This window comes from Panthera pardus, unplaced genomic scaffold, assembly GCF_024362965.1.
Source record: "Panthera pardus isolate Hobbes unplaced genomic scaffold, ASM2436296v1 HiC_scaffold_17, whole genome shotgun sequence".
Classification (NCBI taxonomy): Eukaryota; Metazoa; Chordata; class Mammalia; order Carnivora; family Felidae; genus Panthera; species Panthera pardus.
The window spans coordinates 38,804,121-38,876,209 of NW_026526732.1; the positions used below are offsets into that span (position 1 = coordinate 38,804,121).

At 39.8% G+C, this 72,089-nt stretch overlaps 2 long non-coding RNA genes across 2 annotated transcripts; both read left to right on the forward strand.

The window, feature by feature from the left end:
• The first annotated feature begins 7,714 nt into the window (after window positions 1–7,714).
• Window positions 7,715–46,987, forward strand: LOC109248506 (uncharacterized). The gene is made up of 3 exons (XR_002072095.2): window positions 7,715–8,253; window positions 45,240–45,383; window positions 46,747–46,987. It is a non-coding gene; the product is annotated as an uncharacterized LOC109248506 (long non-coding RNA).
• Window positions 46,988–47,851: 864 nt separating this feature from the next.
• Window positions 47,852–48,654, forward strand: LOC109248505 (uncharacterized). The gene is made up of 2 exons (XR_008422899.1): window positions 47,852–48,160; window positions 48,314–48,654. It is a non-coding gene; the product is annotated as an uncharacterized LOC109248505 (long non-coding RNA).
• Window positions 48,655–72,089: the final 23,435 nt, after the last annotated feature.

The window sequence follows — 72,089 nt, forward strand, 5'->3', positions numbered from 1 at the left end:
TTTTTTAAAAGATAAACAAGACTGAAATTTGTGTCTGAAGAAGACAAGCTCTTTTTTTAAAAAAAAAATTTATTTTGAGAGAGAGAGAAAGAGAGAGCGCTTGGGGGAGGGGAAGATAGAGAGGGAGAGAGAGAATCCTAAGCAGACTCCACGAACCATGAGATCAAAATCAAGAGTTGGATGCCTAACTGATTGAGCCACCTCAGAGCCCCAGAAGACGACAAGTTCTTGAAGATTCAAGGGTGAGTGTCACTGATACTGCAACAGAAAGAAACCCTGCATGAAGCCAAGAGCCCCTACCTTTCTCCTCCTCTGCACTTAGAAGCTGTGGGAATTGTGTATGTTTACAATCTCTGCCTTCCTCCCTCTAGATAGAGCAGAGTTGAGGCAAGGCTGGTGTGTGATTGACGCAATCAACTTCATCAAGCCCAGCTTTCTTATTTGCAAATGACACCAAATTTGCTAGGAGTTTGTTGATCTAGAAAACAAGTGGCATAGCATTTTGCATTTATTTCCATACTAAAATCCACACCAGCTACATTTGGGGACTGGGCTACAACAAACGTCATTACTAGATCACTGTGTTATCCTGGGGAAATATTTATTCTATAGGTTATGATTCTGGGATCATGCTTAAAGTGAAAGTCTGGACTAAGGGAACAGAGCAAATACGAAGTATTCAGATGCCTTCGAACTGAGCGTCAGGCAAAAACAAAACCTACCTCGGTTTGAGATTAAGGGGGCAAGGCAAAATGGTCTGATTCAAAAAGAAAACCAGACTGTGCACTTGCAAATTTTAACCAATGTGTTCAAAAACAAAAATCTGGGAATTATTTTTTGTGGTAAAGAGGAAACATGTTAGAGTATGGTGCTTTGTTGAGCACAACATGGAGAATTCAGAATACAAGAAGATGATGTAGAATCCTTAGCCTCCATGTCTTACTCAGTGATGGTTTAGTTGTGCCCATTTCTGGCTTCACAAACTTGAGAGAAACAGAGAACTTGGAGGGTCTTCAAAGGTGATTAAAAGGATGGAAAATAAGCCTTTGGAAGAAAGGATTAAAGAAATGGGCATGAATTTAAAGGAAAGTAAAAGAAAAAGCCCTTTGAACATGCACATATTTGAATAATTTTAAAGAATTCATTTTCGTTTCTAGCTCCAGATTATTTTATGGAGAATTTCCTTTCAATAGAAGATCACTAATATGTTATAACATTTCCATAACCAAAGTAAGAGTAACCAAACACAGCAAAGAAATTAAACTAAGTTCCAGCAGTACCTACCATGGTTTTATAATTTTTATTTGTGTAGAACATGGAATTTGCCAACTTCTATTTGATGAGAAAGTATGTTTATACCATGTTGTGAATTTGCTGTTGGATCTGCTTTTCTAAAATTATGTTGTGTTCAGAGACCATATCAGGTTAACTTCCCTATGTGTCAGTATCAATCTACAACAGATCACTGGAAGGAGAATGCAAAAATTTATTTTTAAAAATCTGTATAACAGTTTAGAAATAACCCAGCTTTAAGGACTGGCTAGATGAGGCAAGTATCCAACAGAATCAAAGCTACTTTTCTATGGATTTATGCAATATAGCTAAATGGGTTGCTATATACGGATATGGGTCTTCCACATATGGATATGTGAATCTTGGTTTTTGGTCCTTGGCCTTGAGTGAGGTGCTTAAAACTTTCTGAACCTTAGAATTATCATCTGTATAGTAAGGATCACAATATAAATCTATGAAGTTATTCTTGGTAAGTGAAAGAAAATGTCTCATAGGATAATTATAAGAAATTTCATCAAGTATTTCAACAATGCCTAGTGTGCAGTAAGCACATAAGTGTTAGGTACGATGATGATGATGATGAAGGTTATGGTGATGATGGTGATGATAAAGAATCTAACTCAGTTCCCAGAATATAGTGGGAACTCAAAAACATTAGTTAAAGCTGCATCTAATAGGACATATTAAAAAGAAGTGGTGGGATTCTGCAACATAGGTATAGATATTTAAGTATTAAGTGAAATACATTAGAAACGTATAAAATCTTGAAGAGAACATTTGGAATAACTTACCGTCAAATTGCCAAATTGAGATGTATATTGAAAAATGGAAAGAGACAATGATAAAATTAATAAAAGAAAACTTACACATAGTATATATTAAAACTGAATGCTCATTACTCCAAGATACAGTAGAGGATAAGCTTATAAATAGTTTCAGGGAGGGCTCAGCAAGTCACAGACTCATGACAGGCTAACACAGAAGCCACCGTCTCCTGATGGAGGCTGCTCTCAAGGAGAATAACCATGTCATTGTAGTCTGACCCTGGTACACTGGATGGCCAAGGATGGCACATAGACTGGCAATTCCTGGTCATGGCTGTGACAGATCACCTTAGGCCATTGGTCCTTGAGGATGGCAGACTGAAACTTTCAGGGCAAGTTTCACAAGAACTCTTTGCATGTTGATTACTTAGTGGACACTTCCCAAATACAAAAGGGTAGGCAGCCTGCTTCTCCGTCCAGTTTGATATAAGTTCACCTTCTGAATCTAGATGTATTAAGTAGAAAGCAGAATAATGGAAGTATAAAAAGCCTTTCTCAAAAATGAGGAATTCAAGCTTAAAGACACAGAAACACGACAACCAGTAAACATAAGAAATGACTCTTAACAGTCTCCCGAGGCCTGTTTTGTTATTTGAGCAGATACCTTCATCACAGATCCACACTATGCATCAGATCACACATTTATCTTAGTATAGAAGAACTATAAAGATACTAAAAGAAGAAAGGATGGGATTGTGAATTCGTGATCTTTCTGCAGAAATGCTCATCACTTTGGTAACATTTGAGAGAAGGCAAGCAGAGATATAACCAAAGCAGCCAGGGGTGCAAAAAGTCAGCAAGAGAATTCCCTCCTCTAACTCCATACCCAGAACTGGAGACAATTCACACTTGAGAATTGTCTCCAAAGTGCCATTGCTATCCTTCCAGCCAGCTGGGGGAAAGACAGCAAAAATTGTAGCTGGTGCCTGCAGGCTTCCAGTCTGTAGCGGAGTTTCTTTTTGCCACACCTGAGCATTAAGCCTTACCAGTGTGCAGAGCATACTATGCTATATTGTTAAGCCTCACACTCCCACACCAGAATGAAAAGAGCCACACCAGTGTGCCAGTACAAGCATTAGTAGATAACTGAAAGCACTCCCGTCAATCATCTGCATTCCGGTTGGCTTCCAAGTCTTGTCTAGGTCATATTATGACTCCTTTATTAGTGTTTAAGGTCACCAGGAGACAGGCAAGTGCATCCTATATCAGGAAGTGTAGTGAGCCTCAGGAGTGAGATATTTGGCTTTCATAGGCACTGTGGCCAAGACTCGGAAATCCAGGGAAATGAGTTAAGCTCAGTCAGACTCCAGGCGCCGTGCTGCCTCACAGCAGATAGAATGAAGTAGAATAATAGAAGCTTTCCTGCCATTCTCAACATTAGATTGAATTCCGGTCAGCCCTTCCAGTTGAGTTTCTGAAGACTGTTTTCTATTCAGCCCCCACACTGCAGGCTGTAACTCACGGGAAGGGGCTCTAGAGAAAGGTTGGCCCCAAATTCAGGCTGGATGGTGCCAGGGAAGCCCTCCTGCAGGAAGAAAGATTAAGGGGCATGTGTACCCATTTGGTGGGTGAGTGCAAAATTTAGTGCCTACATTGGGCTCCCACAGAATTTACTGCCTTGCTGACTTAGATCTGGTGACCACACATAAACATGAATATTTACACATTTCCACACGCTTCCTTGCACGGTGACTAACCACATCTGTTTAACTCTAGTGGAGAAGGAAACAAAAGGCAGCAATGGTCATCTCCTCCACCCACTGGAGAGCCTATGTCCTCGTAAGATAAGCTCTCAGCTTGTCTGGTTTGAGCTAGGCTCGTTCTTTTCACAATATGATTCCTATTCAAAGTCCTAAAAATTCAGATGACCTCACTGCAATATGAATCGGTAGCCCAAAAACTTTTCCTTTGTGGTATGATAGTAAAACACAGGGCGGTGGAAAAGCTAGCAAAAGGCAGTTCAAAAAGAAGAAACTTTCTATTTCGATTAACTGATAAAAGTAAATATCACATTGGCAAAGTTGCTGGTAATGGATTACTACCTTCTCACCTCTAAGAATTCCACATTCACATGAAGAGGTAAAAGCACCAGCAAAATCTTCAACATATAGAAGGTTGAGACATAATGATGCACTGTGATATCTGTACTACTAGAGTTTATGTAAATGTTCATGCATTTGGTCTTTGATGTTGCAAAAGAAGAATGATTTTAAACTTAGGAGGCCATTTTTTTCTGTTGATTTTATTTCATTTTTTTTCTTTAATTTTATTTTTTATTTTTTAAAATTTACATCCAAATTAGTTAGCATATAGTGTAACAATGATTTCAGGAGTAGATTCCTTAGTGCCCCTTACCCATTTAGCCCATTCCCCTCCCACAAGCCCTCCAGTAACCCTCAGTTTGTTCTCCGAGGCCATCTTTAAGAAAAAGCAAGAGGCATTTGTCACTGAGCCAGCCCTTTACCTCCTATCTGCTTTGTCCCAGTGTGCATACACATAAAGCTGGTTCTCAAAGACACAGTGGAGAAGGACTCTGAGCTGTTAGCTTTCAGTAGGCAGAGAATGCATGTGTAGCTTTTGCAAGGGTAGGGTCGTTTGCTTGAAGAGAAAACCTCAGCGTCTAGCAGATTGCCCAGCGCAATGTAGGTGGTCAATAAGTGTTTTCAAGTGACTGGTGAATGGAGGAGCCAACTAAGGCCATGACCACATGTCACTACATATTTAAAAGAAAGAACAAATGCAGAAACAAAATGGACAAGTTACTGTACAGAGATTTATGGATAGTTGACATTTTAAAGATTACGTGATTTTAAAGACCACTTCCAGGGCTAAAATTCTGCAACATTTTGTGAAACAATAGATTGAGTTTTCTTATCATGAGAGCTATTTAAGCTCTACTATTGAAGATATTCTATGGGGAAGAAAAAAAGATATTCTGTTACCCTCCTTGAAAGACTTCAAGAAGTGCCAAGCCTTGAGAAGACTGTAGAAAATTTTCTATTGGTAGAATTTGGAAGAGCAAGAACAATAGAGAATGTTGTTTTCCTGATACAGCAGGGCTTTACTGAGTTAATGGCTTGTTTCGAAGTAATCATAAAGACTGCGTGCATGATGAAAAAGCTTTGTCTTGGGACCCTGCGTGCGCTACAGGCATGGGAGTGTTGTGGCATCATGTGTGTGAGCACTAGATGAAAGAGGTTTCAGAACGCTGCTCCTGGTGCCTAGGGACATCCGCTGCACACACAGACTCCAAGTCAGGGGACAGCACAGAGTGTGTGGCCTTGCCTGCTGAGCAGCAAGGCCCTGCTAAGCACATACAGCCCCCAGTAACCTGCCACCCAGGGCCTTACACTTTATCACACTCCAAAATCGTGACTACAGAGGGCTGAGGGCTTTGACATTTGGTCAAGTACTCATTTCTGATGATTTGAAACTATGTCAGGTAAATAAAATACAGCCTCTTGATTATGACCAGTGCTGTGGAGGGGTAGATAGGCAGGTGGGGGAGGGGTGGGGAGAATCTTCATAACGACCTAAAAACCCACAAGGCATTCTGGACATCAAACATCAATTACCAAGTACCACTTTGATGAGTTAAGAGTAAATGAATCAGAACCAGATGGATTAAATTCCTCTTGATATATACACAGGATTAAAAATTAAGGGAAGCAGTGCTAGACACAAGCGTTTAAAATGAGAATCGGAGCATTTGCAATGAATAAACAAAATTCACTAAAGACATCTGACAATTAAGTGATTGTCTACCTCTAGACTCTGAATTCTAATCTGGGAACATAAATAGTTGGAGAGAGTTTTATGTGTATGAATATAAAAATGTTTACTAGAATACCAAAAGCGGGCAAAAGAGAAAAAAAATCTTTCAGCATTTATTTTATTTACTGGCTTAGGTAAATAAGGTAACATGAAGTTCCATAGAAAATATTTATTAAGTTACAAGTGTGTAGAAATGAACAGTTGCATATATGTGCATACAGACTGGCCCAGGCACTTAATTAAAGACACTTGATCATGTTTGACAGATCTTAATAGGTCCTTAAAACACGCGCACACACACACACACAAAGGCATCCACATGTCCATGTGATGCATCCTGACCCTGATGTGTTGATCAGTCCTTCAGAGAGTTGCTTTTCTTAGTGATTACTCACTGCCACATGACCCTCTACATGGGCTCCTTGTCCCACTTGCTTGTGACAGCAAACAGGGCTGAACGGCAGGCACTTCTCAAGCACAATCCCAGAATCTCAGTGCCCTCTGGATTCCATGCACGGGCTGCCAAATAAACAAACAAAGGGTTCCAATTTTATGCCTAGTAGCCTTGGTGGTGTTCCTGCAGCAGGGTTTGCTCTGTTTATTTACTCACAGTTCCGCAGAGCTCCCTTGGGAATGTCTGAGGCAAAGGTTTTGGATTCCCAGACAGTCTGTGAAAGAAGTAGTGATTCTTGCCTTATTAGCCCTATGCGTAAAATTTCAGTTTATGCATGGATATGACACCAAAAAAGCAGGCAACAAAAAAAGTAGATAAATTGGGCTACATCAAAATGAAAGACTCTGTGGAACAAAGGGCATAATCAACAGAGAGAAAAGGCAACCCATATATTGGGGGAAAATAATTGCAAATCCTATACCTGATACGATGTTATTTTATAAAGAACTCCTACAAGTAAACAGCAAAAACAACAAACAACAACAACAACAACAACAACAACAACAAAACCCCCAATCTGATTAAAAATGAATAAAGGACTTGAATAGATATTTCTCCAAAGAAGATATGCGGAAGACCACGAAGCACATGAAAAGATGCTCACCATCACTAATCATTAGGGAAATGCAAATCAAAACCACACCGAAATACCATCTCATACCATTAGGATGGCTACAATCAAAAACCAGAAAATAGTAAATGTTGATGATTATTGAGCCCTTACTGTGTCCTAGGGGCTATGCTAGGAATTTTTTAAATAACATGTCATGTAATATAGTAACATAGTAAGAGAGACTTGATTGCTCCCATTTACCCTTGAGGAAACTGAAGGTGCCAGAGCTTAAGTGACACAGCTAGTAAGTTTTAGAGTCATTGGACCAATTCTCTAACTCCAAAAATAGACCCTCAACCTATATGCTCCAGTGTTCCTAAATTATATTCTACGATCACCGACAGGATTCAAAATAGGTTCAGAAAGCAGATAATCAGTTATCTAAGTCTCTATAACCCAAACTGCAATTATCCTAAGTTAGTAAAAAGTTTTCGAAGGAAATAAAATGATACATATTTGAAGTAGAAGAATCACAGAATTGGAAAGGACCTTAGAAGTCACTTAATTTGGGGGTCCTGGGTGACTTAGTCAGTTAAGCATCTGACTCTTGATTTCAGCTCAGGTCATGATCTCATGGTTTGTGGGTTCAAGTCCAGCATTGCCCCCATGCTGACAATGCAAAACCTGCTTGGGATTTTCTCTCTCTCTCCCTCTCTTTCTTCCACTTTCCCCCACTTGTTCTCTCTCTCTCTCTCTCTCTTTCTCTCTCTCTCTCAAAGTAAATAAATAAACTTAAAAAAAAAAGAAGTTACTGAATTCACTTTTCATTGCAAGAAATTCAGATGAATGTTTGCCAAGCCTCTGCATGAATACCCTCAATGCTGTGGAACTTACTACCATGTGTGGTAAACTGACACTATTATCAGACAGCTGGGGCTGGTGGAAAACTTCTGTTCCTTCTCAAAATAAATCTACTTTTTAGTGCCTTCCTTCCACTTTTTCTGGCTCTTTTAGAACCACACAAAATAATATAATCTCTGCTTCACAAGATGATCCCCACTTATCATGTACACTTTGGTCTCCCCATATGACTGTAAGGCAAATTATCCCTGGCATAGCTGGAGGCAGCACAGTACAAAGGAAATAATATAGATTTTACAGTCAGAATGTCTGTTCACATTCTGGCTCAATCACTCATTACTTACGAGATCACAGGCAAGTTACTTAACTTCTCTGAGGGTCAGTTTCCACATCTTCATAAAGACTTATAGGACAGCTCTGACAGTTATGTGAGATGATAATATCAAATACTAGCAGGTAGTAAGTATACAACAATGATCAGCAATTATTCCAAGGTAATATTTTCTCTGGTAAAGGGGCTAAGTGTTTTGCTAACCTGAGTTATTCTCAGAGTGTTGGTTAAACTAGAGCCTTCTCTGGTCCATAGCACATGGGCAAGTGACCTGTCCTGTGGTTAAGTGGTACAAAAATAGCAACTTTTCAAGACAGATGTTAAATTTGCTATTGTGGGTGTGGTGTGGTGTGGTGGTGGTATGTGTGTGTGTGTGTGTGTGTGTGTGTGTGTGTGTGTGTGTGTGTTTAGTTTCTCCAGCTATATCTAACTAATTTATTTTGGCTACCCAGGCTATACACATTGATAGTCAAGTGTCCAAATAAATTGGGATCCTGGGATACTAGTGTCTGAGGTGGGGCTCAAGGTCTTTAACTTAACTCCCTGATAATCTGAAAGGTCTCCTTAGAGAACTTCAGGGAATGTCTGCTCTTTGTATAGTTCTTCTTAGGTTAGGAGAGTGGTTTTACAGAGCACAGCTTTCTTCAGACAAATGTCTTACCTTCCCTGTAGCTCAGGGCATATTTCCCAGTCCACCTCAAAGTAAAGAATGCTGTTGAGGTGGAAACAGCTAATTGCCTTCCAAACTGTGTTCTTGTCTTCTTCCATAATAACAGAACTGTAGCTGGCATGTGCCTACCCAGTCAGGACTGCATTCCTCAGCATCCTCTGTAGCAAAAGTTGGGTATGATCTTGGCTCTTGCCAATGAAATGTGAAGAGAAAGGAAGTGCACAATTTCTGCTTCACTTGTTTTAGAGGAATTCCCTGACCTTGAACTTCTAATTTTCCCCCCTTTCTCCAGGAATTGTGACTTTGAATACCTTATTTGCAAGATGGCAGAGCTACCATCAGCCTGGGTTTCTGAATGGCTACAAGGATCAGAGTTGCCTGCAGGCATGAAATTCTGACCTTGGAGTTGTTACATAAGAAAGGAGTAAATTTATTTGCTCTTTGAGTCACATGATTGTTAGGTCTCTTCTTTTTTAAAATTTTAATTATTTTATTTGATATAGTTGACACACGATGTTACACTAGTTTTCAGTGTACAACACAGTGATTCAACACAATAATGATTGGCAATTATTCATAGCATAACTTATGCTATGCTCATGTAGTTCTCATAAAGCCACTTACTTATCCACCTGCTTTATTTAATGCAGCTTTGAAATTCCATTTAATTTCTGGAGACAAAGCAGTCAGTAGTTTCTTCTATATTCAACAAGAATTAATTATCTATTTTATTGGAGCCACTGTTCCAAAGAGAAGAACAGAGGAAAACATTCCTTTGTCCTAGGAGTAACTAGGACAGAATTTTCAGAGTTCAGTTTTCAGAATCTTCCGTGAGTTCACCCCTTGGGCAATACCAACTCAGACCTAATTTCCAGAATTGGCTAAGATTAAACTCAAGGGCTGAAGGGGCAGAGCAGCTAGATATTTTCTTTGTTCCACGCTTCTTGTAGTCCCACAAAAACTACCTACCCCATAGAGTTGCTTCCTTGAGCTTCCAGACATTTCCTGTGTGTTTTACCATGAGAGACTGTGTTTCATCCAACCATGAAGCCTTTTTGCTCCTACTACTTCAAGCGTAAGCATGGACTATTTTGGAATGGAAACTATCAGTTTGGGGGGAAAGCCCTATTTCTCTGATCTATGCTCTAATTCTGGCAGGTCCTCTAGGCTTTCCCAAAGAGCCACAACTGTGAGCCTTGACGTGTTGTCTTATCTCTACTATGCTCTGTGCACAGGAAATCCTGTGTGAGGCTGGCAGGAGGACAGAGGGGATAAAGAAATCACATTCATCAGAACAAGCTGGTCAATTTCCCTAAGTAAGGAGCTTGTCTAACATCCAGTGGTTTCCTCCGAAAAAGATAGTGTACTTTCTTAACTTACTGATAAGATTAGTGCATAGAATCACTGTCTGCAGATCCCTAGGCTACTTTTCAGCTTTATTCTTCCCAACTAGACAGGTACAAAGTGCAAATCTCAACGTTTACAATCTGTAAAATCATAGGATAACATATAATATTATTGTAATTGTATTGTAATCATTATTAAATGATAGAAATCTATTAAACTCAATGTATATTAAAATAAACTTCTGATCTTTCTAATCTGACTTCTGCTACCCTCTGCCTTCACCCATCTCAGGTGGTGGTAACTCCATCTTTACAGCTTCAGGTTAACAACACTTGCCATCTTTGACTCCTTTTATTCTCATCTCACAACCAATCCATCTGAGCTCTTGCCAGCTCTACTTTCAGAATCTTTCCAGAATCTTATTCCTTTGTACCATGTCCACTGCTACCAGTCTGGTGGAGCTGCCAATATCTCTTACTTGGATTAAGTGCCCTCCTAACTCCTCTCACTGCCTCCTCCACTCACCCTCCAACACACACACACACACACACACACACACACACACACACACACAGTCTATTCTCAACAGAGCAGCCAGAGAGATCTTTTGAAAATGGAAGTTAAGTCATTGAATTCATCTATTCAAAAACTTTTAGATGATTCTCCACTTTGCTCTGAATAAAATTCCAAGTCCATGAAAGAGTCAAAAAAGCCTTTGTTACCTTTCTGGCTACATTGCCTACTACTCTCCTCCTCTTAGATCTCACCCTGGTGACTTCCTTGTTGTTTCTGGATCACAATAGTTATGCTCTTGTCATAGGGCATTTGCTCTAGGTCATTCTTTTTTTTATTAAAATTAAAAAAAAATTAATTTAATTTTTGAAAGAGAGAGAGATAGAGTATGAATGGGGGAGGGGCAGAGAGAGAGGGAAACACAGAGTCCAAAGCAGGCTCCAGGCTCTGAGCTGTCAGCACAGAGCCTGACGTGGGGCTCAAACTCGTGAACTGTGAGATCATGACCTGAGCAGAAGTTGGACACTTAGCTGACTGAGCCACCCAGGCACCCTTGCTCTAGCTCTTTCTTAATGCTCTGTCCTGAATGTCTGCTTGGAAACTCTCTCACCTTCCTTAAGACTTGGCTCAAGCATCTCCTCCTTCATAAGATCCACTCTGATGACCCATTTGTACTGCCACTTCCTTCTCCACCAACTCAACCTTTTTAATTGTTTGATATCACTTCTTGCCTTCTAACACAATGAAGTAATTTACTTACTGTGCTTATTGTCCCTCCCACTCACTGCTAGAACATAAACTCCCTGAAGGCAAGATTCACTGATATACTTCCCTGCACCTATAACGCTGTGGCACTTAGTAAGGACTTTCTATTTGTTTGGTGAAAGAATTAATGAATGAAACATACACATGATGAAGTTGATTCCTGGATGACTGTGAAGTCAACTGAGGTCATCAACTTCCCTAGAGACTGAGGCTACAGAGATTACTTTCATTCCTAACAGCAAGGATGTGGTGGCAGGAAAGCACTGGACCCTGAGGACAAGACTTTCCTGAACATGAACCAAAAAGTATAGAAAGGAATCTTGAGATGGCAGCCCTGGTAAACTCTCCTAGGTAAGATTTTGGGATGACTGACCCGGGAGGTTGAGAACACTGTTTTTGGAGTTAGGACTTGGCCTGCTGTTAATAAGAATCTTAGTGATGGAGAAAAGCGGTGTGGATCGAGTTCCCCGCCTCCTGCACAAATATTTCCTGGTCTGGTTTCAGGGTATCTCTTTCCTTGGGTGGCTTTACCATTGAGGGATTAAAGTGCTTGCGATTCAGAGCTTGGACTGCCACAGCAGTGCTGACGCACGTGCAGTATCTTGGATCTCTATTCTGTTCCTCAATCACATTCACCTTTGGGCTGAAACAGCAAACTTGGTTCTTGGAACCAAATACCCGAACCTGAGTAGCCCAGGGTGTTTGCTGTCTGTCCACTTCTCTGGTCCCAGGACTGCCCTGCCTCTGGTAGCATTAAAGCGAGGGGGGAAGGGCAAGGAACATAGAAAAGCAATGGCTGGAAGAAGGTGAATAAATGGGAAGAACAGATGGGTTGAAGACAAAAGAGAAGAAAATAGGCTGACCACCGTGTTGTTACGTTGCTGTGTGTGCCCCTTACTCTCTGGCTTTTTCGTGCATTATGCTCTCTGGTGACACGAGGAACACACTATTTACTTTGCTCCATGAAATATGGAAAAAGCTACTTCATCATTCAAATTTGAAATCACTGCCAATAGGGGAAGAATATACTTTGCCAAAGTTTGCAAGCACGAGTTGCTCTAAAATGTGAAGATTAAAAGGCTCTCAAATGACCCTCTGACCACTAACACGCTTTCCAAGGCATTCCATATTAGACTTCTAACCTAAAGGAGATGTATTCTTTTACATGTTCAACCCCAGGCACTCTGCACCACCTTTCTTAAGCTGGTTTCAGTCATCAGGAAATTTATGAACCGCAAATTAGCTTTGCTCAGTTGTCTTCTGAAAATGTACACTACAGGAATAGCAGTAATTGTGAGGCAGCAATGCAGGGACAGAAGGTTAAAAAACAAAACAAAATCCGTTTTCTCCAAAAAAGGAAGAATCTGCATGAAAGAGACTTTTCAGATCTAGGGAGTGTCCGGTTGAGTTCCCAGCAGCCTGTTGAAAGGCCCCGTGTTGTCTAAACAGCCTCCTGTAGAGTAATTGCCAGAGCAGCCCATATAAAAGGAACAGTGGAAAGGTGCAAAAGTCATTAACAGGGAGAAATAGGAAGCAATCAGCAACACTTTAAACAAATTATTGCCATGAAATTACAGTCTCAGCTTGAGATAAGTGTCCTGGGTCTGTTAAAGCTATATACACCTCACTGGCTTAAATGAGATGAGGAAAGTTTTCCTCTCTGGTTATTTATGAAGTGTGAGACCAGGATGGATTGCGATGCCTGAGTCAAGGGGGCTGCCTACTTCTTCCCAGGCTTCTTGAAAACACATGCATTACCTGCACTGGAGCTGGGGCAGAGAGGCTTTTCAGATAGGCACCTGGACAAGATGCTACCTTTTTGGGTGAAATGGAAACGTATTGGGCCTCCCGTGTTTTATTCAGAAGTCGTTTTGAGGAGAAAAGTCCAAGACTTTCCGGGGTTATTAGCGGGAATGTGGGCGTTCGCTGCTGCTGCCAGATCTCGCTTGGCACCTGGGCCCTCCCTCCCACGCGTCCCAGCATCCGCCTGCAGTAGAGGGCTGCTTTCCCCTTTCCAAGAGTCTTGTCCCTCCCCAGATCCATTCCTCTGCGTGGAATGTTCCTGCGTCTTGGCCTTATTTTAAGTCCCATAATCCTCTCTGGCTCCGCTTTGGAGTCTGCTTTTCAAAATGCCCTCAGTTGGCAGTGACTCAGACTCGGGATGCTGTTTGCTTCTCCACCCACCACCCTGTAAATTTCCGGATGAGGAACTGCTGGCTGATCAGGGACCTCCGGCCCCTGCCACCCCATCAACACCAGCCTGGACCATTGCACTTGGCCTGAGGTTAGAGCACCTCACCCCTTTAGGAAGCATCACTCTGCATTACTGTTGTCTGTTTTTGAACCTCTTATCTGTTTGTCTGTGCTTGGACCCAATGGGCTATATATCTGGTGTGCTCCACAAGGGACCAAGATGTGCTCTTGGCGCCCTAGATGCTTGGATATGCAAAGGTGTTTTTGGGGTTTTGTTTTTTTGTTTTTTTGTTTTTTTGTTTTTTTTTTTTTTTCTGGCAGGCACCTTGTTTTTTTTTCCCCTAGATGCCCTAGGCATGTGCCCAACACTCTCCCGTTATATTTGTTTCCTGGATGCATCATTGCGGCTCTCAGCAGCCAGCCCAGAGGTAGTGCTAATTCTCAGTTACAGTTTCTTTTTTTGCATTCTCATTTTAATCACAAGGAAATCTGTGAGAAAATAAAGTTCTGATTTTTTAAAAAAGATTTTAAGTTGAATCTTGGATGCTCGCTTTTGCTGAAAGGTGAGAACGGGGTTGTGGTACACTCAGTGCACAACGAATTGAGACTATAGAAAGAAGAAGACTTTAAAGGTATCATGAATAAAACTAATGAATGTTGATGTTATTGTAATAGGGACTCTTCTTATCTATACTCACAATTATCTATACTTAGAATCATGTTAGCATTGAAATGGAATGTAGAAAATAGTGTGTCTAATCTAAAAATGAATACAACAGTAACTATCTATACACACTTGAACTGTTGTCATCCAGACTCTTAAACCTTCTAGAAACTTTCAAACTTACAAAGAAGTCCATTCCAGTTAAAACAGCCCAACATTGTTAGATTCATTCATTCTCATATTTAAATGCCTCCCTGTAATATCATTCTACTGCATTGTTTTGCCTTCTAGATATTAGTAAAAATCAATTCAATCTTAGAGTTGAAAGAGACATAGAGAAAACCCTATTGCATATTACAATTCTTCAAATGTTCCCCCCTCTCCCCAAGTGAAGCCTCTCTACTTCTTTCAACTCTTCATTATGTGACATGGTTTCTGATTGTTCTACATTTTGGTCTGTACCTTTGGGTTCAATTCCCATTAAAATTTGGTGCCCAGGGGTGATTATGGTGACAGTCACAGACTTTGACTGCTAAGGAAGATTCACAGGACCCCAAATAGCAATACAATATAGCAAGAACATTAAAATAAAGATACCCATCATACCCAAAAGTTACCCCACAGTAAAGAGTCTGGAAAGTCTGGCCCAGGCTCTAATTATCCTCCTTCTGTAAAGACCATTTTAGACATGCTTTCTTTTTAAAGCTGGAACCAACAATGTGGGCACAGAACACCTTGGAACCAGGGAGCTCAGAATGGACTCCTGACTGGACTTCTTATACATTGCTGGTCACATAGGCATGTTTCTTGCTGTGTAACCAGATGCAAGGACAAAGCCTACTAGGCTCTCGTCAAGACCAGGTACACATCATCAATCTCAGTGTTATCAGTAAACAATGTTGACAAACTGGAAGAACCACTCTGAAATTTGCCTTGAACTCATAGTTACCAAGCAACACTATTATTCAGCACATTTCACATCTTGGCCAGGGGTCAGATCTGTGTGGATACATCACTTACTTCAAGCAAAACATCCCAGGCCAACTCCAGTCCTGCTGGAATAACTCCTAACAATAAACCAGGACTGAACACTCCAAAAAGTGAACTGACTGACTCAGTATATGGTAGGATAATGTCTGCCATATTCTGGACACTATCATCCACATATTATTTTAAAATAGTCTCCGTGAGTTTCTCTCTGGGTATAAATCCCTGATGCCTCCCTCTGTAGGTTCAGACTAAGGCTGAGCCAATCTTATTGAGGAAGAAAGTTCAACTAAAGCTTTATTTCCCTAGCCAGTAAGATCTGAAATAGGTCTTGTCTAGCAATTCAGAGCTATTGGGGTGATTTCCAAAGGGCGTCCTGTCTGTTTGCTTTTCCCTTATTTCTAGCATAATCTTAACCTTGTTTTGTATTCCCTTTCTAGCTATCTGATTCTTTGTTTGTACTGTAGTCATTCCTTAAGGCCCTAGTTGAAATGGTTGGGTACTAGTGTCCCACAACATTCTTGCCAGCTCCATCCATAATTTGGGATCCTGCTGAGAATAAACTTTTGTACTAAATTGTGACTCTAACACCCACTTGACAGGAGACTGCCCTCTTTTTAGCCCCCAGGGGCAGAACTCTTTGGATGGCCCACACTAGCCTGAATCAATCCCTGTGGACCTGAAGTCTTAGAACATTCAGCTGCCCTCATGGGGCTACCCTTCTGCTCTTAATCAACAGAATTCTAGGTCCCTCCCTCTTACCACTTACTTTTATTGATAAAACCCCAGCATCCCTCATGTTTGAGCAAGGCTGGATTAAAATAGTTCAAACAAGAATAATCCTTGAGAAGGAAAGCTAAATTAAGTTTATAAACTAGCTGCAAAACAATCTTAGAATTTTAGAACTGGAAGACTCCTTAGAGATGATCTAGGCTGGTGGTTTTTAAAGTTTCTTTTCTTCTGGGGCATCTGGGTGGCTCAGTCGGCTAGGCATCTGACTTTAGCTCAGGTCATGATCTCGTGGTTCGTGAGTTGGAGCCTGGCGTCAGGCTCTGTGCTGACAGCTCAGCTCTGTCTCTCTCTGACCCTCTATCTCTCTCTTTCTCTCAAATTAATAAGCATTAAAAATGTAAAGTTTCTTTTCTTTTTTTTAAGTGGAATATTACATGTAAATTCACATGCAATTAATCAAAATATATCTGCTTGGAGGAGGGATTAGGGGTAGGAATTACAATCAGACATATAGGCTATTTGGGATCTCCTCATGCTTCCTCCTTTGAGGAAGCATTAGGGAACCCCGGTAGTGTAGTCTGAGAATTATTAATCTATTCCAATGCATTTATTTTATAGAGAAGTATTTGAGGATCACAGATATTAGAGAGTTCCATAACATTAGTCTGAATGCTGATTTTATTTTACTGTGTTTGTACCTCTTATGGTACAGGAAAGCAGAAATATCAGGTTATCAATTGACCAAATATAAATGACTTATTTATTTCCATTCTAGTAAATTTAAACAAACTTGCATTTTTGAGTACCTGCTGCATGCAGGATACTACCCTAGTGCTGCAGGAGAGGCAAAGGGGACCAAAACACAGGTGCTGCATTCTGGAAGCTCAAACATTAATAGTACATCTATAATTATAAATCCAGGTGTCAAAATTAGTTTAATAAAAAAATACAAAAAATGTTGAGCTTTTAAGATGAGTGTATCCATCAGGGTTTTCCAGAACCAATTTGTATGTCTGTTGCATACATATAATATATATGACATATATGTGATATATCTATATATTTATGATATGTGTGTGTGTGTGTGTGTGTGTGTGTATACACACACACACCCAGAGAGAGAGAGACAGAAAGAGAGAGAGAGAGAGAGAGAGAGAGAGAGAGAGAGAGAGACTGACTTTAAGGAATTGGTCCATGCACCTGTACAGGCTATAGGGTAGGCTGGGGACTTAGGAAAGGATTGATGATGAAGCTTGAGTTTGAAGACTGTCTGAAGACAGAATTCTCTGTCTCTTGGAGGAAATCAGTCTTTTTCTTCTTTAGGCCTTCAACTGATTGGATGAGGTCCACTCACAGTTTGGAGGGTAATCTGCTTTACTCAAGTCTATTGACTTAATGTTATTCCATCTGAAACATACCTTCATAGGGACATTTAGAGTGGTGTTTGATGAATCATGAGGGTACCATGGCCTAGCCAAGTGACACATAAAATTAAGCATCATAGTGGGAAAACTATGTTTTGAAGGAAAAACAAGGAAGTCCTCAGACATAATATAGTGTTTGAGGGTTGGGAGTTAGGAAGTGAAGGCATTATTAGTGTGGGGAGTAGCAGGAACTAATACACACATCTGGGAAAACAAGAGGCCCTCATGACACTAAGTGGTCTACTTAAAAACCCAACTTAGGCAGTAGATTGTCATTATTCCTGATGCATGGACTGAAGGCAGTTCCATACAGACAAGTTTCAAAAACCATTGCATTCAAGTAGTAATTAGAATCTGATTAATTTTACTGAATTCTACTATTCTCCTCTTTCCTTGCCTTTAACTGGTTAATGTGTGACATTGTTTCCTACTCTTATCCATAGAAATGAGACTGACCAGCCACAAACTTTTCATTTGTACAGGAAGTAATTGCAAAATCTTTGTGAAAAAGAGGACTGAATTAGAAAGTGGAAGCCTTAGGTCTCCTTCCCAGTTTGCTGTGTAATTGTGCCTTATAAGAAACTGTAAATATCTTACTTATTTTCCTGATCTTCCATAGCAATTCTCTTTCAAAGGCAGGCAACTACTAACTTTATCATATGTGAATTTCTGGGGTGAAAATTTTACTTACTTTTTATAGGCAGATTAGCAACTCATTCGTATTCCTTTTCCCCCCCAAAGTTGTCCTTGTTTTTATTTTCAGTGTTATCAAATAGTTGTTTTTACTATTTGTGTGTGTGTGTGTGTATGTGTGTATATATATAATTTCTAATTAAGAAAGCATTAAAATTTTAGTAAAAGCAACAATGCTTTGATATTTATGGCAAAAATGTTCTGTGGTACTTTCTTGGGTAGTGACTTAAAGAGGTAAGGTAGATGCTTTTTATCACATTTCAACCATATTTTTAGGCTCTCCCATGTTCTAGCCTTTAGGGGAGTTCCTGGGAAAGAGATGGAAATTAAAAGTGGACTTATTTTTAAGGAGTTTGGCATGGGAAAAGTACTACAAGAGAAATAGGATCCCAGAACCTGGGGGCATGGGGCAGAGGTGACATGCTGTATTGGTCTCAGGTCGGCTGGCCACCACAGGAGAGGTCAGGGGCAACTTTACAGAGCATGTGATGTTGGCTGGGTGTTAGAGGATGAATGTGATTTCACTAGGAAAAGGATGGGATGGTCTTCCAGGCAGAGGAGCCAATGTGAGTACTGTCAGGCAGGTGTGAGGGTCCTGGTGTAATCAAGAAAGGCCAGCAAGTTCCTTACAGGGAAGGTGAGTGAGACCTGAATAGCTGGGAGGGTATGTGGAGGTAGAAGAGAAGGAAATGAGACTGAAAAGGTAGATGAGCCAATAGAGTCTGATTGCTGATCATTTCAATACTATTTTAATCTATTTTACACATTTATTTATTTAATCATTGATTTTTACAAAAGTGATGTTTGCTATCTGTAAAAATCACTATTTCCTTTAAGCTTACTTGTTCTGTAAGGTAAAGGTGGTCAAAGACCCAAAGGTTGCAGTTCTCATAGTTCTATCTGCTTAGGTCAGTGCAGCCCTGATTAGCTGCTTTAACCCAGAAATATGCACATTTCCACCTCTCAGAGAAATCCTTATACCTTATCTAACTGAAATGGTAGAGACAACAGATGAATGCTAAGCAGCATTTGGTTGGTAGAAAGGAATTGCCAAATGTTTGCAAGTTAAGTTCTTATCAGAGAGCCATTGCACTGCCTTAAATAGCTAATAAAAACAGTTAAATAGCAGTTTATAAGTGATTAAGTGCAACATAAATATTCTCTAGTACTGCAATAACAATTCCTATGCAATGGGAAACAACCGTATTTGTTTGAAATTATTTGAATATGAATATAGTCTTGAGTTATTTTTAACATTAAAAAAATATTTTATTATTGTTGGGAGAGTGCAAGTGGGAAAGGGGCAGAGAGAGGGGAACAAAGCATCCAAAGCAGGCTCTGCACTTATAGGCTGACATCAGTGAGCCTGATGCGGGGCTTGAGCTCACGAGCTGTGAGATCATGACCTGAGCTGAAGTTGGGTGCTCAACCGACTGAGCCACCCAGGTGCCCCTTGAATTATTTTTAACATTTTAAACCATTTTACTGAAGTAAAGGAAAGTAATAAAGAAATAAAGTTGGAAGTATCCCTAGGAATTCCTCCTACTATTATTTGGTTACATCCTCATTAATGGAATAAGCATCCAGTTACAACTACAGGGAAATAGATTCTATGTCTTTCACAAGTCTCTTAAATAATCTCCACAGATATAAGCATTTATTTCACTTCACCCAACTGTGCTATGCTATAGCTGAGATCTCTTACATCTTTTAATCAAATCTTAATAGGGACTGAGTATATTGGTTTGGATCCTCTGTAACAAGATCACTGTATCTGTTTGTTACTACTACCCGTCTTCCCTCATGCAAAAGAACACCAGTGCTCACTGGACAATGCTTAATTGTAACGTCCACTTCTAACCATCTCACTTTGAGAATGACACACACACGAGTATCCTTTCCACAGGTGAAGAAACTAAGCCACCACAGTAGGTCCATTTACACCAGCCAATCTTGCAAATCTCTTCAAAGAACAAAAAATTGTGTCTTTAGTATCTAAGCAGATCGACCCCTACATTAGCAGCCCCTGAGAATCTCAGACTATGGAATAATAAACAAGTCTCCCTGCTGACTGCTTTCTCTATGAGGTAAGTTGTAGAAGGAATGTGTAGAAGTTACAGAAGGAGCAATGGTAGAGGTAGACTCTGGAATTCTGTTAGTGCTGGTGTATTTTAAAACTATTGCAAGGCCAAACTGCTACAGAATTTGTTCCCAGACTATCATCCGTGGAAAAGCTTCTATTTGTGTAGTCGTGTTTCAGGGCAATCAAGAGACACTCTTGAACCATTATGCAGTATATTCTTTTCTTAACATGGAAGGATCTTAACTATGAAGATTTCAAAATCAATTTGTTAAAAGTTCCATCATGTTATTTTCTTAGACTCTAGGCAACAGAAACAGAAAATATATTGATTGAACTAAAAAAAAAAAAAATGAGAAAACGAGAAACGAGAAAAACGAGAAAATGAGAAAAACCCCCAAAAATACAAAAAATTCAGAGGAATAGCCCATATCCTATCACGTATTTAAATAATTCAAGAAAAAGTCTTGATGCTGCCTTTCCTTCCCCTTTATACCAATGCCCTGTGGTACTCGTTCTCATTTGTTTCTCAAGATTATGATATATTGCTATGTTTTGAAAAGTATAATTACCCTATATTTGTACCCAGAACTCCTAATAGAGATTTTGAAAGCACCAGCATGGTAATGGAGAGTGAGGTAAGAGAACAAGAGGATGGGTCCTGTGTGAAAAATGGAGGCAGGAGGTCCTGAGCATTGTTCTTCCCCCTCAAACTAGCAGGTATGTCTCAAATGTGCTCTAACCTTGTTGGGTATCATATGTGGTGTGGTTTGCAGAGGAAAAGCCAATGAAGCCCCACCAGAGAATCCATCTCTATCCATTAAAGCCTTTTTCCAGAGAAGGTATTTCTCCTTAGTTAAAATAGGATCTGGATCAAAGGAGCAGAATCTGAAGACTTGTTGGTGTAATTCTTGCTGTTCTAATAAGCCATGTGATTGCCCAGCTCATTCCATCAAGCTGTGTGTCTGCTTCTTCTTCTTACATATGTCTCTGAGACGTGACCATGAGATCTTCTTCTGAAGCACTTACATGGTTGTAGCAGTGAAGGTCAGAGTGCTTAGAGACTGAGGGATTTCATGTGCCTAGAAATATAGAACAATCTCCATGCTCTTGTTTCCGTGATAACGAGACAAACAAGATGGCAGATGCAGGATTCCTGTCCATTGTGTGTGTGTGTTGGGGGGAGGGTTTGGTGTGGGAATGAGGTGGAGAGTGGAGTGAAGGCAAGGAATGGGTAGAGGAAGGAGACTTAAGGAGGAGGAGGAGGCACTGGGAAGTAAGCCTAGGGCTGGTATCTGGGGAAAGGAGAACCAATACCTCTTTTGTTGTCAGGAAAGCCCTGGGCACAAAGGGTGAGTTTGAGTTTCACTTCAGGTCAGTTCAGGGCATTGTGAAAAGGCAGCTCTCAGACAGTGAGCTTAACTGACTGACTCTGAGGTAATTAAATCACTACATTAGGCTGCTGACCATGAAAGCAGAAAAATACAAGCACACAAAAAATAAAGAAGAAAAAAAGCCCTTACATTTGTTTCTAATTATATAATTAAAATGTTTACTGTTCCATGTAATAATTATGTGGCTCATATTTGATCATGATGGAGTTTCTCTAATTAGTTAAAAGTTTTACCCATTCTTCTTGTGGGACAAAATTTGGTTTTATTTAGTCATTTTTCATTCAGGCATGTAAGGCTTCCATGCCATCTGACTTTGTTTTATTCTGGCTGGGGTCTTGGCAAATTCTGTGGTAATTTTCAGTTTTATTTCCTCTCTTCAGTGATGTCTGTAATTTTGGACAGCCAGTTACCTGAGGAAAGGATTGTTTCTTAGTCCTCCATTTACTTTCCTAATGTAAATTTTATTTCTCAGACTCCATGATGCATGGTAGGTGTCAAACCAGAACGGTCATTCTGCAGTGCTGAGAAGGTCCCCTACAGAGGACTTGGTGGCCTCCACAGTTCCATTGTGACTGGCTCATTTTTCCTCTTTGAACCGCTATTACCTTGAGCTTCCTGTAGCTTTAGATCTTGATTATTCAGGGGCTGATTCATTACATCGCAAATTATCTAGACACTTTATTTCTCTTCCTCCTCATCTCCTATCTCCTTTTTATTTTTTATTTATCTTTGTGTTTTGGCATTTTACAGATGACCGCCAACAGTCATCAGAATAATGCATGTGGAAAGAAAAATGACAAAAGGAAAACCAGTTACATATTGTTCTTGTTCATTGTTCTGGCTAATGGTGGTAGCAGAGAGAACGCTGAAGTTTAGGACTAAAATTAGAGTTTACTTTTAGTTATGTAATTCAATGATGTATTTATTGTCTGTTACTTCAAATAAGTAGTTTGGTGGGATAAGTGGGTTTATAGTGGTATTGAGAATCATTATTAATCTAATACAGGACAAAGATGGATTTCTTTCTATAAGACAAGCACCACACTGATAATCTGTAATGAGGTGTCCAGAGAGGAAAACGAAAACAGCTCGAGCTGGGAATACAATTGGCTAGTCAGTCATAAAACGTACCAGTTCTCTTGGGAGAAGGGCGTTGTGTCACTTCCGGGATCCCGAAAAGTCTGTCCAATCAGAGAGAGCTCAGACCATAGAGGTGGGCCAGCTGGCCACACCACTGCATTCTGGGAGTCGGGTGGGGCCACGTGGAGGGGCGGCAAGATGGCGGACAGGTTCAGGTAGCTGTTGGATGAGTTGGAGAAACAGTTGGGGTTTTCGTTCTAGTGTACAGCTTCCATTTATCCTGGCTCTATAGTAGGCTACCCACTTCACAGAAGACACTTGGTACCTGTCAAGGTGACAGTAAACTGATAAACTATTTTTCCCCCTCCTCCAATGTGCTAATAAGAAAATATTACAGCATTAGCTCTAAACCCCAGGGCAATTGTGCCCCCCATGGGGAAGTAATATCCAGGGACAGTTTTATTTGCTACAGCTAAGGTCACTACTGGCATTGAGTGGTTAGAGAGCAGGAATGATGCTAAACATACCTGTACAGCACAGAACACTGTTGAGGTTAGGAGTTTCTGGATAGAGGCATCTGTTTAGAATTCCCCAATTCTCCTTCTAGGTAATAGAGACACTTGTTTAAAAAAATGCTGTTCTGGAGGCACCCATCCATCCCTCTCTCAGTGTGGTCAAGAAAACAAAAATATTCCAGAGAAATAGAGGCTCTTGAGGAAAACTCCTGGGTGTCACAATGGCATGTCTTCATGTGAAGTTAGTTTATGTAGTGATTACAGTCACCACTATGCACCCAGGAGAGCCCAACAGAGAAAATAAAGCATTTGGTGTGGTTTGCTGTAACTCAGTTGGCTTGTAGTGGGCAAAGCAGTGTGATAGGTGCAGCCAAGTTTACAAAATCCTGGACATACAGTGAGTAAGAAGCCACTGACGCCAAGGACTGTGGTCAATGGGAGAAAAAAAGATAGCTAGGTAAGAAAACAGGGAGGTGAGGGTGCGTGGGCACACATCGAAGAGGCATATGTTCTGCACTTTAGGGGCTAGAGAAGGCATCATGAAGAAAAGATGGATAAATTGATAAATTGTAGTTAGCTGCTCTTGGTGGGTTGTGGCAGATAGTCACTCAGATCAGTAATAATCTTGTTTGGCACAGTCTATGGAGAGTGAAAACACAAACCTCCTTTACTGTCTCTCTGGGGATGTTGATAGTTGTTTTTCCTCCTTGTCACATTATTTGGAAATGTGCCCTGTAGTGATTTCAAATGATTTATAATTAGCTAGGATGCTAATTCTAGCATCTCTTAGATTATTGTTGCTATCATACTTCATGCATTTGCTTTCTGCCTTCTCATTTTTAGCTTCTATAGAATTTCAAGAACAAGAAACTGTAATGTTTTCAGCATAATGTTTTGTTGGCTAAAATGTCCTGGCCCTCCTAAGTCTGTTGAAAAAAAAAATACATAAAGAAATTTATTTATATACAAAAGGAAGTAAAACTAGGGGGTGCTTTTATCTTGAAATGAAAGTAAGTTCACTAAGAGAAGTTCATATGTGGTTATTAATATAGAGAGATTGGTTTTCTTTTAATGTGGAAATAAGATTTTTTTTAAGTTCATTTATTTTTGAGAGAGAGAGAGCACAAGGGAGGGGAAGAGAGAGAGACAGAATCCCAAGCTGACTCCACACTGTCAGCACAGAGCCCTATGTGGGGGTCAAACTCACAAAACTATGAGATTGTGACCTGAGCTGAAATCGAGTCAGATGCTTAACTGACTAAGCCACTGAGGCACCCTGGAAATAAGATATTTATTATTATTATTATTATTGAAATCTGGTTATTGACACACACCTCTGAATGCTAAAATAAGAAAATCTTTTTGACATAATTTAGTTGAAACTCTTGATTTTATAGGTGATAAAAATAGGGACTGGAGAAGCAAAGTGACTTGCACAGATCACCAGTTATGTCACAGTTAATTCCCTTTTTAAACACATCACATTATTAGAAGGCTAGAACCCTCTAGTAATAGACACAAACTTTTTTTTTTTTTAATTTGGGAAACTATCTTGGGAGACTTAATTCATGAGTGAAATTTTGAAAAAATGGAAAAAAATATCTTATATCTTACACTGGGCAAAAGAAAAAAGAGACCTAAGGATGTTTTGTTGTTCTGAGGGGGCATATATGTATCTGAGGGAAGTCTGTGCTTTTTCCTTGAAGGAAAATTTGTATGTCATCAGTTTATGAAAAAAGTCAGTCTGCCAAACTCATTGGTGATTCCTAAGAATCCAATCCATCTTAAAACTCTTCCTTAGACTAATTGACTGCATAATTTTATCTGTTCTACCTTCTAGTCACCCAGTGTCTTCAGCAAAAAATCTTGTAGCCTCAGGGGAGATGCGCAAGCACCAGACTCTCATAGTTTCCTTGGTTGCCATAACGAATACTACAAAACTGGGTGGCTAAAAACAACAGCAATTTATTCTGCCACAGCTCTGGAGACCAGAAGTCCAAAACTCAACATGTTGGCAGGGCTATGTTCCCTCCAAAGGCTCTCAGTGGATTCTGTTTCTTTCTTCTTTCACTTTCTGGTGAGTGTTAGCATCACTCCAATCTCCGCCTCCGTTTTCACATCACCTTCTCCTATGTGTCTCTGTGTGCTCTCTGTCTCTCATAAAGACAGCTGTCATTGGACAGAGGGCCCACCCTAAATCCGGGATGAGCTCAGGTCTTTAATTACATTTGCAAAGGCCTTTTTTCCCCAAGTAAGGTCACATTCACAGGTTCTGGGGATTAGGGTGTGGGAATTTTTTGGCGGGGGGGGGGCGGTGTTGGGGGGACACCATTCAATCCACTATACTTATCTTTCTACAAATAGCACAGTCAACTGTTCAATCTTGCTGTCCCACAGCTGAGGTGACCAATTGTCCTGGTTTTCCCTGCATGACGGATTTTTCTGGAAGTGAGACTTCCGTGCTGAAGCAGAGGAAGGTGCATCCCAGGGAGACTAGGATGGTTGGTTACCCTATAACAGAACAAAGAGCCTGAATGACCAATATCCCCATCCTGGAGGCTTGGAAGTCATTGTTAAACAATGTCGATGTCAAAGCACCAGAAAGCAAATGTCTCTGAGAAAAGGTGGGTTGTCCCCAGGTGCCCCTTCTTCTCCTTTTGACCTCTGCTTTGACAGCTGTGATGAGTGAGTCACAGGCTTCTGCTGGAAGGAGAGGCCTTAGGAGAGCAGTTCTGTCTGTCAGAGCCACTCTCCAGACTTCATTTCTGCTCATCTCATGACCAGTGACCAGTGATCCCTCAGCAAAGTTTCTTGTGGAGCTAGTAATGATTTACATTGTGCTAAAATGCCCTTCCTTTTTTCTCCCCCACCCCCTCCCTCATTAACCACCCCTTCAGCCTCCACAGCAGGAGAGTCAAGAGAAGCAGTGAGTAAAGCTAGGGCTTTGATCTTCTAAGAGGCAGTGTCCCTTTTTCTGTCTGTTTGGACCAGGGGTCACTGGGCGAGCAGCAGCACAGCTGACCTCTCTTTGAAGAGTTTACCACAGTCAAGGACACTGAATGAGGTCTGGCATCCACTTGCTGTGGAGATGTCTATGTGCAGTGGCCATCCACCTTGTTCTAATGACTTTGGTCTTGAGAGAATAAGATAAACCTGCCTTTAAACCAACTTTATGAGCTTCTGGCACTGCACATACCCTCTTCCGACCTGTAGCTTCATGGAGATGGGCTATATCTGGTTGCATCTTTAACCCCATTTTATTCTCCAGGCTGAAAAAGATAAGACTCGTAGGGGAACAGCTGCTTTGGATCAAGTTAGAAGCAGTAAATTAAAAACAAAGTAACATGAATGAAATGATAGGATCAGGACATGATCTTAATGATGAAATGACTACACTTTTTGCTTTTGTCACATTAATTTCATCTTTCATTTACACTGATTTTACACATTTTCATGATTAAAAATTTTAATACCTAATTCAGTGATTTACAAAAAACTCTTTTGATCATTATCACTTGTAACTGTGATGGTTTAAACATGCAACATGCAGTATTATGCAATAATTTTTTGTTGAAAGCAATTTTTTTCTTTTTTTTGGAAATGAGATATTTCTGAGAACCAATTTTCATTTATTTATTAATTTATTAATTCATTCCATCTTGATTTATTTATAGTGTTTTGGAGTGTTTAGCTTTGTATACTTTTTTAGTGGTTGTTCTCTGATTACACGTGCATATGTCATTTACAACAGTCTGTTGGTATCAACTTATGTTTTACTACCTCCTTTTAAGATACAATTCCCTTTATATACATTGACCACCACAAAGATGGCTTTATTATTTTTGTTTTAAACATCAAATATGATATAGGAAACTCATGAAAAGAAGGATAGTCTATTATACTTGCCCATTTTGCCTATTACCTATTTTTACCCATTCTCATGTTCTATTTTTCCTTTCTGAAATTCCAAGCCTTCTTCTGCTATCATTTCCTTTATGTATAGAGAACATTCTTTAGCCATGCTTTATGGCTAGATTTTCTTGTTTTTCTTCGTCTGAAAATGTCTTTATTTTTCCTTTGTTGCTGAACCATATTTTCACCAGATATAGAAAAGAAGGTTGACAGTTCTTTTCTTCCAGGGCTTGAAAAATATTGTTGTGTCCTTTGTGGTTTTAGATGAGGAATCCCTTGTAATGTGTCATTTTTTTTTTTCTGGATACTTTCAAGACTTTTTTTCGTTTTTAGTTTTCAGAAGTTTAATTATGGTATGTCTTAGTGTAGATTTCTTTGGGTTTATTCTATTTGGGGTTCACCCTCCTGAATGTGAAAGTTTATGTCTGTCTCCAAATTTGGCAAGTTTTCAGTCATTATGTATTTGAAAACTTTCCAGCCTCACTCTCTCCTTTCCTTCTGGGACTTAAATGATCCAACTATTAGCTTTAAAAAATATATATTTTACAGATTCCTGAGACTCTGTTAATTTTTTACCCTATTCCATTTTTCTTCATATTGTTCAGAATAGGTAAATCATTTTGACCTGTCCTCAAGTTCAATGATTTTATCCTGTCATCTCCACTCTACAATAGAACATATCCAGGGAATTTTTAATTTCTGCTATTGAAGTTATTTCTATTCTTTGTAATTTCTATTATGTTGCTGATATTTTCTGTATTTTTCATTTGTTTCAAGAGAATTCATAATTGCTAGTTGAAACATTTTTATGATGGCTTCTTTAAAATTCTTGTCAGATAATTCCTTCTGATTCATCTTAGTGTTGGCATCTGTTGACTGTGTTTTGTCATTCAAGTTGTGATTTTTCTTGGTGTGATCCAAGATTGATTTCTTTCTTTCTTATTTATTTATTCATTGGAGTCATGGAACTTGAAGTATTATATTATGAAGCTCCTATTTAATCTTTCTTATTTAGCAGGTAGTCTCTTGTTGAGGTGTAGCTTGAGGGCTGGGTAAGTGCCTGTGTTGAGCTTCATGCTGGGTCCCACTGACACCACCCACCAAAGTGGAACACTTGTTCACACTGCCTTCTTGCAGACAAATGGGATGGTACTTCAGTTACCCCTCATCCCACTAACACCTTCCAAGAGAAAGTGGGGCATGACATTTTTGTTTTTGAGTCAAGGTGTAAGCTTAGCTCCCTGGGCCCTGTTAACAACAAAGAAGAGAATGGAGGGTTGAGTGGGAAAGGACTCCTTCGGATACCTGTTACCACCTCATTGGTGCTGATTGGGGCGTAGAGGCTTAGCTTCTCAGGGAACCAACTGATAGAGGGAGAAATGGGGAGCTAGACAGTGGACCAGCCTTGCTTTGCGCTATCTTCTTCTGTGTCAATTATGCCAGCTGGTTTAGTTTATTGCTCAGCCCCACCAACACTACCTGGGAGGGGAATCAGAATGTCTCATTCATTCACTTATTCAAGTAGAGTTTATTAAACACATATTATGTCTTCCAGACATTAAAGAAGATTCATAAGGTCAGTGAGGAACCAAGAGAAGGTTGGTTCTCTTCCTTTGTGGACCTTGCAGTCTAGTGAGGGAGATAGACATTAAAGAAATAAATTTCTAAATAAATATTTAAATCAGGAAAAGTGCCAAAAAGGACTTACAAAGGAAAAAGTAGAGATGTCTTAATACAGAAAGTGAATTTTATTTTTATTTATTTATTTTATTTAACTTCAAGTTAGTTAACATACAGTGTAGTCTTGGTTCCATGTCTTACATATAACACCCAGTACTCTTCCCTAAAAGTGCCCTCCTTTATGCCTATCACACATTTAACCCATCCCTCCCACCTCCCCTCCAGCAACCCTCCCGATGTTTATAACAACATTATCAAAAATGGCCAAATTATGGAAAGAAACCAAATGTCCATCGGCTGATGAATGGATAAAGAAGATGTGGTATATATATACAATGGAATACTACCCAGTGATCACAAAGAATGAAATCTTGCCATTTGCAACAATGTGGATGAAACTAGAGTGTATTATGCTAAGCAATATAAGTCAGTCAGAGAAAGACAAATATCAGAAAGTGAATTTTAATTAAACCTTGAATGAATGGGAGTTCACTTGCTGAAGGAAGTTCCAGGGAGAAGGAAAGAATAGCTGGTGCAAAGGTCACAAATTGAGAAGGACCTGGCACCAAGGTAGCACTGTCAAAGAAAACTTTAATACAAGGAGCATGCACAATTTTAAATTGTCTAGTAGCCACAATAAGAAAAAAGGGAGGGAGGGAACAAATGAAGTTAATTGAAGTTAATTTTAAAAGATACATTTTATTTAACCTCAGCTGTCCCCCAATGTTATCATTTCAACATGTGATGAGCCTAAAAGATTAATGAAATATTTTATATTCTTGTTTTCATACCAAGTCTTTGAAATCTGGCATGTCTTATGCACTGTAGCACATCGAAATTTGGACTAGCCATGTTTCAAGTGCTCAAGAGTCACATGTCTCTAGTGGCTATTGGATTGGACAGCAGAGTTCTAGGGTATAATAGATCTCAGCTGAGTGATGGATGTGGAAAGTTTAAGCTCAAATCAGGGGTACAGTCATAATTTCTTTCTTTCTTTCTTTCTTTCTTTCTTTCTTTCTTTCTTTCTTTCTTTCTTTTGAGAGAAGAGCAGGTGCAAGTGAGCAAGGGGCAGAGAGAGAGAGAGAGAGAATCCCAGGAGGGGCAGAGAGGGAGACAGAGAGAGAGAGAAAAGTGGGGCTTACCTGAAGTGGGTCTTATCCTCACCCGAAGCGGGGCTTGAGCTCACCCAATGTGGGACTCGAACTCATGAACCATGAGATCATGACCTGAGCCAAAGTCAGATGCTTAATGACTGAGCTACTCAAGTGCCCTAGAATCATAATTTCTATGTCACTGAGGTGGTTGGACTTGGAGAGACTGGACATGGGGAGATTTAGGCTAGGCAGTTGCAATAGGCCAGGTGAGAGGAGACCAAGCAGTGAAGATGGCAACAAGAGAATAGTTTGGAGGAATATTTCAAAGGGAGAATTACCTGAATCCACAAGATTCGGAAATTGATTTTCTGTGGTGATGGCTACAGTTCTGGTATGAGCATATTTTCAATCAGTGCTGTGAGCACTAGAGCAAGAGCAGGTGAGGGTAAGAGAGATGTTTGTTTTAGACAAATTGAGACTGAGGTGCCCATAAGATATCTTGTGAACTAAGACCCTGGACAGAAAGAGATAATTAGTGCTTCTCCCACAAGTCTGCACAGACATGGCTGAGAGGTGACTCTGTCACTGGGCCACTTCTCTACATGTCCTTGGTTTAGTACCAATTACCCAGGAGGCATGGAATAAAAGAATTGACTCCTGAAATGCCACTTTCGTGAAACAACAGCAACAACAATAAATCGACCACATGATGACATGGACCGAGATGGGAATCTATTTCCTTTTTTAAAGTCTTTAAGTGCAAGATAGATGCTCAGGTAACTGACAATAGTTGTTTCGAGCAACAGAGAGGACTAGTTCATTTCTCAAAGCTTTTCCCAACCCATGAGTCACAGAGCTGCTGAGAAAGAAGAGGTTGTGTGCCTATCCCTGTGTGGGGCACTTCTCCTGATGTCCAGCTGTGCCAGTGTTTCCAGCACTGCCTGCTGCTTTGCTCTTGACTCTGCCTCCTCTTAGTTACAGTTCACCAGCTGGGCTGGTTGGCCATAGATATAGGAAAAAAACAAACAAAAAACATGCAGCCTTGGCTTTTTAGGAGTAAAGGTAGCATTAGAAAAATAAATGTAGGATTTATTTTCTCAATGTTTACTTATTTATTTTGAGATGTGGGGAAGGGGCAGAGAGAAAGGGAGAAAGAATCTCAAAGAGGCTCCACACTCAGTGCAGAGCCCAACGCAGGGCTTGATCTCAGGAACTGTGAGATCATGACCTGAGCCGAATCAAGAGCCAGATGCTTAACTGATTGAGCTGCCCAGGTGCCCCTAGATGTGAGATTCTAAGTGCAGAACTTCCATTGCAATCTGGGAGCTCACTGAACATGGTATACACCCTCTGTTAGTGCTTCACATGGGAGAAGAGCCAGGAAATAGTAATAGAGTACATTTAAGAAGCATTTACTAGTATCACACCCTACCCTAGGGGCTTACAAACACTGTCCCATTTAATTCTCACAATACTGTAACATAATTACCATTTTCTGCTTTTTAATGATAAAGAAATTGAAGTTTAAAAAGCTGGGTACCTTGTCATAGGTTGTGGATCCAGAAAGTGTCAGAAACTCAGAGCTGAACCTAGTCTTAACTGATTGCAAAGCTCTCACTCTATGCTGCACTCTTCATGTTTGGGGAAGGCTTGCCATCTAAGGGCAAACATCACAGCTTGCGGATCTCTTGTGTAACCACTGCCCGAGGGGACACGGTACCGTATCGATGTGAGGATCTGATATGGTGATGTGAGCAAAGGCAGTTAGAAAATCTGTAGGTTCTAAGGTCTGACTCCCAGAATGAAGAGTTTTGGGGGGAAAAAGTGAAGGTGTGGAAGGGGGTTCGATGTTGGATAAAGGCTTGTGCCCTGCGTAGGCAGGTAGCTCTGCTGGTGAAATATAAGACATTCCCGGAGACTGAAGTATATTGGCTGAAGGATGCTTTTTGGAAGAACACTATATGGTATCCACTGAAATATCCTTCCACTGATCTTCAGGGGGAAAAATATCCCCCTCAATTCCTTTAGGAGAGGGAAATAGAGCAGAACTGGATGCTGTAAGAAAACTGAAAGAGTGGGACACCTGATTTGGAAGCCTAGTTAAAAAATTGCAACCAGTTCCAAGGGGAGAACTCTAAAGGATTATCTATAGCTATGTGACCTCAGTAACCTGCTTAACCAACCTAAAGCCTAATTTCTCTACTTGTGAAATGGGGAGAGTAATCATGACATTGTGTAGTGATTGTTGGGATTAAATGAGAATATACATGAACCACTTGGTACAATAAACCTAATTCTCCTTTCTCTTGCTTTTCTTGCCTTTCTCTGTCTTTCCCCTCCTTTGGTAAACAGCACTTTTGTATACTAGTGCCAGAACTCCTACAGTCACCACTATTTGAAATTTTTAGCTTTGAATACACAAGCTTTATTCGGTTGGAAACTTGTTGATTTAGTATGAGGCATCCCTGGTTTATAATCAGAATAATTCATGATAACCCATCTTAGTTACAGTGTTTCAGGCCAGAAGTCTTGGGGTTATCATGACACACCTCTTCTTGAACCCCACATCCAAAATGAACCAATCTTGTAGGTTTTATCTATTCAGAATCTGGTTACAGAATCACCTCTACAGCTAACACGCTGGTGATAGGCACCATCACCTTTTACTTGGCATTGAATAGAAGATTCCAAATTGCTCTCTTCTTTTCTGCCTTGTTCTCCTTTAGTCCATCCATTCTCAACACAGCAGCCAGAGGTGCCTTTTTACCCTTCACATAGAATTCATATCATGGTTTCTGCTCCACACACTCCCAATAACTTGCCATTTCACTCAGAGTAAATGTCAGAGTCCTTACAATGGTCCACAAGGCCTTATATAGGCTGGCTTCTTTGTTACTTCTCATCTTTCACCCTTTTCTACTGCTGTCCTCACTCCCATTCAGTTCCAGCTACATTGGTCTTATATTTCCAGGACCGTGACCAGGCACCCTCCTATCTTTGGGCATTTGTACTTTCCTCTACCTGGGAAGCCCTGCATGATGGGTTGGTTCCTTTTTTATGCCTGGGCTGGAAAGATGCCTTCTCAGTGAGGTTGCCCCTGACCACACTGTTACAATTCCTCTCCTCTCCATTCTTCTTTTTGAAAGTGTTTGTAACTTTCTACCACTCTACTATATTTTGTTGAATTCTGAATGTTATCACTTAAGGCTTATATCACTGTTTCATGGCCTGCCACAAAGAAAAAAGATCACCAATTAAAATATTATTTACCATCAATTTAAAAATGCATCCCAATTTACATACATCAAAATATGGGAAAGGTATATGTTAAAAACTAATGAAACATAATACCCAATTTTCTCATTTAACTTTGTTTAATGCCTATTTTGTTACTATTTTGTAAACTCCATGAGAGCAAGGATTTCACTCTGTTTATTCACTGTCTAAAACAGGGCTTGGCACCTAGCAGGTCCTCAATGTATAGCTATTGAATGAATATAAGACATGACTCCCACCAAAACGTAAGTACAGTGATAAGACATGGACATTTAGAAATAGGCATTGCAGGGCGCCTGGGTGACTCAGTCGGTTAAGTGCCTGGCTTCATCTCAGGTCATGATCTCACAGTTCGTGAGTTCCAGTCCTGATGAGGGCTGTCTGCTGTCAGCACGGAACTTGCTTTGGATCCTCTGCCCCACCCCCCTTTCTGTCCCTCCCCTGCTTGAGCTCTCTCTCTCCCTCAGAAAGAAATAAACATAAAAAAAAAATAGGCATTCCATGATGAAGGTCAGTTCAGTAGCTTGCTTTTGCTTTGTGAACACCTCTAAGCAAGAGAGCAGAATATTCTTGCTAAAGCTTTTATTTTAATTACAAACATATTGTGTAGCTTAACCTGATACGTGTTAATAAATAGCATCAAGACCCACCTCCGTTCTTCCCATCACAGGACCAAAGGATATTTAAAAAAGAAAAGGAGAGAGGATTTAGGAGTAGATTAAGGATTCATTTTCCTTCCACTATACCACACAAACTTTTTTTTTTTTTTTTTTTTTTTTTTAACTCATGTGCCCACACTTGACCTCTTGTTTCCCTCTTTCACCCCGGACTTCTGTAGCAGCTCCATGACAAGGGCATCTAATCATTTCTAGCATGCGACAACATTTGGTTCAGATTCCCTTATCAGCATTACCTTTTCTTCTCTCCTATTTGCCCCACCTCCACCTTAAAGGGGACCTGGAATGGACCTCAGGGATCATTGACATGTCCACCACTCTTCTTCAGACACTTCATGCAGAAAATCTTTCAGAGATGTGATTGTGGGAAAGTAGACCTGGAAAATAACTGTCATCAAGACCTTTACATCTCTTAAAGGAATTTACTCCAGTGACATTGCCCGGCCCTAAATTTATTGTTCAAAAATTAAGAATCTACATATACAACTGTGGGTTTTATTACACATTTACAGGAAACTCATCTAAACTCCACTTATTTCCATTATAAATCAGTTCAGTTAAACAACTTGAGAACTCCAATTTGTATTGGAGTAAAAGGCAGTTTCAGTTAGATTTTTGAAAAGTTGTTTTTTTGCCTTTGAAAAATGTGTGGATAGCATTATGGTAGTTTTTAAATATGTTGCATATATTTGACGTATTTTCATTATATAAATGCATATTCAGTGATATGAGTGTTAACGTTCACAGCTCCAACTAAATGAAACATTAACTATGGCTTTTAATTAACACTTAGGAACTTCAAGCTTCAGAAAATGTTACCTTTTAAAATCAGAATTACTTCCAGATTTCTATAGTAGTCTGACTACAAAAATACTTTTAAATATACCAAATTATTGTGGTGGGAGCAAAATCTGAAATTTCTCTTTTTGTTGACCTTTGAAGACTTTAGGATTCACTTGAGAAAGTATCACTCCTTTGAAAGTCGAGCTATTTTCTAAAGCTCTGTGTAAATCAATGTTTGCTGATTCACTGTGATCCAGGGTACTTAATCAGAAGCAAGTGTTAGGAAAATTCTTCACATGAAAATGTAAATTTTTCCTGCCCCAACCCAACTTTGTAAATAAGGTGGCAAAAGAAAACACAATGAATATATAAGCAATGTGTTCAGTTCACACAATTCTCAGAGAAATTTAGAAAATCAAATCCTCTATTTTTTATGAAGTTATACAATGAGATACATGTACTTCTTAATATTAATTGTGTAATTTGCTTGAATGTTATATTTCCTCTAATTTGTTTTCTGGAATATAACAAAGTGACAACAGACAGGTGGAAGAAATATGAAGGAATTTGAAACACAAAAAAATTGAGGTCATTCAAACAAGTATTGTATTTTGGCAAAATTTTTAAATTTGAAGTTTTCTTCATTTATTATAATGGTGTCTGCTCTGAAAACTGTTTTAATTTAAAAAAAAAATGTTTATTTATTTATTTCTGAGAGAGAGAGAGAGAGAGAGAGAGAGAGACACACACAGAACCCAAAGCAGGTTCCAGGCTCTGAGCTGTCAGCACAGAGGCCGATCCAGGGCTTGAACTCACAAACCATGAGATCATGACCTGAGCTGACGTCAGACACTTAACTGACTGAACCACCCAGGCACCCTTGTTTTAATTTTATTTTTTAAACCACTCTATTGTAGTATGATTAACATAACATTAATTTAATTAAAATAATTTTTTTACATTTATTTATTTTTGAGAGACAGAAAGAGACAGCAGGAGCAGGGGAGGGGCAGAGAGAAAGGGAGACAGAGAATCAGAAGCAGGCTCCAGGCTCCAGGCTCTGAGCTGTCAGCACAGAGCCTGACACGGGACTTGAACCCACAAACTGTGACATCATGACCTGAGCCAAACTTGGACGCTAAACCAACTGAGCCACCCAGGTGCCCCTAACATTAATTTAATTTTAAATCTACCTCCAACCTTAAATGTTTTTACATATTGTTTCAACTGCTGCTAAATATTTTCTAATCATATTAAATTTTTTTATAAAGATAAAACAAAAACCAAATTCTAAAATTAAGGTGCATGTAACATCCTCTAAAATAATATCAAATATAAATTTAAAAGAGAAAGGCCCTGTGAGTGAAATAAATGTGTATCTTGTTGACATTTTAATCTCAAAATGTTTCTCTTGAGCAAAGACTTACAGATACAGTTTTTTGAAAGTTTTAAGTTACCACAATCATCTTCTTTTGATGTTAGAATTAAGTAGCATTATTTACTACACAACATCTATTTCTTTTGTAAGTGTATTTTCTAAATTTTGGCATGTTAGAAATCATGAGAATGTTTTATTTATGTATTAGACACATTTACTGAGTGAAGTTTATTTTGGGCAATAATATAATAATTTAATTTTAGAAGACATGGGATTATATGGTTTTCGAAGGAAGATATTTTCAAATTTAAATGTTAAATATTGATGCTGTAAAGTCTGAATATAATTACCAATACATAAGTTAATGAAAGTGTGTATAAGAATCCCCCTCCAAAAGAGTACTCTGTAAAGTTACTATTATTTTCACCAAAATAGTAAAAAGACACTTTGACTATTTGATTATAATTATTAGACTGTATCATGTATCAGATTATAATTGGTGCACACTTTATCTTTTCAGTTTCTTAACTACATATTTCGGTAGCCCTTTGCTCTCCATAATTTTTATAACATTTCTATTGATTGATTAGAAAAAGCCTAAAAGTTCTAACAATACCATACTTCAAGATTTTGATGATATTAATAGTTGGAACAAAATGGAACACATGGAAATAAAGTGCAATTTAAAATTAATTACCTTTCTTTTATTTTTTTAAAAAAATTTTTATTAAAAATTTTTTTTTTTAATGTTTACATTTATTTTTGAGACAGAGTGTGAGCAGGGGAGGGGCAGAGAGAGAGGGAGACACAGAATCTGAAGCAGGTTCCAGGCTCTGAGCTGTCAGCACAGAGCCGGGTGCAGGGCTCGAACCCACAAGCTGTGCGATCATGACCTGAGCTGAAGTCAGCCGCTTAACCCACTGAGCCACTCAGGCCCCTTAATTGCCTTCTTTTAAAGTGGTTTTATGGTCTATTATAAACCTAATAGCTATGTAGCTTACTAAAACATATCACTGATAAGAACTCCAATGTTTCTAAGTTAAGTGTATTGTAGTACATTTAAAAATGCAATTGTCCAAAAAAAATTTAGCTGTGAACTACAGTTACATTTTCGTGATGTATTTATATCATTAAAAACTCTTCAAGTAATCTTTACTATTTTGTTAGTGATATTTTTGTTGGTTTGATGTCTTTGTCTTTCTGTAAACTAACGAGGCCTTTCTAGTCGATACAGCACTAATCCAATCTTTTGAATTAACAGCTTGGGGTGCCTGGGTGGCTCAGTCAGTTCAGCGTTTGACTCCTGATTTTGGCTCAGGTCCTGATCTCAACAGTTCGTGAAATCAAACCCCTCCGTTGAGCCAAGAACAGAGCCTGCTTGAGATTCTCTCTCTCTCCCTTTCTGCCCCTCACCCTGCTTGTGCTCTTTCACTCTCAAGATAAAGAAATAAACATTAAAAAAATAAACAGCTATATTGAGATATAATTCACATACCATATAATTCATTTGTTTAAAGTGTACAATTCAATGGTTTTTAGCATATTCACAGAACTGGGCAACCATCGCCGCAATCAGTTTTTTAAGACATTCTCATCACTCCAAAAAGGAACCCTGTACCCATTGACCACTTCCTATTTCCCCCCTAGTCTTCCCAGCCCTAAGCAACCATGAATTTGCTTTCTGTTTCTATGAATTTGCCTATTCGGAACACTTCATATAAATGGAATCACATAATACGTGGCTTTTTGTGACTGGCTTCTTTCACCTGACATATTTTCAAGATTCATTCATATTATTGCATTTATCAGTACTTTATTTTTTCCACTGCTGAATAATTATTGTTAGCTATATCGCACTTTGTTTAACCATGCATCATTTGAGGAACATTTGTGTTATTTCCACTTTTTGGCTATTATTAATACTGCTGCTATGAACATCTGTGTACAAGCTTTTATGTGGACATATGTTTGCATTTCCTGGGGTATGTTCCCAAGAGTGGAATTGTTGGCTCATATGGTAGCTTTGATGCTAATTCTAATGCTAACTCTTAAAATTTTGAGGAGTTTCTAGTCTGTTTTCCAAAGTGACTGCTCCATTTTACATTCCCACCGGTGGTGAATGAGGATTCCAAATTTCCTCTACTGCCTCACCAAGACTGATTATTGTCTGTCTTTTTGATTACAGTCATCCCAGTAGATATGGTGTTACCTCATGGTGGTTTTGATTTGCATTTCCCTGATGGTAACTTATCCGATTTTAGTCTAAACCAGAAAGGCATGCGTTTCAACAAACTAAACATATGTTTTCTAGAATTTTAAACATTTTTTTATCAGAAAAATATATGCATTAAATATGTTCTTATATGGGCTATTTGGGCTATATGTTCTACTTAATTTTCAAAATGTGAAGATTGGGTTGGTGGACTAGGAGACTGTCAGGCTAAATTCTCATTTCTCTTTCTTTGTGGACATTTTAATCTATCCTTCTCATATAGTGGCCTACTCAATCCTAGAACACAAAATTGTTGGACTCTTAGAAGGAGTAACAACTACCATTTGGTTCAGTGTAAGTTTTTGCCTGTATTGATTCCTTTCATTACCACAACACTGGAGCAGGTATTATTATTCTCATTTGGAGTTAATAGAGTGATGTAATTTGGCCAAGGCCACACATCTTGTAAGAGGTGGAGTAGACATCCAAACCAAGGTCTGTCTGACTCCAAAACCTGTGTTCATCATCACTGCCCACTCTTGACTCTTAAATATTGTTGCTTACTTTGAAATGTCATTTTGTATGGGGCTTGAAATATTCTTTTGAAGTCCTATATGATTATTGCTCAAGGGAGTCTTCAAATAATATCCCACAGTGTGGTGTTTCCTACTTGAAATAGCTAATTGATAACTTGTTGTATATACTCTGGACCAAAATCTATGTTAGGCCCTCTGAAAAAAAAAATAATTACTATTTATTGAGCTCTTACCATGTGCTAGATACTATACTATGTCTTTAATACATATCATCTCATTTAACAAGCTCTTAAATAGTCCTGAAGTGATTTACAGTCTAGTTGAAGAAATTAGACATATATTTGCATATAAAAAATTAAATTTAAAAAGAGGCAAATAATAATACATGACACCATTAAACAGCATGTGATTAATTTCTATATAAACAAGTGAATCATATAAACAACATATGCAATGTTTGGAGAGGGGGTATGAACTCTGTGGACTGGCCTAAGCTACCGTGGACACATTAAATGTGACTGTCTTACTGCATTAAATGGCAAAGTTTTCTTCATTTACTAAACTATCGAACATGAGATTTAAAGACACCCTTAAGAAGTCATTGCCTAGTGTGTTCATAGGCAGAACATCTCCTTTATCACCTTATATGGTAATAGCTTATTACTCATATAATCTTTAATGGATAGTATACACAGCACTTTCAATTACATTGTTCTTTACATCACTCCATTTAATTTTTGCACATCCAGATGCAAAAAGAAGACCTAGGAATATTATCTATGTTTTCCAGATGAGAATGTGCATCTCTGGGAATTCAATGATTTGCTTCTAGTCACAAGGTAAAAGAGAGATTAAAATTAGTTCTGGCGTTCTTTCTGCTGCTAATCCTTTCCTATGTAGAAAGAACCTAAATGCATGGTAGTTGACCATACTCTGTCCACTTCTGTAGTCATAATTTCCATATTGACACTGGAACACTTTCTTGGAAATAAATATAGCATAAAGATTCTTTGTTTTATGGATGTGGAAGTACTCCTAAAGATGGAAACTCAGGAAATAAATAAATGAATTTGTCACTAATGGCAACCCTTCAGTCACCAGCTTTGTTGAGATGTGCTTTCTGTCTGAGGTGATAGGAGGGGATACCGGCTGCTTTCCCAGAGGATACTCTTTGGTGTAATTGAGTAACCCGAGCATTGGTAAGTTACCAGCACTCCAAGCCCTCTCCCCAGCCAGATGTGATCTGGATCTCCAAGTGTTTGCAGGATGGGCTAGTTGGAATTTATTTTCATCACCTCTAACCCCACCCCCAAGATTGTGGGCTTGCCTTTGTTGAACTCAGTAAATGAGGAAAATCTCATTGATTCCTCTCTTAGATTGTACCAGGGGTAGGAAGCCTGGGGCTGGTGGTGGGGGTCAAGGGTAGTTAGAGGTAAAGAACAAAGTCTTGCAAGATAGAGGAAAAAGGGTCTGCAAAGGGCTCTGGCCTTTCTAATGTGGAGGATCTGAAGAGGATGAGTTTCCATGTGAACCAGTACTCTGTCCCCACTATCGTCCTAGTAGGGGTCTGTCATGATAGGAAGTAACCGTGTCCAGAATTCGAGTATGCAGGGAAAGACTCCACACTGGACTAAGCTTTTGTAAAGTATGCTTTTCTTCATCACTCCTCAGTCAAGCCCCAGCTGATGCCTCTAGGAAACAATTATGATCACAGGAAAATCTGGAGGCATAGCAGTAGTTTAACCGCCTAAACTTGAGGGTCAGGAGAAGATAAACTACTTCTCTCTTCAATTTTATTTAGATATGAATTATGGTCATTTTTCAAAGAGATGCTTGTAGGGCTTGCAAAAGCCAGTAGATGCTTTTATTTACAGTTATGGCCTTTCTCCTTTCCAGTTGTGACCATCTTAGGTACAGGGTAAGATCCCAGATGGAGTCTGAAAAAGCATTACTGTGTACATCTTAAGAGCATTGCAGCTAATTGAAAGCCTTGGGTAAATTACCAAACTCTCTGGCTCTCTGTAATGGCTTTCCATGTCTGTAAAATGGGGCAGTAATAAATAGTGCCTTACCTGGTAAGGACTATGTTAAGAATGAAGGGTATGTTAAGAATGAAATGGTATTTGTGTTAGATGATTTTGCCCAACTCGAGGCAAGCACAAGTAAGCACTTGGGACAGTGCCTGGCTCAGAGTAAGTGGTCCAGACATTTTAGCTGCTCTTAGATGTTAATATATTTATATTAATATTATACATATACTATTTTAATTTTTTGTGTGTTTAAGATGGTTTCTCCAATTCTTTAACATATTCTTATAGCTGTTATAACATTTTATTTACACTTGTTTGTGTTTTCATTTAATTTCTGTCAAGAAGCAAGTTGAGTTTTGTGGGCTTCTTGTGGGGGTAGGGGTGGGGACAGGAATTGATTTTATAAACAAAGCAAGATTTTATGTTTCAAAGGTAGTTCTAAAAGGTTGAGTTCTGTATTTTAGACTCTTTTGCACCATTTGCTTTATTTATAGAATTGAAATACAATTGCTATTTTCATCTCTATGTAAACAATTCATTTTCTTAATTTTAATTTATATACTACATGGGGCGCCTGGGTGGCTCAGTTGGTTAAGCGTCTGACTTCAGCTCTGTCTGTACGTTCAAGTCCCATCACAGGCTCTGTGATGACAGCTCAGAGACTGGAGCCTGCTTTGGATTCTGTGTCTTCTTTCTCTGCCTCAATCCCACTTGAGCTCTCTTTCTCTCTCTCTCTCTCTCTCTCTCTCTCTCTCTCTCTCCCTCTCTCTCTCAAAAAATGAATAAACTTTAAAAAAAAATTAATTTACATACTACATTTCCAGAAATACGCTGATGACAGAATGCAGGGTACATGTGCAGTAACTTTGCCTGTAGGCAGAGTTCGAACCAAGTCTCTCAGTCACCAGACAGTAGTGAAACCGCAGCTGCTATTCTTCTGGTTTTCTTTTTTCAAATATATTTTGTTCATGCCTGGACAGACGGCCCCTGGGTTACGATGGGTCCCCTTATGGTTTTTCGACTTTGCGATCCTGTGAAAGTGATACGCATTCAATAGAAACTATACTTCAGATTTTGAATTTGGATCTTTTCCCGGCTAGAGAGATATGGTAAGACCCTCTCTGGTGACGCTGGGCAGAAGCAGTGGCAGCGGCAGGTCCCAGTAGCCACCCGATCGCGAGGATGAACAACCAATATGCTTACCACGATTCTGTCCCCATCCAACCATTGTTTCTCACTTTCAGTACAGGATTCAGTAAGTTACATGAGATATGCAACACTTTATTATAAAATGGTATTTGTGTTAGATGATTTTGCCCAACTTGAGGCTAACGTAAGTGTTCTGATCACATTCAAGGTAGGCCAGACAAGCTATGATATTCAGTAGGTTAAGTGAATTAAATGCATTTTCAACTTATGATGGGTTTGTTGGGACAACACCCCATCATAAACTGAGGAAGATCTGTACTCACATTGCTGCTAATTTAAAAGAAGATCTGGGGCAGAGTTTATGAGTTCTCAGATAATTTGAAGTTCCCAGCAGCTAGGGGACTATGGCAGATTCATTACAGGTTGGTTAACAGATAGCAGGAGGCTCAGTAAACTCAAGGAAAAACCAGAAGAGCTCCATTGCTATTTTTGGAGGGGGTCGGTATGAGGGGTATAAAATATAATATAATATAATATAATATAATATAATATAATATAATATAATATATATAAAATTTTACCATTTTAACTTTTTTAACTACAAATGTTCTGTGGCATTAGATATATTCACATTTTTGTACAACCATCACCACATTCATCTCCAGAACTTTTTCTCCATTGCTTTTTGAGGCAGCACTACACCAATTGGGGGACCTGGAGATTGAGAGTTGAGCAAAATAGACACATAGTTCTGTCCTTTTCAGTTTGAGAGAGATTTATTTTTTTTTCCCTTCAGACACCTGCTCAAATAGAGAAAACATGGATGTTATTTATTTATTTATTTGTTTATTTATTTAACGTTTATTTATTTCTGAGACAGAGACAGAGCATGAATGGGGGAGGGTCAGAGAGAGAGGGAGACACAGAATCTGAAACAGGCTCCAGGCTCTGAGCTGTCAGCACAGAGCCCGACGCAGGGCTCAAACTCAGGGACCGTGAGATCATGACCTGAGCCGAAGTCGGATGCATAACCGACTGAGCCACCCAGGCGCCCCGGACTTTAATTTTTTTTATTGAGCTTTTCATGTCCTCTTTTTTGTCTTACAGTATTTGAACATAATAACTTGGAAAGGAAAGTGGATTTTCGGATAAGTTTTTTAAGCATTATGAGGACTCAGATACATCCCTTCTGCAGAAAATACTAAAGTGTAACAGTCTTTACTTGTCACATTTTAAATCTATCAGAGAGTAGCTGAAGGCTGTTGTGTTCCATCTATGTGACAACCTCATTCCCAATTATATAGAATTGTGAAAATAACCCTGTTTTATTGTAGAAGACAATGTAGCCTCATAATATGTTGTAGGTTTATAATATGTTTTTAAAAAAATGTTGGCATTCAGAAGAACTTGCCAGATAATCAATCATATGAGTGATTAGACAAGGCAACCTACCAGGAGCAATGTGTGAAAGGAATGACTAAATCTTAAAATAGCTTAAAAATTAAAGTGAACTTTCAGTGCTGTCGATGGTGGTAAAATGGACATTTAAAAATATTACTAATGGGGGGCACCTGCATGGCTCAGTTGGTTGAGCGTCCCACTTTGGCTCAGGTCATGATTTCATGGTTTGTGGGTTCAATTCCCCCTCAGACTTTGTGCTGACAGCACGGAGCCTGCTTCAGATTTTCTGTCTCTCTCTCTGCCTGTCTTCTGCTCATTCTCTCTATCTATCTCTCAAAAATAAACATTAAAAATATTAAAATAAAAATACTACTAATGGAGAATAAATTGGTAAACTTGTGGGGGAAATTATACACACACAGCACTTATTGATATATGTTACTGATATATTTGTATCATATATATATATATATATATATATATATATATATACATATAAAAGAATAAATAGGTAAACTTGTGGAGATATTATATCCAGAACCAAATATTTTGGCCTTTTTTTCCAGTTTTATTGGGCTATAACTGACATATAACATTGTATAAGTTTAAGGTGTACAATCTAAAAATTTAATATATGTATATTGTGTGAAATGATTACCACAATCAGTTTAGTTAATATCCAAGAACCAAACACTTTAATTGCAATTCCATTTCTAGTGAATTATTTTAAGGAAATGAGTAGACAAAGATTAACACATTAAAATTATCACAACAATATTTAGAAGAGCTAAATGATAGAAACAGTTTTTTTAATGTACAAACATGAGAAGTTATATATTACAAACTAACCTATTTGACATAATATTATATAGCAATTATAACCTGTTAATAAAGGATTTCAATGACATGTAAAAAGTCTCATGATGCACAGACTGTTGAGTGAAAAGAGAAGAGTATAATTTTTGAGTGTAGCATCATCTCAACCATGTCAAAATATGTACATAAAAAAAGCTGATTATATCTGGACATGGGAATCCAGGTTTCTACATCTAGATTCCCACGTTCAAACCAATAGGACTTCTTTTTTCATACACCGAGCTTCATTTTACGAGAAAGAAATAAATCACAAGTAACTAAGTGAATGTGAAGAATTTGTTTAAAAGTGTACATCCCAGGGTAGGTCTGTGGGGCGTCAGTTTATTCTTCTATAGCTCTTAAAAATGACATGTTTAATGGTGACCCTAAGCCCCATTACATTCTAAGGCACTTCGGAACCAAGAATGGTTTTACTCAGTATAGTTTTCATACTAGATGAACATGTTGCCCTCCATTTTTTGGAGTTGGTGGTCTGTGTATGGGATATACACAACTCTGTGTAAGTAGAAGATCCAATTAACATAACACTGCATTCTGCCTTCTTTATGGATAATCTGGGGCTTAAAATCTTGTGGCCGCAAGCTTTATTGACTTAAAGAATTCATTTTCATTAATAATTAATTAATGGATCTCACATGGCCTCAAATAGTCTCCCACATGAGAAAGTCTACATCTAAATGATGAGAATACAGTAGTTTCCAAGTTTCTTTAGGCAACATAAAAATACCAATTCATGCCAACTGAAGGAACAACTTCCACCATTAATACGTTGGCAGTGAGAAAGGAGACAGACCACCAATGTGTTTCACACAGTCCACTGCGTTTTCCCCAGGAGCCTCTTCTGTGGCAGAGCTTCTCAGTGCTACCAACAGAAGACTGGCATCTCTCCAGGAAGTGAAAGGCTCCTTTTCATACCCTGTGCTGCCATATGTTTTGAGTTGAAATTGGTACTTTAAAGGTTTTGTGAAGTGGCCACGGGGCTTTCCTTATACATGTGCCTTTGGATCTGTCTCTAAAGACTAGCCCCCATGGTCCTTCTGATATTTTAACAGCTTTGTTTGCAATTTTGGATACATATTTTGGTCTAGGATCAAATATGAGTTCTGAATCGAAGACAAACACTGAAACTGGCCACCAAAAATGTTTTCCTTCAAAGCGTGTCCAAAACAGCAGCTTAATTTTGGCACGTTTCTGGATCCCATAGGCAGGACCTCCGAGCTTTCCTGATCCAGGTATTTCAAAAATCCTCTTTTCCAATTGGTGACCTGACGTGACATGTCAGAGTATTTTAAGTGACTCTCAACTATTCTGTAGCTTCCCTAGGTGTGGCCCCTTTGAATTTAACTGTGTTAGAGTGCGTGTATCATTGGGGGTCTGTGCTAGACTGGAACAAAGACAGTGGTTGTCCTTGTAGTGAACTTCTTCTAGGAGAGGAGATGCTTTCATTTAGCCTGTCAGATGGCAAATACTTTGCTGAATGTCTAATGAACAATGTATTCATTCCAGGGGGAATGAGCTTAGAGAGAAATGATGGAGGCCTTTTACATTTGAGTTAGAGGGATGTAGGTCTCAGAATCACAGTGGACCCAGTAGAGGGTTCTATGCTCAGCAGAATAATGGGTAAATAAATGAATAAGTGTACTTTCCATGAGAAAAAAAAATTGATGACATAGTGTCTGTGTGGGCAATATACATAGTACAAATGGACAGTTTGAGAAAATTAAGACTGTAGACGTGTTTGAAATAGGGCTAGATTTACACGCAGCAGTAGTGAGGAGATTGGAAGCACGTCTTAAAGGAGCAAAGCTAAGTCTACTGTTTGCAGTATCTGTCAGAACAGAAGTATCTATTGGTTGCAACACAACAATGCAAAAGTACCTTCTATAGGACAGAATGCCCTCCTTATTGTGACGAGGCCTTTCTAGTCATGAGCACGACAAAGAGCGCACACGTACACAGCACAACTCCAGTGTGCAGATGAGTTGTTTTCATGGATTCTTTCGAAACTCATCCTACCACGTCAAAATGTAGCTTTTCTTAGTACAGAAATAAAAATAATCCCTCCTTCAACTGAGTCTCCATTACACTTATCTTTTTTCATAAATAAATACATTAATTAATTCTATAACTATTTATTGAGAATTTACTCAGTCCCAGACACTGTGATCAGTGCTGGGAATACAAAAAAGACTTGATCCCTGAACCCAAGAGTCTTGGAGTCCAGGGAATAGAAGCAAATAGATAATTAAAATACAATGTTCCTGAAGTATCTCTATTGTACTTATTTGTTTAGATGTCTACTTTATTTAGATGACTGAATTTGAACTATGGGAGCACAGAGACTGGATCTTATATTTATTTGATTCCCTAGTATCTGGGATGCATCCTATATATTTAAATATATTTATTGAATTTAACTTAATTGAGTAAAGTCTGGCATATGATTTATCTTGAAGTAGTAACCATTACTTGTTTTTTGCTCGTATTATTATAGAAGTTACATATGTTGGAAGAATACTGCATTTGCTTGGTCCAGATTGATCCAAGCCTGATTCTAAAATGTCATATTAAAAAAAAACAACTCTTATTTTTAAGGTAATGATGTTATATAATGGAAAGAGATTGAAGTTTATACTGGATCTGGATTTCAGTTCTGTATAAGTACACCTTTTCTTAGACCCAATTGCCTTCTCTCTAAAAGGAAAATATAAAAAAAATGAAGTCAGGAGTTTTAAAATGAGATTAAAGTAGATAGTATATGTGAAAAACATTTTGTCAACAATAAAGTGAGATGAAATGTTAATGGTGAATCAAAGAGTCAATTAATTACATAGAAAGAGCTATTGGGTGGGCATTGTAGTAGGCAATTATTACTTTTTTTTTCTATTCATCATCTTCTCCTTGGGGAAATGCCTTTTCCCCATTTTTATGTGAGGCACATAACAGCCTCACTCGGATACTTTTTCACAAATGTCCACTACATTCCCTTTGCAAACTCTGGTACATCTGATGAGGACAGTGGGGGAGGGGGGGGAGGGGATGGCACCTGAGAGTTTTTTCCAGGTAAACTAGTCTAGTTCCTACTGATTAAACCTAGAATTTTTTTGAGATATGTGGATCAATCAATACCCTGGTAACCTGCCCATCTTTCCCTTTCCCAAGGACTCTGTGATAAGTAAGTAACCACCAGATTTTTCCAGGTCCGACAGTCTGATCAGCTCTCCCTGTTTCTGCAGTCTGTTATGGTAATTACTCCTTTCAAGTCCACCAGGATTACATACTGCCATTGAAATCAGGACCCAACTGTGCAATAACATCCCCCCTCCCTCTATCTCTAGCATAAAGACATTCTGCATCTTTGTAGAGCTTTCTAAGGTAGAGCTTTCTTTCCCTAAGGCATTTCTTAATAAGGGGAGCATCATATGGGTCTTCCAAAGTGGGAGTGGGGCATGACAGGGGTGAGGGTACTTGGGTGGTTTACACATAATAAATTCACTCCAACACTTCCACCTTTTGATGTGTATGGACCCCTTATTCTTCCAAGAACAACTGTGATATTTCAGCCTCATTTACTGGTCCAATTAACTGGGTAAGGAAACTGCTTTACAGGGGTTCTCAACCTTGGTACCTATCTGGGGCAACTAAAAACTTTCTGATGCCCTTGAGGCACCTGTGTGCTCAGTTGGTTAAGCATCTGACTCTTGATCTCAGCTCAGGTCATGAACTCACAGTTCTTGAGTTCAAGCCCCATATCGAGCTCTGCACTGGTGGCACTGAGACTGCTTGGGATTCTCTCTCACCCTCTCTCTCTATGCCCCTCCCTGACTCTCACACACTCTCTTTCTCAAAATAAATTAACTTTAAAAAATTTTTTTTCTGATGCCCAGGCTATACCCCAGAAAAATTAAATTAGAATCTTTGGGGTTGGACTCCAACATCACCAGTATTTTTTGAAGGTTGTACCTGCCAAATGTGCTGTCAAGGTTGAGAACTACTATGTTAGGCTCAGGTAAGTGCACTCATATCAATATATTCAATCCTATCCAACTATATTTTGTCTTCCTTGGTCCAATCTATTTCTACCCATGTTTCCCAAGATTCTGCTTGTTATGGATTGAATCATGTCAACCCAAAATTCATATGTTGAATTTCTAACCCTCAGTGCCCCAGAATGCGATTGTATTTGGAAATAAGGCATTTACAGAGATAACTGAGATAAAATGAAGACTTATGAGTGGGTCCTAAACCAATATGACTGAAATTCTTATAATAAGAGAAGATTAAGACACAGACATGCACAGAGGAGAGACTATATAAAGACACAGAGAGAAGATGGCCATCTAGAAGCCAACACATCAGAATGTAATTAGCCCTGCTAAGACCTCGATCTTGGACTTTTCACCTCTAGAACTGTGAGAAAATAAGTTTGTTTTGTTTAAGCCATTCAGTCTGTGGTAATTGTTATGAAAGCCCTAACAAATTAATACACTCTTTGTAAAAATTTGCAAGATATTATAACTCCTTTAGTTAGAATGAGTTGGGTTTCCTTCAGGAGCAAATCTTGAAATTCTTCTAAACCACACTGGCATTTAACTCTCCTAGTGAGTCTGTTGGGAGTGTGTGTGTGCATGTGTGTGCACATGTGTGTGTGGGGGGGAGGTGCTGGGTGTTGGGGGGATTTGAGTAGGTTTTGAGGAGAATTGACATTACCTCAAACAGAATGTGCTGTGGGTGAACTCACTGGAAGATCTATACGTGAGGGAAAGCTTCCTTTTTCTTAGCAAGAGAAAGAGACACTTGGCTTTTGATCTAGAGCTGTAGTTTTCTTTCCTTTTTTGTGTGTGTTAATTTTTTTTTTAATGTTAATTTATTTTTGAGAGAGGGAGACAGAATATGAGTGGGGAGGAACAAAGAGAGAGGGAGAAACAGAATTCGAAGCAGGTTCCAGGCTCCAGTCTCTGAGCTGTCAGCACAGAACCTGATGGGGGGCTTGAACTCATGAACTGTGAGATCATGACCTGAGCCAAAGTTGGATGCTTATCCAACTGAGCCACCCAGGTGCCCCAGAGAGCTGTAGTTTTCAATTTGTACTTTTGCGATGAGCAGCTAAGCCCTCATGTGTGTTAGAAATGCACAGTGTTGGACCCTACCACCTAACCTACTGAACCAGAGACTTAGGGTCAGTTCTAGCAATCTCCTCTCTGGCAGTGACTCTCAAACTTTATTGAGTGTCAGAATCATCCAAGATCTTGTTAAAAATAGAAATGACTAGATCCCACCCTCTAAATTTCTCATTCAGTAAATCTGAGGCAGGGCCTGCGAATGTTCTAACAAGTTCCCAGGTGATACTAATGTTGCTGGTCTGGGGACGATACTTTGAGAACTGCATCTCTCAAAGAATTAGCACCATTAGGACTGAAACGACAAGGGAAGATCATGTTACTGGAGTCCAGTGACTGCTGGGATTTTGTAGGAGAGTCTGCCCAGTAGGAAGGAGATAGTAGGGAACAAATACCCCAGTTTCTCTCTCCTCTCTTGCTCTCATCTCTGCCTCCCTCCCATTGGCAGAGAGGAAGACAGCTGGAGGAGAATCTAGTGATTCTCCATAGGGGTCAGCATTCCAGGACACAGGCAGGTCATAGAATAGATTTAGATCATAGGGCTAAGGGAAAATGAGTAGCAGATTGGGTCACCTGGGTGTGAACCTGGGACCCCACCTTCACTCAACTTACAGCTTAATCTAGTTCAGACTTTCAATTCAACCTTTTCTCTAACTCAACCAAAGTCAAAGAACTAGAGTCAGCCATAGAGCCAGCACTAGAACCAGGTCTTTTGACCCCATGCACTTTGCTCTTTTCACTACACCAGCAGGAGTTTAGGCTGATAAATCTGGATCCACCATAGGAAATACCCTGGGAGGTGTGTTTGTGATTCAATCTTTCTGTGTTGGGATGGTGGGTAAGAGTGGGGCTCTGGGAACTAGGGAAGCAGTTCAGAACTTGTTGCAAGAACTTGGATATGAAACTATAAAACACAGCACCAGGTTGGAGGCAGCAGGAGTAGAAATGAGGGAATGGATCATGAAAATCTTTGAAAGGAAGAATGGCTGGGATGTCTTGGGCAAGGGGAAAGAAGTATGATCATTTACCAAAGGTGAATAAATCCTGGAGAGGAGCCTAGTAAGGCACATGGGAGGGAAGAGTTTGCAGGTTAGTTTTCGCAACTGAAGCACAGTGAAGAGAGCCAGGGTTCCGAAAGAACAGAGAAACAGAAGTCAGCCCTGCTGCCTCATTCCCAGAGTGTGCACCCTCTGGCACTGATTCTAGCAGGGCTGTGTGTATTGATCTCTCTCTCACTTTTCCAGCTGGCACCATTTGTGACAACAGCACACTCTGGAAGGACAGCTGGCCAGGCGTCAGGTGAAATGAATGACAAAAGGTGACTGGCTCCCATAAGGCCAGTCCATGCTTCCGACCTCCATATACCAATGTGGTTATCAGATCCACCTGGGCTTGAGTTTCAGGTCTGCCACCAATGACCAGGCAACCTTGGGCACATCCAGAACCTCCGGGAGCCTTTGAAGCCTCAATTCTGGACTGGGAGTAAAAAATAATATCCACCTTTTTTCTTGTTATTTTAAGCTTTCTAACCAAGTTGACCAACTTGTCTCAGATTTACAACAGTGACTCAGTGTGAAATAAAGAAAGTATTGGCATCTGGGTTTTCCAGCCCAGGAAGTGGACAAGTTTTGACTTTTACATGAAAAGCACAAAGTGACTAAAAGAAGAATTTGTTAAATTAAATTGTGAGAGACTGGATCTTTGAGGAGAGAGCAATCACCAGTATAAGAATAGGTCAAGGGGCGCCTGGGTGGCGCAGTCGGTTAAGCGTCCGACTTCAGCCAGGTCACGATCTCGCGGTCCGTGAGTTCGAGCCCCGCGTCGGGCTCTGGGCTGATGGCTCGGAGCCTGAAGCCTGTTTCCGATTCTGTGTCTCCCTCTCTCTCTGCCCCTCCCCCGTTCATGCTCTGTCTCTCTCTGTCCCAAAAATAAATAAAAAACGTTGAAAAAAAAAATTAAAAAAAAAAAAAAAAGAATAGGTCAAGGTTTTAGTCAAATAGATTTCCCTTCCTGATATGCTTAAAGAATCAATAAATGTTATCTTTTCCCAAGGTGTGCTTAGATAACTACTTTTACATATAAATAGGACATTTCACCAGATCACACACTCATGGATATTTTAGGATCCTCTGGAATTGTCAAAAAGCAGGGAAAGTTTAGGTTTGTTACTTGGGAAGACTTCTTTTACAGTGAGCCTTATCACTTCATAATGAATATTTTTAAGGGGCTGGTTGGAAAGTTCAATGTTTATGCTATTTAAAAATTATACTAGCCATTAAATTCAAAATTTTAGTGTGGAGGCAATTTTTGCCTTCAGCAGGAATAGTGATATTAAGACATTTTTTTTTACTTTCTCCATCTTTTCCATTTATTTTTAAGTTTCTAATGATACACACGAGGTAGCCCAGAATAAGCTAAAAAAATGGCTGTCAAATGGTTTAAGTATCTAAGTTTCCTAGCACCTAAAGTCAAGAAGTAGGCTGCTCTTTGCTAGTTCTGCAGTGTTGAATGAAGCAATTATTAATGGAAAATGAGAAGTGACCAGCAAGTTAACCCATATTTACTGCAGGCAGATGACTTTTATGTTCAAAGCTGTGATTCAAGTAACTACTGGTATACCTAGCTTTAAAAGCAAACTACCAAACAACTACGTGTGTTGTCTCATTTACCTTATTCAGCAACTTGGAAGTAAGTGATATATTCCCATTTTACAGATGAGGAAGCTGAGGGCTCAAAGAATTTAATAACTTGCCAATGTCACCAGGCTAGCAGGTGGTTGAGTTGAGCATGGAATTCAAGTCTGCCTGATTCTAAAGTTGGGGCTCTTTCCATTACATCATACTGTCACCCTGAGTGGACAGAAGCAGCACTGACAGCTATCTGGATCTGGAATGATGAGTTCCATCTGAAATGAGGGTGAACAATGTACAATTTTGGGGAAAGCTGATGGGAAACAAATCAGAATCAGCCCTACAGAGCAAGGGCTGGCTGTATTATATGGAAATAAGTGACAGGAAAGGACAATTCATCACTAAATAATTTTTTCTTGGGCCAGTCATCTCCCAGGGTACTTGAGAATTCTGGTATAAAAACATTTCTTATGTTTACATCACTCAATCACACATGTAGCCCTGTTTATCTGTTAACATCTTTGTGTTAATTAGTATTTGAAACTTGTTTTTCATGGGACAAGTGACTGGGATGGGACAGAAAGAAATGCGATGCAAAGAGAGTAGATTTTGATGGTCTGAAAGGTGAAAAAAAGGTTTCAGAGAAGAAACTACCCAAGAATGGGAGGACAAGGTGAGGGGTCACAGTGAGAGGCCTCTCCTACTCTCTGAGTTCCTGTGAGGGTATGGGGAACGGAGGGGCCAGGTCAGGGACAGGGGCCACCAAAGGTTTACGTATCCTTGGTGTTATAATTTTTAGCTAAGGGTGACTCTGAATTAGGGTTTGAGGCACAAATGATGGGAAAATCAGATTGTGAGCAGAGTAGGAATTAATCTTAGTAACTGTCCAGCTTAACTTGGAAATGGGTTGAAGGCCTGGAGCTATTGCTGTCCCTGAAAGTGGACCCTGGGAGCCGGCAGGCCTAGAGGCTGATAACAGAAAATCCAGGCAGGCGGGAAGATTCCAAGACCTTCACCAGCTTGTGGCACAGGTGGGGGCTGCCTCCTGGGGTGAGATGGGAAGTCAGTGAGACAGCATCATAAGACCACCCTGAAAAGGAAAGGATGTGCAGAGAAGGAAGACTAGGAAACTGAGCTTCATGCCTGCATTCAAAAGGAAAAATAACCTTGTTGCTGTGTAGTGAGGAAGGATGTTTCTGTTAACACGGAGAGCTGGGAAGAGCCACAGAGGCTGTGGGAGGCCTTCTGGCGTGTTCCGCTTGACCTCCCACTTGACTCGTGGCACCTCGCCTGTGATGGACACCAGGAGCCACTCCCAGGCCTCCACTTGTGAGTGTTGAAGTGTTAGTCCCATAATCCAGCCTACAAGTGGCCAGTAAGATGGAGTGCATGGGGCACAGTGCAAATTCCAGCCCCTTCGATAAGTCGTCCATGGTCTGGGGCTTGCCTGATCAAAAGGTGCAGACTGGAATTAAGATTCCAGATAAGCAGAATGAGTGTCTGGGGAGAGGCCTATTCAATTCTTTGAGGCCAACTGCTGCAACTTGTGGTCTTTATTTAACCCACAGAGAGGCAGGGATTTTTTTTCTATTTTGGCTAGTTTAGTGGACAGCTTGTGTCTCTAATGGCCCAAAATATAAATACAGTGCACACCAAAGTGAGGTATCTCCCCATGCAAGGCTGAGGGCCCATTGTTGAATCTCCTCTGGGAGGGCAAACTCTAAATATCATACAGGTTTAGTTACAAAAATATTGGGTCATGTTATCTGCTTCTCATCTGGATCACATATTATAATTGATTAACTGCCTCTGGGCCAGGATCCTAACTCACTTTTGCCTATGTGGTCTACTTGCTGGCCATAGAATCTTTCATGGGACAACTTGAAATGACAAAATTATCTCAATGATTTATTGTTTAGTGCATTCTTTGAATATGTGTACATAAATGTAATTTGGGTAAAATAGATAAAAGAAAAATAAAATATCCTAGGAAGGAAATGTTGTAATATCCGATTGGCAAACCCGCAATGGAAAAATCTTGATTCTTAAGACTTTGTTCTCAGCAGTACAGAGACGGAACACTGACAAAAGTCTGAGATGCAGTCCCAGAAAATACAGATTTACATAGATCAAGAATTGTCTCTGGAAGTAAAATGACTCTTCCTCGTTCACGTGCTAAAGAAGCTTTCCCTTTTCATAAATGGACCTCCACCCACTGAAGCCCATGATGGAACACTCCTGGCAAAGTTTGTCTATATTTGCTTGTTCTAGAGCCAGAGATGGAAAAAGCTCATTTCTCAGATTTATTCACCAGTATTGTTTTTTCTCAGATTTTCCCTATAAATTTTATTGTAGGGAATAAGTGAATTCTGAGTTAATAATATCAAGTAATTTGCATGCAGTCATGTAATTTGTATTTCTTTCATTGGACATCTGAAAAATGATGGACCTGCTCAGATTTCTGGCTTTCCAACAGTTTCAATACATCTGATCCCTGTAAGAAGACAGCATCAGAGTGGCATGCTACTAAAGTGTTACTTGATTAGAGAATTTAAATGAAGAAATAATACCAGTTAACTCTCTTTAGAAAAAAAAATATTTTTGACTCCCGTTGTTCTTTTTTTTGTTTGTTTTTTTGCCAATTGTTAGTTTAGTTGAAGCATAGATTAGTTGAAGCATGTAAAAGAGACAGATTGCTGTGATGAACCCTCCTTTACTCGTCACCCACAGACATTTCTAAGTCCTCATTGGTCGAGCTTCATATAAACTCCACCAACCATCTTTCCCTTTATTTCGAAGCACAACTCAAAAATCATTGCATCTCATCCTTAAATATTTCAATATGCTTGAGCGTTTATTTTGTTTTATTTAAAAAAAAATTTTTAAGTTTATTTATTTATTTTGAGAAAGACAGACAGAGTGCGAGTGGGGGAGGGGCAGAGAGAGAGGGAAACACAGAATCCCAAGCAGGCTCCACTTTCAGTGTGGAGCCAGACATGGGGCTTGATCTCACAACCCTGGGATCATGACCTGAGCTGAAGTTGGACACTCAACTACTGAGCCACTTAAGCACCCAGAGACTGGTCGATATAATTTATTTATTTATTTTAAATGTTTATTTATTTTTGAGACACAGAGTGTGAGTGGGGGAGGGGCAGAAAGAGAGGGAGACAGAGAATCTGAAGCAGGCTCCTGGCTCTGAGCTATGAACACAGAGCTCGACGCAGGGCTCAAACCCAGGAACCATGAGATCATGACGTGAGCCAAAGTCCAACGCTCAACCAACTGAACCACCCAGGCACCCCAAGACTGGTTGATATTTAAATTGTGTCCCAAGCAGCTTTGCAGCACATGCGTGGCATAGTGCATGGTTAAATCCTTTAATGAAAAACAACAAACTTTATTTGAAATAAGGGAATTTGATACCTTTGTGCTTTATAACTGTCTACTGTTCGAACAGAAATCTGGAGGTTTAACATGTTTCTGGCAACCATGTTGTCCTTTAAACTTGAAATAAACAAAACCTCTTTGATGAGGGAGTCTCAGTGTCATAACTGATGGGAACAGTGTAATAAAAGAAGCTGGCAAAACCCATGAAAGTTTTATGAAACAAATACTACCAAAATAGAACCACAAACTTCTGCTAGGTGATAGTCAACAAAATAAATGTGCTTTTTAATACTTCTCTTAGGAAAACCAAGCTGAAATCCTATATCAAATCTTGCTCAGTTCACTTTGTTGAAATTTCACTAAAAAAAAAAAAAAAAAAAAAAAAGCTTTGGTTTTCAAAACTAAGGCAGTGTTCCCAAACTAAGCCAACGTGACACTTAGTCATTAATGGGATATGGACCTCAGTGTTCCTCCCATTTGTATTTGGAAATCAACACATACACAGGCATTGAACATTTCAATGGTAAATAAAAAGCATCACATTCCTCTTTCCCCAGGCCAGCTACTTTTACAGTTGTCTCTCCCTGGGCTCAGGAAAACAACTCAGGATCTGAGCTCCTGTGAGAACCTGTTTGATTCAAGCTCTGCCAAGAAAACACCAAGTCGTTTACCTTACACTACAATGCAGGCTGCCTGAATAGTGGGCTGATCAAAAGGGATAACAGGTCAGAGCACTGAATAGAACCACAAAGAAATCCATCCCTAAGTGCATTTCACTGGGCATCCATGTGTCCTGCTCCTGGTTTCAGACCTCTGTTTAGCTCCCCTTTTAAATAAGGCTCAGTTGATTTTCCAGTTAATTTAAAAGCAATAAGAACATGTCAGAAAACCTGAAAGCAAATGGGACAGTCATAGCTTCCTTTCCCAAAGATGGTTATCAGCGCTATCAGACATCTCTGGTCTTCACCCCTGGGAACTTGCCTTTGCCTCCATTTGGACAGTGTCTGAGGATTAATTGGCAAGAAGCTGTCTCCTGATATTGAGTTTCTTCCTTCCCTCGCTGACAATCGAACATCACTCCCGCCAGTTTACTGTGATATTGTGGTGCTTGAGAGTGGTTCTGAAACAGCCCAGGCAGACCTGCCTTCCTCCACATTGTCCCGTACCTACTGTCCATTCCCAGGGACTAGAATGTGGTTAGAAAGAAAAACAATGGGCCTCAGTGCCATGGTGCAGAATGGCAATGGGAGGAAATGACAGAGACACAGGAAACAGGGAGAGAGGTTTTCTTACACAAACAAGCCCAGGGAGGAACAGACTAGCAAAACAAAGGTAAAACCGGAGAAAGCAGCCACTGGGCCCCGGGGAGAATGTGGTCAGGGCAGGGCCTCTGCCAGAGCAGTGGAGCCAGGGACCTTGGCGCCTGTGGCACCTTGGTGACCAAGTCTACAGGGGCTCCTGAAGTCTGAGGCAGTAGAGGGGCCAAGAAAGAAACCTAAGAAAATACTGACCTCTGGGCTTTAGAGTCTTGGTGAAGGGCTCACCCTGTCCCTGTGGGAGTCAGGAGCAAGCTGCCTCATCCCTCTGTCCCTGCCTTCCCTCTGCCCTCCCACACAACACAGTGGGGAAATATTCACAGCTGTGAGCATAGCTCCTGCCTTGGGATGGGGACTACTCTCTGGAACAGCCCGCTCACTAGCTCTCTTCTGCCAAAAGATGGAAGTCCGGGCCTCTCTAACTGATGCTGCACCCTTGCTTTGTCCGTCCTGGTTAAAGAACTGGTTGCTCTGGGATGGATCCCTGCCTCAGTTGCTCCTGCATCTCCATTCCCATAATGCCTGGTAGGCATCCTTATAACAGATCCTGTGTGCTCCCTTATCATCCCTTGTTGCTTGCACAGCGCTGTGATCCGTGACCTCTGCACAGTGCCCAAGCTTAGTAGGTGCCCAGGAAAGGCATGGGACATGAAGTTAATTGAATCCTTGCCTGTACTCTTGCTCGCAGGTAGAATCTTCCTGTTCTGGGGCTTCTGATGCTGGCTCCTCCCTGATGACACCTCTTGGCCACTTGCAGATTCTACTTGCTCTTTTTTTCTACAACTTTCTTCCAGAAAGGGGCTAGGGAGTGTTCTGACAGAGCAATAGGAAATGCCTTCTGCCTACTCCCTAACTATTTTGAGGGTAGCATTTAGGAGTAGGACCACTGTCTGGAGAATGCGGCCATTTCTAATATTCCTCTGTGGAATTATTTTTGGAAGGTGTCCCCATCCCATCCCCCAACCCCCAGTGGAAACGATTCAGCCAGAGGCAGCTCTAAGGGTTGCTTGGGGGATGGTAATGGCTAGAGCTGTCCTATAATCTCCACTGCCCTCTCTCCTAAGCCACCATGAGTAAGACAATACATTTTTATGTGCACTATTTTTTGTGTGACTATTGCTAGTTTTCTAAATGTGGTATTAATAAAATAATAATTTTAAAAAATCTATGCCCATCTGAGCTGAAGTTTCCTAAAAGGTACATGGAGACTTTAAGAGGTACTCTCAGAGACCAGGAGGATGTGTTTCAGAAAAAGTTTACCCTCTTAGAGAGGGCTTCGCTTTGGGGCTCATCTCCCCTTGAGCTATGAAGTCACATTTAGCATTTAGTTTGACATCCAGTTATTCAGTGACATCTATGTGCCCCCACATCTTGGTGTGGTGAAGTTATGAAGAAAGGAAGAAATGAGGCAGTAAATGGAGGTCAGGCCTGCCTCATATACTTCTGTCTTCCTCATGAGCCCTTGGCGGGGAAGAGAATTTTACAGGGGTTCTCAATAAATAGCAGCCACATTAAGTCATGGCCCATGGCTCATGGTAGAGTAGGAAGGGGCCCTCAGGTCAAGGAACAGTGGTCAACTGGATGACTTGAAGGCAGGTGTGAGACAGAGGGGAGTGATCCTAGGATGGAGGGGAAAAACCACCACTGCAGGCACAAAGTACTTGTGTGATTAGTTAACCAATGTACGTCCCTCTCATTGAATTATAAACTTCAAGTGGGCAGGGACTGTGTCCAGAGTTATTTGCAATAACTATTTGTTGAGCAGGTGAATAGATACATTTATAACACTATTGACTTTTTAGAAGTTTCTAATTTACGCATTCAGTCATTAAAAAAGAAAAGTTCACAAAATACATTGAGTCTTGTCTCTGAGCTGAGCACTGGACAGACACCTTGGAGTAATGCAAAGCAAACAAATAAACGAAGCTTCCCCATCAGGATATGGTTCCCCATAGGATAGAGCTTGCCCACAGAATTCAGCGCTGCAAAAAGTTAATTCCTTCATTATGCTAAAAACCAGCCCCTGGAAATTCTGCTCATATTTACTGGACTTACTGATGATGTCTCAGTTTCTCTCCATTGGAATTATCTCTTTCTTGCATCTTTCCAAAAGATACTTAGGATTCTTAGGAACGTTAGTTCATTTATCTCTCAAACTCCCAGCCCATGTACAACAGTGCAAGTTTGGTTGAATTAAAGTGAATTTCTTTTTTTTTTTTTTTTTTTTTAGTGTTTATTTTTGAGAGTGAGAGAGACAGAACACAAGTAGGGGAGGAGCAGAGAGAGAGGGAGTCACAGAATCCGAAGCAGCTTCAGGCTCCAGGCTGTCAGCACAGAGCCTGACACAGGACTTGAACCACCAACCGTGAGATCATGACCTGAGCTGAAGTCGGACGCTTAACTGACTGAGCCACCCAGGTGCCCTTAATTAAAGTGAATTTCTAAAATTTGGACCTGTCGTCTCCAGACATGTGAAGGTGGAGGTGGGTCTAGATTTGACAATAAGCTAATGAACACAGCACTGTTTTCAAAATGCTCTGAAAGCTGATAAAGCTGATTACCTCTTAGTCTTGGGCTAAGACATACAGGGATTTTGAAACTAGAAAGAAACTTGCAAGTAACCTTCAAATTTTTTTCATTTTATAAAGAAAGGTAGAAGACAGAGTAAGAGTTAGCTTCTATTGTTAGCTCTATTACTCCATATATCTACCGATTCTAAAGAGATTATAGATATGGAAGTTTAAAGTGCCATGTAAATGAGATGCTTCTGGCAAGGCTAGGTGGACACTCATTTAATTTTCTAGTACCTGGGAAGTGGTTTCAGATAAAGCAAATCATGACTGTTTCTTTAAATCAGATGATGTATGTAAGGCTCCATTATAGTCCCAGGCTCGTAGTGAGTGCTCAATAAATGTTTGCTATTATTATTATGATTTCTTTAATATCTCAGAAAGTATCATCATTTCAGAGTACTACATGGACCAATTGCACTTGAAAATACACCTGTATTGGGTTTATACGGAACACAATATGTGATGGGATATCTTTATCTTGATTAATACAACAAGCCAAAAAAGCGAGATTTTCTGGTTGAAGGAATAAAATCCATGCATTTAAATATGGAATTAATCCCAGAGAGCAAATTTTATCCCCTCAATTAGTCTTTATCTTTCTTCATCTACATTACTTATTTAGAGTATCTTGGTTAAAACTTTGTTTTTAAGGATCAGATCTGAATGGATACTCAGTGGTATTTGTATAATCACTATACATATTTACATCAGTTTTCCTACAGAATTTGAGAGGAACTGAGATAATTATGATACTTCCAACTTACCCATAACATTTAAATAACTAGAATACAAAGAGGAGATAATTTTTACCAAATAGTTGGAGCTTCAAAAAACAAATTCCTTATTTAAAAAAAAATCTCACTTTAACAAGAGGTTTGCATCAATTTTTTTTTTTTACTTCAAAATATTTTATTTCCATCATTTTTTTTTTTTTTTTTTAATCTAACAGCAGAAGCTGCTGAATGAAAATATTCATTCTCTGGATGGGGACATGCAAAGGCCATGTGAATGTGTAACTTAGAAGTGATTCTAAGGGGGGGAGCACCTGAGTGGCTCCATGGGTTGAGCATTGGGCTCTTGATTTTGGCTCAGGCCATGATCCTGGGGCTCCACACTGAGCATAGAGCCTGTTTAAGATTCTCTCTTTCTCTCTCTCGCTCTCCCCCTTCTGTCCTACCCCACTCACACACATTCTCACTCTCAAAAAAAAAAAAAAAAGTGATTCTAAGGGAAAATTATAAATAAACATCTCAGACCATTGCGACCCATTCTACTCTACAAACTTCCCAATTTGTGCTTTTCCTTTTATCCATGAGCTGATGTTTACTTTAGAGCTGTGCTATTACTCGCAGTGCTTCTAATTGAATATTTGACTTCAACTGGATTTTAATTAAAATGGATTCAAACTGGAATGGGAGGCCTTGTGAGAAAGTAAAGCCCATCGCTGGATGTTTGGTCAGATCCCCGATGGCTGTACGCTGAGGATGCTGAAGAGAGCATCCTTTGGGAATTTGCCTATATGGCTAATAGAATCGTTTCCAATTCCTGAGATTTTATTCTAAAGATCTAAGTTAACATAATCATATTTATTTTTTGCATTTATTGTGTAACTATTCCATTTGTATGAGATATTTGGCGTTTTACTTAATTTTATGCTGCCTGTTCCTTTTGTATTTATGCAGCTGTACACTTGATTTTAAAATCACTTGAGATTTGCTGGTCGTGCCTTAGGCAGTTGTCACCAAGACCCTCCCCACACCCTCCAACACAACTCACTGGAGGAACAGCCTCCCTAGGGGGAAGATGAGCAAGTCTGGAGTTAAAACAGGACTATAGATTCTGGAAACTCATTTTAGGGAGTTTGATGCAAGGAGGCAGAAAAGGGAACAGAGGGACAATAAGAATGATTTATATTGCTACTTAGGAAGCAGAGAGTGAGATTTGTAAAAATAGTCAAGTGTTTTCTCAAAGAAAGTGAAAGAGGCACATCCCAGTCAGTGACTAATGGGATTGCGTTGGCTCCATACAGCCTTGTTCACGATGAAAATGAGTAAGAGTCTAAACTGCCTAGTAGGGTTGTTTGACTGCTGTGTTCTCTTTTCCTCATGGCTGCTATTTCAGTGGAGTTCTTTGTTTTTCTTGGGTAGGTTCAGCTCATGAATATGCACCTGCTTTAATCCTCCCAGAGCCCTCCAAACTTACACGCCTTGTGAAAGTTGGTCCCTAGGTGTTGAGCAACGCTCAATTACCTGCATTTATGTCGCAGAGTGGGAAAAGTAACAGTTGGCCACTTGCTGAATTTCTTTCTCCATCAATTTCAGAATGATGTGGAGGCTAGTAAGGAGCTGTGAATCAAGTCTTTAGGTAAATGAGAGAAAGATTAACAGAGATGGATGTTAACCAGACTTACTGTGATTATTTTTGTGATATACACAAATATTGAATCATTATGTTGTACACTTGAATCTAATACATTGTATGTCAATTACATCTAAATTATAAAAAAAAAAATGGAGAAACTTGGACCCTGAACTATGGAAATGTAACATTTTAGAACCAGCAGATGCCTTAGAGATTGTCTTGTTAACCGATTTTCTACCCTGATTGTGCGTTAGAACCATCTTGGTTGCTTTCAAAAACAATGGCAATATTGGGACTCTACCCCAGACCAATTAATTTCCTTGAATTGGCCTCAGGGAAACTACCTTATTTTTCTGATAAACAAAAGGAGGACTGCAGTTTCTGTTAATTACACCACGTTCCACAGCAAGTGGTGGCAGAGGGATACCAGTGCCTGCCTCAGGGCAGTGAGCTCCCACCAGGAAACATTTTGGTAAAATCTCATTTCTCTCCTTAATTTCAGTTTTTTTTTTCTTCAGTTCCAGATGGAAATAGTAATCTTCTATTTCTTTATGGCATTTCTTTGCCTCCATGGTCACCAAACACCAACTACATCTTTGAAGGATTTCTCTTGCAAAATAACTTGGAAACTCCAGGCTGTGTTGTTTATTTAAAGAGTCCCTGACCAGAGACACTTGGGATAAACCAAGATCATGTGGAGTTGATGAAGTTCCCCACATAAACACACACACACACACACACATACACACACACACACACACGCACACACATGCACACACACACAAACACACACATCTTGAGCTGAAATTGACCAAGCTGGTGGGTTCAAAAGGGTAAGAAATTCGGTTGGAATGGGTTAAATGTACAGGAAGGCATTCTTGTCTTCTCCCCTCTCCCTTAATTCCAACCCCTAAGCTACACTGTGGTTAAGTGGGTCACATGAGAGCCTCCCAGGTGGCCCAGCCACCCTCAGGAGGAGACACTTGTGGTCCTCTGACCTGAGGGCAGCGTTTTCCATTACAGAAGTGAAATGAGGCTATAAGGCTGGAAAGGGGACATTGTTGTTGAATGGTGGCTGACTTTTACAACCCAGAGCAGAAACTCAAAGCTTTCAGTCTTCCCTTGTCCCTCCCTGCCACATTTCTTTTCACAAAGCAACAAATTCTGGCTGGTTATCACTTATGCTCCACCCCATTCTTCTAAGTTAGCTTTTGTGCAGGAAAATAGAGAACTGTTTTCATTGCCTTATCAGTGTCCCAGGAAAGGGGAAAGGAGCGTCTGGGCTGCTATCTGCGCCTTGCATAGGGACAATGAAATGCTGAAAACAGGCTCCATGAGCAAGGGGCTGCCACTTCAGCCCCACAGAGTGTCTGTAAGGACCAGGGAAGGAGGGGCTGGGCTTAGCCTTCTGCAAACATAATAGCCCCTGGGGTGGGCTGCCGCAAACAGGAAGGGTGTGGGCAGGATCTGAGTGCAGCTGCCATTCTGCTCATGCCCCCATTCCCACAGCCTTTGATCAGCACGCAAATGGCATTTTGTGCCCTGAGATAAATGCTCGGTCAGAGGGGGTGGGGGCTGTGCAGGGGGATAAGGATTAAAGATGAAGATGTTTTATAACCTGCCTTAAGGATGTGTGCTTTAAACCTGGGATCAAGGAGGTGCTAACTACAAGGGAACAGAAAGATTTTCCAGGAGTGCATTCATTCATTCCCCAGGCATTTTTTTCTGCACGCAATAAGTTCAAGGCATTGTGGGGCACCTGGGTGGCTCAGTCGATTGAGCAACCAACTTCAGCTCAGGTCATGATCTAGCAGTCTGTGAGTTCGAGCCTGTTTCAGGCTCTATGCTGACAGCTCAGAGCCTGGAGCCGCTTTAGATTCTTTGTCTCCCTCTCCTCTCTCCCTCTGCCCTTCCCCTACTCTCTCTCTCTCTCTCTTTCTCAAAAATAAATAAACATTAAAAAAAAAGTTCAAGGCATTGTGCTAGACAGTGTAGGAGATGCAATGGTGAATAATACACATGCTGCTTCCAGTCTAATATGGCAAATCTCATGTGTTGGAGAGGTTATTTGGAACGTTGGAAATTGTGGATTTGCGTAGCAAGAGGTGGGGTACTCTTTCAGCCTGGATATATTCTTCCCCACAATAGACTCAGACACTCACTGTCCCCACCTCAGGATTTGTGCTCTGCAGTTGATAATCACTGTGGACTAGGAATGCTTTGCACATTTGAAGTGGGTGGAGGCAGATTAATAAAAACAAGGGGAACTCCTTCTTAGCCTAATTTGCAAAGCTAAGACTCATACAAAAAATCAAATAAGCAAACAACAATAAAAACAATCAAAGCCTCCCAATACACAGTAAAGATTGTTATTGCACAATCAGGGAGATGTGGATCTAAATCAGTGAGAGCAGAGAGGAAGTGGCTTCTTCCAGCCAGACCAATGGCGGTGATAGTGATGGTGGGCATGTGAAGAAGAGCCTCAAGGAAGTCACGATTCCTAGACAAGGCTTTGAGTGCGGATGAGATGAAATTGAGGTGTGTGGTGATGGCAAGAAGTGCCAAGGAGACTGGGAATGGTAGAAAGAACAGTTTGGGGGCAAATAAAATATTATTAATAGGGCACAGTGGTGGGGTGAGCACATCTGGTAGAAAATAGCTCACTGTCGGTAAGACTATATATGTTTACCCCAAGAGGGAAGGCTGGAAAACAGTGGAAGGCTATTCTATAGAAGTCTTTGAATGCAGACTAAGACCTTAAACTGTGATCAGGCCACAGTCTGTGGGGAAAACCCATCACTTACCAACCCTAGACTTTTCCACAGCCTGAAGGAAGGTCCCCAGGTCCTGTGGTGTAACTAACACCTTGCCTCTGGGCCACACACAAAAATGAGGGCACTACACCATGAAAAGTCAAAAAATGGCCAGAAACCTTTCTGAAACTCTAGGCAAAGATGTCTTACCATCATTGGTTGGTTCATAAGACAAATATCTCAGGGAGGTGTCTTTTTAAATTTGTGATTGAATTATAACTTATATAATTAATTTATATTTAAAATAATTTTTATTTATAATTTAATAATGTCCTGGCATTGTTCCAGGCCTTAGGAGTGCGGCACCAAACAAAAAACTCAGAGTCCTGTCCCCAAGGAGCTGATATTCTAACTGGGGAGAAGCAGCCAACAAATAAATGTAGTGAGTCAGGGTTAGGAGGCAGATTCATGCAGGGTAAGATGTTGAGAGAGATGGTGGTGGTGGGTTAACTTACATAGGGTGGTCAGGGAAGGCCTTCTGGTAACTGAATGACATTTGGGCAGCAGCATGACTGAAGTGAAAGAAAAGCATTCCAGGCAGAGGGAACTGGGGGGGAATTTGTCAGTTCTATAGTCAATGCAAGGAAGAGGGACATTGCCACGTCCACTTATGATGGATACAGGCACCTCCTCTCTGAGGTGAGGAGATGAGTAAGGGAAAGCCAGTACTGCATGCTTGACCTGGAAACAATCCCATGGCCCCGCTGGGGGTTTTGTTCCTTGGGCAATTCTGGGTGTTGTTTAATATAGCCTTCTTAGGATGGAGGCAGACAAAGTTTACCAAAAATATCTCCATAAGCCCTGATTTTGGTGAGCAATGCTGGATTAGGAAAACACTGTGGTTTAGAATGCTTCTATGACACTGAAGCTGGTTTTTGCAAGGAGACTGTGAATTTTATAGAGGATGGTGGATTGTTAGGGATGGAAAAGTGCTTCTTATAGGTCAGTTGTTTATTAATCCAAAAAAGATTTCTCCTTTGAAGTGAAAGGGCGGATCCATCTGTCTTGCCCGCTTGAGCCAACAACACACCAATGAATGGTGTCAGAGTTTTTTTTGGCAGAGGAAATCCCTGTTAATACACTACAAAATTTGGTATATTTCCCCATACCCTACAATTGCCTGCTGCTCCCCTAAATGTTATGTAAATATAGTTGGAAAGCTTTAAAAAAAAAAGCATGTATAATAAAAAGAAAGAAAATGTGGGGAAAAATTGGTAAGTGGAGTGAGTCACATATTTTGGTATACATATGTTCCTGAAAACTAGAAAGTTGAACCATAGAAGTACTTACTTCCTGAGGGCTAAAATATGAAGAAAAAAAGCAAAAAGAAAAAAATCCTAATTTTTAAAGAAACACTTAGGAATAATTCAAGAGACATTGCCAATTGCCAATATTAATTCAGGTTGAAGCTGCTTCCTCTTATAACTAGAATTCTTTTAAAATACTTTTATTTTCATAAGGTAAGGGAAAAGATGTAATCTAAAAGGAATATAAAAACTTTTCTCTATTCTTTTCCTCTTTTCTTGTAATGGCATTTCTTCAACTGTGATCTTACCTGAAAGACCACTTGTTAAGGAAATGAGATGAGTTTGAATGCATTTTCTGGGCTGCTGTGGTGCTTTTCTGTTTTGGACCCTGAAGGATCTTAACGGTGAATATGTTAAGACCGCTCAAATAGCAGCACACGTGTCAACTATAAATGGATTATTAAGCTACATGCTCATCAAACAGGGAGTTTTAAACAAGAAAAGGAAACCTATTTCAAAGAGACTTTCTTTTGTTCTGTATTGGGTCCCTGGAATTAAACATTCATACATGTATACATATATATTTCACACATACATAAATCTCTAGAAAATATAAATTTCACTTTTCTTCTGCTTATAACCACTAACTTTTTCTCCCCCCTCCAAATCTCTTGGAAAATGGCCCAGGGCTGCTTTAATGGTTTCTTTGTTCCCTTACAGAGCAACAGACCCTTGACCATAAACTCCAGCCTGTGTGCAGATCTAGGTTCTGCCTTACACTTGAGGAGCCGTCTGCCTGAAGCTTAGAACTCTGGGGTGACCCTGTGGCCCTTTGGTATCCTGGTTGGAGCCCAGCTGCAAGTAAGTGGGATGAATGAGAGCCAGGGAGTAAGGGGGTCTCTTCCCATCCGCCCTAAGGTGATGCTTTGGAAATAAATACTTTTGAAAATCTGCTTGACCTAATTGTAAAACCCAGGAGATGGAGTATAGAATCAACTGTCCTGAGTTGAGAATTTTCTTAATTTCTAGCAGGGGGAGGTCCAAGATAAATCAGATATTTTAGGTGTGGGTGAAATCCACTTGAACCCAACTTGCAACAATGGACAGAGGATCCTTGGGGTGTAGTCAATCCTTCTTTGGCTACTTTGTAGCTCTGAGAAATTGAATATGTAGCCTAACCTCCTTGAGCTTCTACTACCTTAGCTCTATAATGTGTGGCAATTTCTTCCTCCTACTGGGATTGTGAGGCTCACATGACACACTCTTTGAGGCCGCCATCATCATTCCAAGCACTTAGTGCCTGATACACGTTTGCTTCCTTTCTCTTGTCTATGAATAGGGTGTGAGCATTGGCTCAGGTGCTCAGGCCCTACAGCAGCATATTATTCTCAGACACATCTGACACGAACACCTGATATTAACTATTTCAGACTTAGTTGTGAAATCGTATGAAATTCCACTTTCTTAAAATCAGCATTAATTTATTCAACATGGATATCTCTTAGACTCTGTGCTAAGCTCTGGAGATATCAATGAAGCACAACCCTCATCCTAAAGCAGTTATGAGTTTGGGGGAAAGTCCAGCATGTAACAAGGATTACTTGGAGTCAATCAGGCAAAGAGGATGGCAGGTGAAAAAGGTATTGGGGGGTCATTTTTTTTTTTCAACGTTTTTTATTTATTTTTGGGACAGAGAGAGACAGAGCATGAACGGGGGAGGGGCAGAGAGAGAGGGAGACACAGAATCGGAAACAGGCTCCAGGCTCCGAGCCATCAGCCCAGAGCCTGACGCGGGGCTCGAACTCACGGACCGCGAGATCGTGACCTGGCTGAAGTCGGACGCTTAACCGACTGCGCCACCCAGGCGCCCCTGGGGGGTCATTTTTAATAAGGACACTGAATAATTCAGATGGAGGTGGCTCAAGTAACATACCTGAAAAATATATTGCTCTTAAATATATTCATTCTAGAAGTCTAATTTTTACGAATAACGATGTCCCTTATAGTTGACTACAAAAATTAAGCCTGCTTTATCACCTTGTCTTATTATGTACTCTTATTTTTTTTTTCTGTAACCTCCAATCCTATTTACCAAGAAAACCACACTTTCTCCCACACCTTTTCCAATCATCACATCTAATGAATACAAGCACTCAAATAATTAACTTCACTTAGCTCTCTCAAAAGTGTAGATCTCTATGGGCATGTCTCCCAAGCCACCAAGATTGTGTTGAAGTCTCTGCGCATTATAAACACATATGTGTAAAATCCCTGATTTAGAGGCACATGGATACATGCCCGGTCTCAACTGCATATAGGTGTCCAGTGTTCATTTAGATGTATCCAGCTTAATAAGGAACAAGCCTTAAGTGGGCCCATGGTCATTGTGTAATACTGGAACATGCTTTTGCTTGTGTTTACGATTATAATGGCTTGTGGGTTCAGGTTGTATTTATATAGCACTGTAACAAACAAGGTGAAAAATTAAAAAAAGTTCAACTAACGGGCTAATTGTGTGACCTTTATCGTATATTGATGATTTTATTATTTTCTAACTTGGCCAAATGAGTGAAGTATTTTAGTGGATGACAAGGACAGACAAGTGCTGGGCAAGTGTTCCATCTGATGTATGTTATTTTTGTTACAGCTTAACTTCTTGAAGATCTGTTTTATACAAAACCAGTGTGTGTACTGGCACAAGGCTTGGTATTTACTTTTACCAAAACGTAAAACTCCACATGCAGATTGAGACACCTGGCTCTGCAGCATCCAGGCTCATTTACAATACAATTGTGCCTTCTATCAAGGTTGGTATTGCTGGTGCAGCAACATTCGTGTTCATTGTTTTGATTTGTCATAATGTCTGGCTGAAGAGTAAGTACTATATTCCTACAAGATAGAGTCAATTGCTGGCTTCTCACAATAATTTTTTTCCCCCATTTGAAGTGGCCTGTGTGAGAGGCAGATGGCTAAGTGATTCCATTACGCATGGCATCTCACACATCTTAACCAATTAGAAAAGGCTGTAGAGAATTACATGGAATTAATCCCATCCAGAAGGTCTAGGGACAGCCTCATCTACTCAAACTCTAGTTACTTGGTTTACAATGTCACAAGAGCCCCTTGATGGGATTAAAGCTGTGTATCTCTGGGCAGTTTGTCTATTATTTCTTGTGAACAGTGTGTGGGGGTGATGGGGGGGCTACAACTGTGTCAGCATTTGTTGGGGGTTAACAGTAAGCTCTCACATTCATTTTATTCAATCTGCCAAGCCGTGAGGCCCTTTGAAAATGTCCACTTCTTTCATACTTGTAAAAACCATGCCATTTAGTTGACTTCTTTTGGCTTTTTTAAGTGTTTGTTTTGAAGTTTCATTTATACAGGAAATAGACATAATCACCAATAAATTTAACTTTAATAACTGAGACCCTGGGAGCCTTTCCTGGTTGGCAAAAAATTCCCTACATGCTGCAAATCCTCCTTATGGGATATCCTATTTCTTATCTGGAGTTGAAAGTCGGGATTAATCCAGATGATTAAGAAAATCTTTCTAAAAGATACCCTGCATCCTCTTTAAAATTAAACTCTCCTTGGAAGTTTCCTTTCTTTTCTTACTAAAATCATAATGTCAATGATAAAAGTAAAAGTACATCACAGGAATTTTGGTATTTTCCATAGGTATGTTTAAAACTCAAAGACAGTGGGATCCTCCCAATTTACTATTCCACAAAAAATGACATTAGAATATAATTTTGAATCTAATTATTAATAATTGATATTAATTTGACAATGTATGCAATATACTAAAGAAGTTGCAAGTGTATACAAAGAAAAGCTTTTGATTCTTTCATTTAAGTTATCCATTTGAAAAGCTCCCACATCATATATACCATATATATGTGTTTCAGTGAATACACACACACACACACACACACACACACACACACTTCATCTTCTTTGTAAATTCCTAAAGCCAGACACCCTCCAGCAGATAGTGTTACTGAAGGTTTCTGTCCCTTCCTCTTTGCTTTCCAAGGCATGGAACTCGCACTCTCCTTCTCAAACAGGCAGATATGCTATAAAAAGTAACATCAACCATGGGAAATATAAAGGGAGAAGGGATATGCCATTAACAGGGATAAACATCTTCCGTTATGCAAATCTGCAAGATCCCTTTAAGCACAGAACTGCTCCTTGTCCCCACTGTGGGCCCTCTTTCCTGTCCAGGGACCTATGAATGGGGTCTTTCCCTCTTAAGTGACCCACCATGAGAGGCTTAGATAAGGCACAAAGTTGCCCTTACTAGACTTCAATCCCCCATCTCTGCAACAAAGTGGGAAAGTTATACTTTTGTTAGCACTCTATCAAGGAAAAAAAAACCAAGGAAAACATCCACTGAACAAAGCCTACTTTGTGTGCCGAGAAACCCTGATCTTTGACTATTGTGTCTAGTCTTGTTTATGCAAGAAATGATTTTTCAGTATTTTAGCAAAATTATCAGCAGGGAAATTTTAATATTCTATATGTTTATTTGGTTAGTACACTCTCCAATATCTAGAGGAAGAAAACATTCAAAAAAATTTCTTTAAACAGAGGAAAGAATCAAATGTTCATTTCTGAATAAGAAAGCTCTCACTGCGAAATGCCCCGATACAGTAAGAAATGCCCTTTACGCCAAACTTTAAGAAACTTACTCTATACATAGGATGTGTGGATATGTTCTGTGTTTATACTTTTTTATCATACAGTTTATGTATAGTTTAGTTTATATATTTATATATATATTTAAATATATAAAATATTTATATATTTAATACATATATTTAAATATATATATTTATATATACAGTTTATATATTTATGAAATATTATTATCTCAAGTCTTTTTTTTTTTTTTTTTTTATTTATTTTTGGGACAGAGAGAGACAGAGCATGAACGGGGGAGGGGCAGAGAGAGAGGGAGACACAGAATCGGAAATAGGCTCCAGGCTCCGAGCCATCAGCCCAGAGCCTGACGCGGGGCTCGAACTCACGGACCGCGAGATCGTGACCTGGCTGAAGTCGGACGCTTAACCGACTGCGCCACCCAGGCGCCCCTATCTCAAGTCTTTTATGTGTGAACAAGTGCGACTATGAGACTCAATGGCTTTCTCTGACTAACCCAAAAGCCCAAGTAGGCTTTAAATTATATGTAGTGCTTTCAGCATGTGACAGAGGCAGGAAATTGAGGGAGAGGTAGAGAACGCCAAAGACAGAAGTGGGTTTAGAGATTCCATGGCCCAGGTTCTGAATCTCAGTTCCACACTTCACTCATTAATAGACCCTAGTAAATATTATTTTGTTTTGATTTTTGAGCTATGATGCTAGGATAATAACATCTCCCTTACAGACCTGCAGGTACTCATGTAAAAACCTCCATTGTAAAAGGAGGCATGAGAAATAAGCTTTGAAAGTGGTTGGTTAAGTACCAGAGGTAGGTAACTGCAGAATGGCTTGGTTTTCTTTCTATCTCCCCCGGAGAGGACAAGGAGTCTTGAAAAGACCTTTGCTCTATTACGCCAGTGAATTTTCAAACTAGAGTCTGTTACCCACTCAACAAGTATTTATTACTGACTCTAGGCCAGGTGGTATGTCAGATATTAGAAGAATTCTGGAAAATGATTCAGGAAGCGTCAAATGTTTGATCTGAATTTTATTCGAAAAAAGAATAGAAATGGCATGCATGTTCAATATGCTGGATATCAGGCTGACTCTTGATAGCACTGGTGTTGTAACTCGTGTACTCAGGTTAACTCGTTTTTGTGTAGAGTCAGAATATAGCTTCTCCTGCCTTCTCTGAAAATATTTTTACTTCTAAATGTGCCATTGATTAGGAATGTAATGGTGCTTAAATGTTCCTTTAAAAAATTCAGGCCCACTCATGTGTACTCATGTAAAACTGTACAAGCACACGACTGTGTTACATGAATGCTGGGTTCGGTTACATGAATACTGGGCTCGATAAATGCCAGGTCAGGCCTGGGGATCTGCCCAGAATCTGCTCTGTTCACTATGTAACTACACAGCTATGCAAAAACAAATGACAAGCTACCTTGTTCAAAACAGTTCTTAAGTTGTAATTTTGAGTGCTTCTCTTCTGGCTTTTATATTTTTGAGAAGGAATGAACAGTTACTAACATATTCCTGATGATACAGTTTTTTACAATAAATATTTCCATCCACTTTTTCAGAGACTATGTTGAGATTGCAAGGGGAGCTATGCAAGAGTGTCGGCCTTTGCAAAGACTTCTACAGCTGAATTAGGATTTTTCTCAGTACTGTGCAACCAAAACAAAGTACAGCAAAAAATGAAATACTGAGGCTGATTTCAAATTATTTTCTAAATCAAAACACTGGTTGTGCTTAATGATGGATTTGATAATAAGCCAATGTTGTAAATTAATTACATAGAAGAAATACACTAGTAGAATAATGTTTTGCCTGTTTCT